The sequence below is a fragment of the Scyliorhinus canicula genome, chromosome 19 (genome assembly GCF_902713615.1).
Source record: "Scyliorhinus canicula chromosome 19, sScyCan1.1, whole genome shotgun sequence".
Classification (NCBI taxonomy): Eukaryota; Metazoa; Chordata; class Chondrichthyes; order Carcharhiniformes; family Scyliorhinidae; genus Scyliorhinus; species Scyliorhinus canicula.
In genome coordinates this window covers 70,818,621-70,890,709 of record NC_052164.1, presented here as the reverse complement: position 1 = coordinate 70,890,709, position 72,089 = coordinate 70,818,621, and the positions used below count along the sequence as shown (strand labels likewise).

General features: G+C 44.3%; 1 protein-coding gene across 3 annotated transcripts; it reads right to left on the bottom strand.

Moving 5' to 3' along the window:
* Positions 1-33,336: 33,336 nt before the first annotated feature.
* LOC119953842 (myb/SANT-like DNA-binding domain-containing protein 2) lies at positions 33,337-65,350 on the bottom strand. 3 transcript variants are annotated; one of them, XM_038778400.1, is made up of 5 exons: positions 64,951-65,350; positions 62,719-62,781; positions 58,697-59,045; positions 43,371-43,431; positions 33,337-41,331 (listed from the first exon to the last, which is right to left on the bottom strand). In XM_038778400.1, exons 1-5 carry the CDS (start codon positions 65,320-65,322, stop codon positions 40,464-40,466), a joined length of 1,713 nt encoding a protein of 570 aa, XP_038634328.1. In that variant the 5' UTR covers positions 65,323-65,350; the 3' UTR covers positions 33,337-40,463. The 3 variants fall into 3 exon arrangements, with proteins under 3 accessions (XP_038634328.1, XP_038634329.1, XP_038634330.1); XM_038778401.1 differs by having other exon boundaries at positions 43,371-43,428; XM_038778402.1 differs by lacking the exon at positions 62,719-62,781 and having other exon boundaries at positions 64,951-65,348.
* Between the last annotated feature and the right edge of the window lie 6,739 nt (positions 65,351-72,089).

Here is a 72,089-nt window from a genome sequence, read left to right as displayed (position 1 = left end):
GGAGGTAAATACCTTTTCCATTGTCATTGGGCTTACTGGGGGGATCTTGGGAATGGGGGGAATGACTTGGTGGCAAGGGTGTGGATATGGGGTGTCTCCTTCGGGATCGTGGTGCTGTGGCTGTACCTTTATAGCTGCTGTAAAAGACTAGCAACTCATCCCCCAGGTGTTACTTACAGGCTCCAGACTGTTTAAACTGTTGACTGCTGCAAATATCCTTGAAATGCTCTGAGGTCTCCTGATCATGTAGACATCCATCTACCTTGCCCATCCAGAAACCCTCATGTATCAGCAGTATAATCGGGGGATGGACGTGGCCATGCTCAATCGCCAGACCACGAGGTGTTGGGAGTCCTCATTGCACTCCTTAGATGCACAGCAGAGGAAGGATTAACGGAGATAACCCCACACAAAGGACACATGCACCTGTGGCACCTGGAACCCTCAGTGGCACACAGCCCTCTCAGAGTAACAACCTCACTGGTGAGACTATCAGACAACCCACTCTGAAGGATCAGGTGAATTCTTCAGGCCCTGCTGGTCAACTGCACCCCATTGGTATCACCACGGAATGAGTGGGCCTCAGACCTGCCCAAGAAACCTGAACAACTTCCTGTTACGACCTAGGTATTAAAACAGACTACACATCACACTGCAGCCAAGCTCTGAGAAAAGGCACATATCCCTCAGTGACCCCTATCTGTAGAACGTGCCCACACACAAATCTCTTGGTATAAAGCCGCATGCCTGCACAGTATGAACGTCTCCATCACACAGCCAGCTGCCACCATTCTGGTGGGAAGACACAAGGCTCACTCAATGAGGACACCCACAGTAGATCCAACTGGGAAAACCAGGATGGGGCCACTGAGCCCATTGCTAACACCTGTTGTGGCAGACACTGGTACCCCATTTGGCAGGGATGCATAGTGAGGCTTTGCAGATCAAGCACTGGTTGAAAGTAACTGATGGGGACAGGGCTGCAGTGTCAAGTACATGATATAGAGGGGGCCGGGAGTGGGGTTTACTGGGTGGTTGGGGGGCATGATGAGGGTAGCTGAGCGGTCAAACTCAGGAAGACCATGTAATTTGGAGGGTTTGGATGGTCAACGGAAGCATCACCTAGCTGACACTTTTGGTCTCTCCCCCCTCACAGAAATGGAATGTGAAACTCAGCCTGCCATACTAGCTGTCTACCTGGCTTCTGTTGCCAACTGCACGGTGGCGAGAGCACCAGGGCCAGCCAAGGGAAGACCTTGCAGGACAGGAGCCTTCCCCAGAACAGCAGGGGCAGCCAGTGAGGCTCACATACCGGCCATCCACCAGGCCGAGGAGGGTGTATGAAGCTGGTGCCATGTTAGGCCACATTTCCCATTGCCACTCATCCTTCGAGGGGCCACCGGACCCCGTGTGGCATCGTCGACTCCGTCTCACCAAGGAGGTTGTGCGCCACCTGTGCCAGATGGTGCCGGACCTGGCACCATGAGGGGAAGGAGGAGGACACCTGGTCCCGGTGACCATCTCGTTAATGGCTGCCCTCAACTTCTATGCCTCTGGCTCATTCCAAAGCTCGAGCAAGGGTATGTGTGGAACTTTGCAAGCGTCTGCACACAGGTGCATCCGTCGCTCCAGTGGCCTGTCGCTTCTTGGTGAGGGTGGATGCCTGCGGGATATCCATGGGTCCAGTGAACCCCCAACCCCCTGCCCCCCCCCAAACATTCACAGCCCAAGACCCTGCCCAGCCAAACCTTCCCACTCATGGGGCAACAGTGAGAGGCAGTTTGGACTGGTGGAGGAAAAGTGTTTAATGGTATATCTTTACAAATTGTGTCCCCTTCCCCCTGAATCACTATGTTTAACTGGCTGCACACATGCCGATTTAAGTGCTGTTTAACCTTCTGATCTTCTGTGGCTTCCTGCTCTTTCAAGTTGTTTCCCAGATTGCTCATGAGGAGCGGAGGGGGCCTGCTTGCGGGTCTCGCCCTCTGCCCTGTGATGCCCTTGGAAGCTGTCCTCTGGAGGGCCTAGGGCACAGTAGGCCTGGCCAACTTTCAGGTGTCACATGTGACAATATATCAGGCTGTTCTGCCTGCTGTCCAGCAGGTATGCCAGTGTCAGGTGGGGGATTCAGAAGGATTGCAGTGGTCCAGCGCCTCCCCTGTAGGAGGCCCCGGGATGGACCCCATTACTTCCTCCTCCCTCACGGTGCTCGCTGGCCCCATGCTATACCATGGGATGGAAGGGCAGCCGGAGGAAGCTCCTGTGGCCTCAACATCATCTGGTACTGCCAGTCCTGGAGACCTGCCCTTGTCTGAACCATGGTGTTGATGCCCTCAGCCATGCTACTGTGTAACTGGGACCCACCCCTCAGTGAGTCAGCCATGTCCCTCACTGCTTCATTCATATCCCTCTGTGACTGGGCAAGATCAGTCAGCACCCGACCAATGCTCTTGATGCTCTCAGCCATGACCCTTTGTGAGTGGGCCTAGCTCTGGAGCACAGCAGCGATGTCCATCTGCACCCAGGACATGTCTGCCTGTGGCTGGGTCCTCCTGACCTGTACCTCAGCCATGGACAGTACAGTCTTCTCCAAGCCTGAGACGTCTGACTCATGACTCTGACATCTTGCCCCAGACCTTTCACTGCGGCCACCACTCTTCCAATGTTGTCCTCGGTGCCAAGCATTGTCTGCACCTGAAGGCGGCTGGAATCCACCAGCTAGACTTGGAGGCACTGGAAAGTTGCTGACACCCTCTTACTTTGCGGCCATGTGCAGCTGGTGGAAAGATGGCCTCTGGAAATTTGCCTGACATCAGGGCAGCACGGTAGCACAAATGGATAGCACTGTGGTTTCACAGCGCCAGGGTCCCAGGAAGGGGGTAGCAAGGACGGTGTCGAGGGTGGTGGGATCCAGGGTCAAGCCAGGCTGGGGACTTGTAATTTTTGGGGTTGCAGTGGAGCCGGGAGTGCAGGAGGCGAAAGACGCCGGTGTCCTGGCCTTTGCGTCCCTAGTAGCCCGGCGGAGGATTCTTCTTCAGTGGAAGGATGCGAGGCCCCCAAGCGTGGAGGCCTGGATCAATGATATGGCGGGGTTCATTAAATTGGAGAAGGTGAAGTTTGCCCTGAGGGGATCAGTACAGGGGTTCTTTAGGCGGTGGCAGCCTTTCCTGGACTTCCTGGCAGAACGGTAGGGAAATAGGCCGGCAGCAGCAGCAACCCGGGGGGGGAGGGGAGGGGGGGGGGGGGGGGGGGTTTGGTTCGGTGGGAGGGAGAATTGTGTACATGGGTTTGTTGGATGTGGCGGGTGTTATCTCTTTCCTTTTTGTTGTTTGCTTTTTTTTTGTTTTTGTAGTTGCTTTTGTAGTTGGGCAGTTGTTGTTCTTGGGTTTTTACCATGGTTATAGAACATAGAACAGTACAGCACAGAACAGGCCCTTCGGCCCTCGATGTTGTGCCGAGCCATGATCACCCTACTCAAACCCACGTATCCACCCTATACCCGTAACCCAACAACCCCCCCCCCCCCCCCCCTTAACCTTACTTTTTAAGGACACTACGGGCACTAGTTGTTTTGTTAATATTGTTTTGTTGTTTATATTTTGTGAAAATCTTAATAAAAATTATGTAAAAAAAAAATGTTAGGAGGGATTATGGGGATAGGGTGGAAGTGAGGGCTTAAGTGGGTTGGTGCAGACCCGATGGGCTGAATGGCCTCCTTCTGCACTGTATTTCTTTGCTCTATTTGAACGTTGGGGACAATAGCCCAGGCACCCTTCATTCGGTAGTTGAAGGCAGAGGCAGAGACAGAAACTATTCCCCTGGGCCCATGTCGGGCCTCGGAGAGGGCAAAATGAAGCAAAGAAAACATTTTCTAACAAATAACCCTGTTCTACAAGCAGCACAGAGGCTACCAACATCACCAGTGTGGTAGTTCCTCAAGACCTCCGTGTTAGAGGCCTCCACCCATCACCCTCCGCCCCCTGATCTGTAAGACTCCTGGGCAAGAGACATATGAGAGGCGAGGGCTTTGTCTTCCTTCATGTCTCAGATGGGAGGGATAGGCCCTTGCCATTTTTTATTACCAAATGAAAGGGATTTTGCCTTTTTCTTTCATGTTCACCATGGGTATTCCCGCATTGACTTTTTTATTCTGGATAGGGAACTTCTCCTGTCACTAGCAGAGGCTGAGTACTCAACAATTGTGATCTCTGACCACACTCCATACTTTGTCAACCTGTTGCTGGAGTCCAGCCCCATGCAACGCCATTCCTGGAGGTTGGACACTACTTTGTTGGCCAATAAAAAAATTTGTGAGTGCTTGTCCACCGATGTTGATGACTATATTGAAGAAAATAGGTCTGACTTCATCTCCTCTTCCACCCTGTGGGAGGATTTTAAAGCCGTCCTCGGGTGGGGGTGGGTGGGGGGATTGTTTCTTATAGCGCACATGGGCTAAAGATGAAGAGATTGAACAATTGAGGCTGGTGGATTCCATTCTAGAGGTCGATCATCCGGATCACCAGTACTCACTCGATCCCACTCTGGATTTACATGCAGGCAGGCAAAGAATGCAGACCCAGTTTGAGCTACTGACCACCAATAAGGTTGTACATCTGCTACAGCACTCCAGGGGTACTTTCTACGAATATGGAGAGAGGGCCAATTGTCTTTTAACACACCAACGTAAATGCCAATGGCCTCCCGTGAGATCCCCCAGGTACTCAACCTGGGCGGCAACCTCGTTTTCACTCCTCTCCAGGTCAATGTGGCTTTTTCATCCTTCTCCTGTGACCTATATAAACCTGAACTGTTGTGCATTTTATCTCTACTACTGGGTCTTTACTCTGGCTCTGTTCCAATTGGGGCAATCAGTGAATTTGCCTTCTTTCTATATTGCCTATGTCCAAATGCTTAGAGTCACCAGGTATCGAATTATACTACCACAAGTTTCAACTGGCTATCGATCAAAGAGCCAAACACCAGTTAGTTAGTTCAAGGTCAAGGGTACTTTATTTACAGACAATCAATCATGCAACATAAACACTACTAGTTAACTACACCTATTACTAAGACAACCTGTACTTAACTTTGAGCACCCGGTTTAGGTCAGGAAACAGTGGCCGCTGTTCAATTCTGGATCTCTTGGGTTCAAAGGGGTAACTGCTGCTCAGCTGGGCTCATTAGCCTGGTAGTGGGTGTTGCTGCGATTGGCCATGACCATGACCGGGGTACCAAGGCCAAAAGAAAGTGAGCATATGGCGAACTCTTCCTTTATATTTGGGGGCTTTCGCGTTCTTTTGGGCAGTCCTTCGATTTGCTTAGCCAATAAGTGGGCGGGGATCTGGATGACTGGGCGTGTCTCAAGCGGTCATTGACCCCATTGTTTGTGTTTCCCTTGGGCAGGGAGTGGCGCAAAATGTCTGGGACTGTCCCGGTTGCTGGAGTACCAGTCCTTTGTGTTGGGGGAGATGGGCCATCACCTGCTAATCGACCTGATTAACATGCTAATAGGGCAGGGTTTTGATACCGTCTGGTCTTTGCTGACAAAGATGCATTTCAGGCTCAGAACCTGACTGACTCTTGGCTTGTCCATTTTACCCATCAGTCTTTGCGAGTTGCTCTGTGCTTAGTTGGAAGTAGCCATCCCAGATGGCTACAGAACCTCTCGCAGACAAGTCGATCATGGCTGATTTCCTGGACTACCTGCCCATCCTGGAGCCATCTGGGATGGTCACTTTCGGTATACAAAATGGACGCTCACAGAGACTCTAGGGAAATATGGACAATACTAAGCAACAAGCAGGCACAGAGCCTGAATGTATATTTGGAAGGCAGTTTGCAGACGGAATCAAAACTTTGTGTCTATTTACATATTGATGGCCCATCTCCGGGAAACAAAGGACGAGTACTCAAGTAACCAATACTGTTCCAGACAGCCCAGCACCACTACCCTAACCAAAAGAAACAAACAAAGCAAGGCCAACGCCCATCTAGGGCATGCCCAGCCATCAAGGCACCCACCCCTGTATTGGTTTAGATCGATGACAATGATCAAGAAGCTGCCCAATTAATTGGGGCCAAGTTTAAGGCCCGCCTAAAAGCGCACAAAGCCTCTCCAAGTATAAGAAAGAAACCCCGCGAAAGCTTCAGCCTCTTGGATTTGGCTCGCAAGCGGAGAGACCCATCCACCAGCATCACCAGAAGCAAGCAAGTTCAAGGTCAACGCTCGCTACCAGACGGACACCTTAGCTGTACTCCTGTTACCTCTTCAAACCCAACAGCCTCAGATCCGAACCACAGCCATTGTTCCTCTGACCTAAGTGGGCACCCGAAGTTAAGTATTAGTGTTAGTGATAGAGATAGTTTAGCTTGTAGTATTACTGTGCATGAGTAGATCTTACTGTGTGTAAATAAAGTAGTATTGACTTTGAACTAACCAACTGGTGTATTGGCTCTTTGATCGGTATTCAGGTTGAACCTTGTAGCGGTATCGAGAGATACCCGGTGACTCTAAAAGTATACACATAATTAGGATTACGAAAGGCGACCATATTGACTGCTATATTTATGGCAAGTAAACAGGGCCACATTACTGGCGACTCTGGTGGGACTCGACCTAGAAGTGGCTTTGTCACTCCGAGAGAATCCAAATTTGAATTAGAAACCAATTGGAAAAAGTAAAAACCACAAGCGTAAGACCAATACCGATCAAACCTCCAAGATTCAGAAGTGTGTTATTCGCATGCGTACTAACAAGGGATATAAGGTAAACCTGATAGATTTTGTTGCGTAAAACTGTCGGGGGTTTTGTAGACTGGAAAATAGCGTGAGCCGTACCCATGTTTACATCACCACTTTATTCCCCCCGTTCCAGATTCGGTAGAAACCCATAGATAGCAGTATAAATGGCAATGAAGGCAATGGAATGCCTGATGAACCCCAGGAATTTGACGTCGCAGCGACCAGTAGAGCAGGGCAGTGTCCCGTATGGGAAGAGGAGATTCGGAAATATCTCAAAGCGAAAGGATGGCCCCTTTGGAGCGAATTTTGTGCAAATGACGAAACAGGTCCCGGAAGTATAGGACATACTTAGTGGAAGAACCTGACTGAGATTCATAAGAAAAGCTTAGGAAAAGCTCGTAAGCTGATGGCAATTGTGTCCTGCTTGGCACAATTGCGAGGCACAGAGGAGGTCATGAGGACGCTCCGCAGAGAGATTGAAGAGAGAGAGAGGAATAGTGAGGAAGATGTTAGTGAGTACGAGAAAGTTAACAGGGAACTTGGAGAGCAGTTAGCGGCGAAGGACAAGGAGGTGGCTGATGTTAAACAGGCACACCAATCTTGTCTCGCCCACTTAAGCAGCTTTCAGTAACAATACGATTAGGCCTACCAAAACACGCAACACGCGGTGTTGGTACGAGAAGAGACGGAACACCAAGTCGAGCAATTAAAGAAACAATGTAATGATTTAAAAGCAGCCCTCCGAGCACTCCACAGTTCCACGATGGAACAAAGGCAGAGCTCGGTAGACCACGCCAAATACCGAAAGCAAATTGGCGACCTGCAATCCCTGCTTTCTGTACAAAATGGATTCCACAATACATTTGGACCCCAGTTAGATCAAGAAAATGGCCCGATTGGCAGGAGTTAAATGAGACTGCCCATCGATATGTACATGGCACATGTACTCAGGACAAACCTCAGAAAAAAACGTACCCCCACCCCCACCCCAAATGGACTCGAATCCTAGTCTCTCACGCAACCAAAGCAGGTCAGAGAGCTTGCGCCAATTATGACCCTCAGATGAGACCCACAATGAGAAATGGGTACTAAAGAGATTGTCCCAAGCTTGGGAACAGTCCATTCAGAGAAAATAAGATTACGGCAAAGCAGAGGAAGAGCAGGCAGATGCTAACATGCATCGAGTCAGGACGCATCAGAAGCCCGCATGGGTAAACAAGGGAAGAAATAGCCCACAGCAGTCTAAATCCCACGAATGTTACAATTGCGGACAATTAGGACATTACGACCGACAGTGCAATGTGCCCCAGAAACAGCAGCGAAACCAGCAGGCAAATACTCTGAATAAGAATAGAGCCAAACCCATTCATAGTGTTAGCGCTGATTCCGAGAACGCAGACATGAATGGCACCAATTGACGGTGTTCGGACTCCCCAACGTGGGTCTGCGACACCCTTTGAGACAAGTCCGGGAGACCAGTAGTAGTAGGCACAGTCCGGGGACACCCCGTAGAATTTCGTTTAGGACACAGGAGGGTCCCGTACCATGCTAAATTCCTCCACAATGTTCTAACAAGATACATGGCCCACCACAGATACCATTACCCTCAGTGGTTTCACAGGACACCTGCAGCAGGGACACATTACAGCCCCTGTAGCGATTCAGATAGGCAACATTAAAACCAAACACCCCGTCGTTCTCGTAGATGTACCCCAGACAGCCAAACACATTTTGGGGATAGACTTTATGAGCTCCCACAATCTTTCGTTCGATCCCGTAAATAAATGTGTGTGGAGAATGGCAAAGGCAGCACGAGCCCCCGCCACGCTCACAGTTGGAGACTACGCACACAGAATTAGCGCAGTAGGAGACTTCCGGTTCGACCCTCGAGCCATTAGACAGAACGGAGACGTTAGAGACGTTTTGCAGTGACACAAAGCTCCTTTTGCCCAGCACAAGGACGACTGCGGCAAAATAGCAGGTTTAGTCAACATTACAGGACCCGACCCCAAACCCCAAAAACAGTACGGTTTTCCCCAACAAGCAGAGGGAGAAACTCAAAGATTATCCAGAGTTTGCTTGACCAAGGCGTACTCCATTCAGTAGCCTCAAAGAACAATGCCCTAATTTGGCCCGTCAGGAAAACTGATGGCTCATGGCGACTGACCATCGATTATAGGGTACTAAACAAAGTAACCCCAGTAGCAGCCCCCACCGTAGCCACGAGTCTCGAGACAATGCTAAAACAGAGACTCCAGTCAAAAACATTTTCAGTTTGGACATCAGCAATAGCTTTTGGTCCATTCCATTGGATAAAACATGCCAATATAAATTTGTTTTCACCTTCCAGGGACATCAATACTCATGGATGTGCCTACCACAAGGCTTCCACTACTCCCACTCCATTTTCTGCCAACAGCTGGCGAATGGATTAGCTCAATTTTCCCGACCCCATTGCTTTGTCCAGTATGTAGACGATTTGATTTACAGACAGACACGAAGAAAGAGCACATTTTGCTTCTCGACGAATTATTAGTACTCCTTCACGAACTTTGGATGTAAAGTGAACCCCAAAAAGGCCCAGATTCTCCAAGAAAAAGTGATTTACTTAGGCACAGTGATCACCCATGGCAAACGCGAGATCGAGCAGAAACGCATCGACTCCATTGTCAAATTACCCCTGCCCCATAATGTCACAGGCCTCCGGTCATTTCTAGGACTGGTTGGCTAGTGCAGGAATCATATAGACGGTTTTTGCCACAAAGGCAGCCCTCTCTCCGACCTCCTGAAAAAGCAAGCCCCATGGGAATGGCTTCCACAGCACACAGATGCCGTGGATGCATTAAAATGAGCCCTCAGCACAGCTCCCGTATTACAGGTCCCGGATCCACTCTCCCCATACGCAATTTAGGTTGCAACCACCAACCGAACCCTTTCGGCCGTGCTCCTCCAAGAAAGACACAATCGTTTAGGCACCGTAGCATACGTCTCACGAGCTCTCGACCCAGTTGAGCAAGGATTTTCTGCCTGCGAAAGGCAACTGCTCGCAGTTTTTTGGGCTGTTCAATACTTCGCCTACATAACAGGACTCAACCCCGTCACCATTTTAACAGAGCACACTCCAACCCAACTTCTATTAGATGGTCGATTAAAGGACGGCACAGTCAGTCAAATCTGCGCTGCACGTTGGACCCTTCTCTTACAAGGATGGGACAGTACAGTAAAAAGGACAAAAACAAACACGTTCCTCGCAGATAATTTGCATTACGCAGGCACCTCACATGAGTGTGAAATCATCACCACCACAGGACCCTTTGTACCCTAATCAGCTCCCCCTGAAGCCAGGAACTACACCCCAGAGACCATAGCCCACAGACACGGACGCACTCCTAAAGATTTATGTAGATGGCTCCTCCACAGTTTTGAACGGTAAACAAATCACTGCTTGTGGCATTTATGTGGAGGACGCGCAGGGATGCGCGTTAGAGGAGATAGCATTGAAATTGCCTGAACATCTAGGTTCACAGGCAGCAAAATTAGCAGCCGTAGCATATATTGTAGAGCACCCCAACTCGTTCCCGACCCTAGCCGACGTATACTCCGACAGCCTATATGTCTGGAATAGTTTAACGGAATTCCTAGGCCTGTGGGAATCTAGAGGTTTTGTTTCCGCGGATGGAAAACCCTTACCCTCAGTCCCATTACTCCAGCATATTCTCAGGACAGCTAAAGACCGTAAATACGGTATCATTGAAGTTCATAGCCACCATCGTTCTTCCCCTCCTGGTAACGTTAAGGCAGATGCCCTAGCAAAGGCAGGTTCCAGACACAGTCACTTTTGGAATCCCCCCATGAGTGCCCCAGTACACGCGGTCCAGGTCTCAGAGATCAATATTCAAGATTTAGCTCAAGCCCAAAAAGAAGACAAAAAGCTCAGGGCAATTTTAAAAGGCAACTTCCCAGCCCCCTACAATAAATACAGAAACACTTTGACGACACATGATGGCATAATTTTCAAGGACGGTATTTATGTGGTCCCCACATAGGCCAGAAACCAAATTATCTGCCAATTCCATGACAACCATGGACATCAAGGGATAGAAGCAACCCTCGCCCACCTCAGACCTCTCTGCTGGTGGCCCGATTTGAAATCCAATGTAATGCACTACATTGAAAATTGTCTGCGCCCAGAACAATCCAGACAGATATGCAAGGAAAGCTCAGCTCAGTCCCACCCGCCCTGTTAATGGCCCCTGGACGAATTTGCAGATTGATTACATAGGACCCCTACCCCACTGCAAGAATGGTTTTAAGTATGTGTTGGTAGTCATCGACACCTTCACGAAATGGGTGGAAGCTTTTCCATCCGGAACTAATACGGCAAAAATGACAGCCAAGGTCCTAACGCAGCACATCTTCACAAGATGGAGACTTCCCCGCAGTATAGAGTCCCACCAAGGCTCACATTTTACAGGACATGTCATGAAAAATGTCCTCACAATTTTCGGCATCTGACAAAAATTTCACATTGCCTATCACTCCCAATCAAGCAGAATCGTACAGAGAATGAATAGAACACTCAAGGCAACCCTCAGGAAAATGGTGCAACAGCACAATACCACATGGGACACAGTTCTCCCCTTTGCACTAATGTTCATAAAGAACACGGTATCCACGTCGACAGGATACACACCCCACACCCTCATGACCGGACGACCCATGAAGGGGACAGAATACTTGTTGGGACTTGATTTGTCCAGCCCCGCAGTCACCGCCCTCATGCATGAGAAAGCAGTACAGCAGATCCTCGAAAATGTTACAGCAGTCCAGCTCGCCGCAGCTGTTAGGCTTGGGACATGAAAGAAGCAAAGTAAAGTTTGTTTTAACAAAACAGTACACTCCACAGAATTTTCAGTAGGGCAGCAGGTCATGCTATCCCTAAATAACCCCAGTTCATTTCTTTGCCCCAAATTTGCAGGATCCTACTCCATTTCAGATAAAGTCAGCCCCTCCATCTATAAAATCACCTATCCCAATGGCAATTCAGGATGGTTTCACATAAACCAGCTTAAGGCTTATGGCACACAGAACAACCACTCACACCACATCTCACTCGCAGCAGCAGACGAACACGCCCCACCCACGGACGACCTATTCCTACCCTCCCCCAACCAATCCAGCCCATCCTCGGACACCACTTCTACTTCACCCCCAGAGGCACGACTCCGCCTCTCCCTTCAATGAACCAGCACCCACAGCGACAGCGACAGCGATAGAGACAGCCCCATGACCCCACAACACGATTACACTCCTGCATCAGGCCCCACTCCCAGCGACTCCGAACAAAATTTGTTTGACCCCTTTGAGACCACGTATATAAAAGCTCCTGATCTGGACACACCGCCCAACGACTATGGATTGCTCCCTCCCACTTCCAACCTCAACACAAAAACATTGGCACCATGACAATTCTTACAGACTCGTCCGTAATGATGAGATGGACCCCACTTCGCCCCAGGCAGCTTTGGCACAACTACTCCAGTCACGAGTATGGCAACCGGGAGAAGATAATGACTCAGAGTCTGACTCCCACCAGACGAGCCCCTTTGCGACTCTGTTGGCTATAGAGCAATGAGGTGTCCAGATGGTGGTAAAAAGGAACCAATGGAGATTTACGGTGCCCTTCTGATGGAGCCTGCCCGATTTTGTTATGTTAGTTTATTACTTTAAAAGTTTGTTACTTTAAATGTTGAATGTTTGTTCGTGCACTTAAACCTTATTCATGGCCCCATGCCACATTTTGAAATGGTCATAACCACTCTTTTAACGCCCACTGGAAGTGAAAGGAACTAGTTTGTCGACAGACACCCATTCATAGCTACTCTTCTGATTCAAAGGTAATCATAAGAGGCAGTATCCACGATGAATACAAATTCTTTCTGTTCTTGTCCGGTCGCTCAGGCAGTGCACTTACGGCACTGGTCACCGTCCTACCCGGGGATTCCACCAATCCATTCCACCCATACACACCCCATTCGGAGCTTTTGGTTCAAAACTCGTTTGTTTGTTTCTGGCGACCCTTATGTTGCTCTCCCGTATGCTATTTACATCCTTAAACACTTGGATGGAACACTTCACTGCGGGACGGAAGTATACACATAATTAGGATTAAGAAAGGCGGCCATATTGACTGCTATAATAATAGCAAGCAAACAGAGCAACAATCCCATTGGTTGAAATGGTTGAGAGTGGTGAGTGGGACTCCCCAAAATGTCCTGATAGGCTGGATGGCTTTCCAATTGGGGTTTATAAGAAATTTTTGGAACAACTCGCACCTGTGTTGTTAGATATGTTTAATGACTCCCTATCCCACGATTCATTGCCTCCAACCCTTACTCAAGCCTCTATTTCCTTGCTCCTTAAGAAGGACCAAGTACCCGACCTTGTGCACTTCATATTGACCCATCTTGCCCTTAAATGCAGATGTGAAGCTGCTTGCTAAGGCTCCGGAGCTTCGGCTGGAACATTTCCTTCCAAGCATAATTTCACAGGACCAAACAGGCTTTGTAAAGAGCCGTCAGTTATCAGTGAATATATGTCACCTTTTGAAGATTATACTTTCTGCCTCTGCAGCCCCCAAGCCAGAGGTGATAGCATCTCTAGATGCAGAGAAAGCATTCGACCAAATTAGCCTCATGTATCCGTTTGCAATACAATACCCCTACTGTCAGCGTTCACATGTATACATCATATTCAGATCACTTCTCCTTGAAGAGGGGCACTAATCAGGGCTGCCAACTCTCTCCACTATTATTCAGCCTGGTAATAGAGCCTCTGTCGAAAGCCTTGAGACCTTCTAATCAATGGAGGGGTATTAATCTGGATGGGATGGAACATCGGGCATCGCTTTATGCAGACAACTTTAGCTTAGTAGGCTGGCCAGCTGGTTTGTAATGCAGAACAAGGCCAGCGGCGTGGGTTCAATTCCCATACCAGCTTACCCAAACAGGCACCGGAATGTGGCGACTAGGGGCTTTTCACAGTAACTTCATACTTGTGGAAATGAAAGATTATTATTCTTATTTATACATTGCAGACCCAATTCCCTCCATCAACAGCATAATGAAGACACTTTTTTAAAAATGTATTCATTGACGGGATGTGGGCATCGCTGGTTAGGCCAGTATTTATTGCCCATCCCTAGTTGCCCCTCAAAAGGAGGTGGTGAGTTGCCTTCTTTAACAGCTGCAGTCCCTGAGGTGCAGGTACACACAGTGCTGTTAGGAAGGGAGTTCTAGGATTTTGACCCAGTGACAGTGAAGGAAATTGAAGGCACTTGAGCACTATGGTGACCTGTTCATTGAGGGGGAATTTGCCAGATTTAGAAAAGGGGCGGACAAATGTCAGCTACCCAACTCCAATCTTTTTCACTACTTTCAAGTTCGCAATTTCACCCGTGCGGCATTCCCTTCCTTGCCTCTGGCTCCACCTCCCTGGAGAGGATTCTATCCTTGGCTTCGCCAGTCGTGGGGGCCGATCTCAATCCCTTATGGCTACATTCTCTCATCTGATCCCTCGTGACTGGATGGGGTAAGGATGAAATGGGAGAGTGAACTGGGCCTACACTCACTGGAGAGGTCTGGAGAGAGGCACAACACAGGGTCAACTCCACATCCTCCTGTGCCTGGTTGATCCTAATTCAGTTCGAAGTGCTACGTAGGACAAATCTGACCAAGGCAAAGATGAGCAGGTTTTTCCCAAATGTGGAGAATAGGTGTGACCATTGTTCGCTTGTCCCAGCAGATCATCGACGTATATGTTTTGGTCCTGCCCCAGACTCACCAGCTTCTGGCTTCCTTCTTTCACACTATGTCTAATATTCTCCGATTAGAATTACAGCTATGCCTGCTGCTGGCCATATTTGGGGTTTCGGATTCTCCGGCATTTCACACTACACTCTGGGGTAAAGGTGGACTTTATCGTCTTTGCCTCGTGGATAGCCCGGAGGCGGATACTGCTCCACCTAGTTCCTCTGGCTGGTTTGGGGACTAATGTCCTTTTTGCATTTGGAAAAAATTAAATTTACCATCAGGAGTTCTGTTGAAAGATTCTGCCTGAGATGGCAACTTCTTTTTCAAAGATCTAGACACCGTCATCTGTTAAGATATAGAGTTGAAGTTACTTGCTTTTTCCTATTTTTGGAATATTTTTTGTTCTGTTCTATATCTGTTTTGCATTGTTCATTGGTTCTTTTGTTGTGTTACTTGTTGTTTGTTTCTTAAAAGAAAAATGAAAATCTAATAAAATATATATTTTTTAAAAGAACCTCACGTTCCCACCTACCCCCGATAACATTTCCGCACCTGGTTTTAGCAGTGAAGATAGAAGCCTCCAGGGATAGCTTTTGGAATCAGTGTTATTCCTGTTATAGCTTCTTTTAATTGTTTTGACACTGGCAGGATGTGCCTGCGATAGATCAGATTTTCCAGATGCTTGAAGTTGCACATATACACACGCACACACACAACTGTGAAACCACAGGAAACAGTAGCTGGTGTTAAGCAGCTACGCTGTTTTAGTAGAGGAACTTTGTGTTCCCGATTCTGGCTCCCTGCGCATCCCATTTTAATTGTTTCACTATTGGAAGCCTTGCCTTCAAGCGCATAGACATTAAGATCTGGTACTCCCTTCCTAAACCTCTCCATCTCTGTATCTTAAGGAAGTTCCTTAACCCTTACCTCTTTTACCAAGAATTTATTCACTTGTTCTAAGATCTCCTGAATTGGATCAGTGCCAAATTTTGTCCAATTATGCTCTATAAATGCAAGCTGTTGCTGGATGAGCTCAGATCAATACTGAACCCCTGATGAAAAGCACTAAGTCTTCGTAGCAGTGAGCAGCTGAGCCATGCAGACCAGGGTAGTACTGGGTTTAATCCTCACTCTGTAACAAGTCAGTTAATCTCAAGCAGGGTGCTGGCAGAGATGCCGCAGTTAGTTTCCGTGCAGTTCTGCCAGAGCGGATTATTGGCCAGGTTTCCTCCCCCTGGATACTTTCTGGATGACCAATTACTGGGACATTGTCTCTTGTCGTTGCAGGGTGAGATTAGAATCGGGCTTTGGCAATAATGCCCTCAAAGTCAAATAGCAAATTTACATTCACTACCAATGTCTCAATGAGAGGAGAGGGTAAAAGGAATGATTGGCAGGGCATATGCAGAGGGGTGGGGCAAAGCCAATCACCAAGGGTCTGCTTTGTGATCAACAAAAGCTTCAGCCAACTTATCAAATCTACTTCCTCAAAGATTGTTGATAAAAGAGCCATGCTGTTGAAGTTTTTTATTTTGAACTCATCGGACACACATGAACTGTTAACTAGGGCTGGATTCTCCCCCGGCAGGATGCTCCATTTTGCCGGCAGCCCGGCGGTTTCCCGATGGCATGGGGCTGCCCCACAACGGGAAACCCCATTGACCGGCCGGCGTAACGGAGCATCCCGCCGGCGTGCTGAAACAGAAATGTGGCACGGCAGGGCAGAGAATCCAGCCTCTGTTTCTTGGTGTATTCCCCATGGCAACAGCTCCATCAATCAGAGTTCATTTGCCAACCAATCAGCAATCTCTTCTCATGAAGTATAAATTGTTGCTCCCTTTACTATTGGTAATCTTGTGATTCTGACCTGATGAGTGCAAGAGGAAAAGCTTCGACAGCATGTCTATTTGTTTTTCAGCAATCTACTTCCGTTAGATCTGCAGGAAGGAATGATGTAAAAGGTCATGCTGACTCCCTGATTAGCCAGCGATAACCATGTAGTTTTCATGTTCACATTGTCAGCAGAGACCTGATTACAAGCCCAAAATCACAGCATTTCCAGTATAGATAGGGCAAAGGGGAGAAATATTACAGCACCAACTTGCATGTATATGAACAATTTTAATATAATGCCCCAAGGTGCTTCACAGGAGTGCTATCAGACAGAATTTGGTACCAAGTGACACAAGCAGATAGTAGGGCAGATTATCACAGAGGTAGGCTTCATAAAGCACCTTAAAGGATAAAAGTGAGGTTAACAGCAACAAGGTTTAGGGAGGTAATTTCAAAGCTGAGGACACAGCCACCAATGGTGGGGTGAATTAAATTCTGGCTGGTCGGAAGGTCAGGAATGCAGAGATCTTAGACAGTTGCAAAATTGAGGGAGATTACAGAGCTAAGGAGGGGTGAGGCATGGAGGAGATTACAGAGGGTGAAGCTATGCATGGATTTGAAAACAAGGATGAGGGGTTTAAAATTGAGACATTGTTTAATTGGGAGTCAACATATATCAATGGGTGAGTGGGACTTGTCATGAGCTTGGATACGAGTAGCAGAGATTGGAATGACATCAATTTTATTTACTTTTTTTTAAATTTAGAGTACCCAATTATTTTTAACCAATTAAGGGGCAATTTAGCATGGCCAATCCATCTAGCCTGCACATCTTTGGGTTGTGGGGATGAAACCCACGCAGAAACGGGGAGAATGTGCAAACTCCACACAGACAGTGACCCAGGGCCGGGATTCGAACCCTAGTCCTCAGCACCGTAGGCAGCAGTGCTAACCACCATGCACCAATATCAATTTTATGAGGAATAGGGAATGGGAGGCTGTCTAGAAGTGCAGTGGAATAGTCAAGAATGTTAGACGTTTAGCTGCTTGTATAAAGAGTCAAAGGTTCTGCTCCTTTTCACAAACACCTTTCTTTTACTTGAACAGACTCTGCACAAAACTCTATCTTCACATCACCTGACACAAAGGCCATCTGAAGCCACTTTACATATCAGTGCCAATTATTGGATACTTAACATAAATGAGATAACTATTTGGAATGTCTCTTAACCCATTACTTAACAGTCTCCCCTTCCTTGGAGAAAAAAAGTAATTAGGTGAAAACAAAATTACAAGAAACTCAAAAACACACATGCAATTTCCCCTCTTCTCTTTTAAAAAAAATTTTTTTGGGAAAAAAAAAGTCACAGAAACAGTCTTCATTAACAATATCCAAAAGTTTCTGTGAACGAGCCCCTCTTTTTGTAAAACAGTTTGACAATTGATTGCTACTGTTGACCCATTTAATTTTTGCTATCTCCTCTCTGTCCAACATCTGCTTCAAACTTGCGATGCCTATCCTTAACCTTTTTTCATTGACACTTTTTGTAGAGTGCACATTTCCCACAGGGATTTATTGTCAATGTGAGACTCAATAGATATATTACCGAAATCCCCTAATCGCAAAATTTCTGCCAGTATCTGAGATATATAACAGTATCTGAGATATATCCACCGCTTCTGCAAGGCTTAACGTTTCAGCAGCCAAAGTGCCTTTGACCACTCTCCTTATTTTCTTTGTTTCCCAAGAGGGCAACATTTACCATTGTTCCCCAAAAGGAAAATTATAAAACCTTCTGCATTTGAAACCTCATCACATAAATTTGCAAAGGACGCATCACTATAAACTATGAGTTTCAAGTGCCTAAGGTCACCTAAAATCATCATATACACATTTGTTCAACTTCCAGAGTACCCCTTCTGTGTTAGTTGCCTCTTTAGGAGGACAGAAAAAATGTCTCTCTGGAGCTGATGCCCCTGCAAAAAAGGCAGCTTTTATATCTATAGATTTGCATTCCCATGTCTTTGTGGCTAATAGAGCCAAGAAGATCTTTAAAATGATCTTAGCTGCCGTAGGTGAATCTACCCTTAAATCCTGATCTTCTAAGTTTTCTTCAAATCACCTTGCCACAAGTCTAGCCTTTGGCTTATAAGTTCCATCCAGAAGAACCTTTTCCATGCAAATCCATCTGTGGGATAGAGCTCTTTGTCCCCTATCCGGTACTTCCGTGTATAGCCCAAATTCACTCCAACTATGCAGTTCTTGCTGTTTGGCAACTTTGATAACTTTTTCATCTAATTTATTGGAAGCCACCAAAATCTCATGTGCATGTGGGTTTCTACTCCTATTAGTATTCGTAGTCTTGCTCATGTTCCGAGATCTTGATAAACTACGTCCCCTCTCCCACCTTCTATCTAGTTCTGTACTGCTACTGCTTGATCTTTCCCTTCTGCTGTGGGATGTCCTTTCAATAGTTCTCGACTTTTTTCTGCAGGCCTGTTCACCATCCGATGTACTATCTGAACTGGCACTGCATTTCTGTGCCCTCCATTTTTGAACTTTGTGTTCCCAATCCATTGTCTTGACTCCCTCCCCTGAATGCTGTGCATTCAACCAATGTTCGTACTTTCCAGTGGCCTTCCTTGCTCTACTAATAACAGTTGCATCCTTCCATTGACTAGACCCTTCAGGCAAGTCTGTCACTTTTGTACCAACTTTTGGCAGTTGTCCTTTCGGAAAAATGGCCTGTTCTAATTTATCAGAAGTGTTGTGTTCCTCAACAGAAACCCTGTCTATATCAGTTAACTGGTCCTCATAGTTCTGTAACACGTGCATACCAGATTACTCTGGTTCCTCGTCATGTCTGTCTGCTCTGTCTAAATTTGAAAATTTGTAATCTGTACCCATTATCCTTGATGAATGTACCCAAACAGTTTGATTGCCATGCTGCAAAATAATTGTTTTCCCATTTATGCCTATGATCTTCCCTGGGCCTTTCCATTCATCATAATTGTCTCTCTTAGAGTATACTATGTCTCCTTGCTGAAAAACAGTATCTGGTGGTCGCACATTATGTCTTAAAGCTCTGCAAATTCTTTCAGAGACTTCTGTTTCCAATAAAGCTTTTCGACTGCTATGTAATGCATTTAAATGCTCAGCAAAAGCAGAGCTAATTGTAGTCCCTTCCCAAGCTGGAAGCTGGTCATCTAAAATGGATGGAATTTTAGTATTTCTACCAAACACTAATTGATAGGGACTATAGCCCCCAACCATCTGCAATGAATTCTTTGCAAGTACTGTCCATGCTAAAGCTGAATTTAGCTTGCAGTTTGGTCTATCTGCCAAAATTTTACCGGAGCATGTCATCTATTACCGCATGGTTTCTTTCACACACACCATTACTAAATGGGCTTTCCTCATCTTCCTAAACTCATCATTAGCAAATTCTCCTCCATTGTCCGAAAGGAACTTTGCTGGTGGGCCCATTCCTGTCCCTATCCATTTTTCCACTATTTGATCCAGAGTTACTCTCTTTTCTTTATTTCGTACAATCGTTGATTGACTAAATCTGGTTGCTAAATCTACAAATTGCAAACTAAATATATTTATTGGCTTTATCCCAGATCTTAAGGTCCATGGCCACAATGTCATTAAAATCCCTGGCCAAAGGTAGGGTTACTATCGATCGTGCTGGTGTCCTTCTGTACTTCCTACAAACTTCACAGCAATCACTAACCTGTTCTATCAGTTTAGTATAGTCTTCATCCCTTACCCCTGCATCCTTTAATTAATTTTTCAGCCTCCGAGGAGACGGATGCACAAATTGCCTGTGCAGTTTTAATACAACAACCTTTTTATCAGCTAAAGTCCCATTTTCAATTTCCATTAACACATCCTTACAACTGTACTTAACAACTGTACTTGAAATATTATTTGTCAGTCATGGAATACAATAGTGTCCCAACTGTGTAAATTGTAAGTCTGCCATCTTTCCAAAAACTGTTGTCTTATCCTGTTCCACATCCAGTTTCATGTGTTCTTTCTTCATCATCAGTCTGCTCAGAAGCAAAGGTATCTCACTTGATACAACATCCGTGCTAATGAAATGATTCACTCCGGCAATATTGCAAGGGATCACCACTCTTTTCAGCGACTTCAGAGTATTATCATCCCCAAACCTGAAACTTGTGGAACTTTCAAATTCCTTAACCTTGTTACAATTTTCAGCATTCAAGGAGTCCAGATAACATTTTAACCAGTCAATTCCACACACAGTAGATGTGCAGCCACTGTCCAATACAGCACAATTGATGGATTCTGCAACCAACACCCTCATTACCGGCGTAAAACTGCTTGTTAATAGGATAATGCCTTCTTTCTGGTCACTATCTTTGTCCTCTTCTGACTCTTCCGTGTCATGTGTCGCTTCACTTTATTATAATGTATTGGACAGTTGAAAGCATAATGGTATTGAGAGTCACATCAAAAACAGGGCATTTCTGGTGTTCATCTTCCTATTTTGGGTTCGAACTGGGTTTCTATCTTCATAATTTCCAGGTCCCAATCTCCTTCCTGGAACCTGTTTGTAGCCGTACGATTTTGCCATCCTGTTAGTAGTGTATCTTCCATATTCTTCTTTATTGCAGGCTGACCTATTTGTGTCATCAGAGCCATCAGAATGGAATGTTTCCCCAGAAACCTTTTTAAAGCTTTTGTCATTTGATCGAATAAGGCATCCTTATCTGCAAACTGAACTTCTGTCAAAACCAGGAGCCTATCCATGTTGCTCACTCTAGCACAGTCAAGTAATTTAAAGGCCAACACAGACTGTGGAAATTCCAGGTTGTTTTCCTGCATATATAGTATGCAAAATTCAATTATATAGTCTTCCATGGAGAATTCCTCTATTTTCCAGAACCCTATCAAAATCTGACCATGCTTCATAAGCACTTAACAAGTCATCCTTTTTATAAATCTTATCTAGACCTTCTTCTGAGTCTAACTCTTCCAATTCCAGTTCAGAAAACACTTTGCTTTGGATTTTACTGTCGTAAGGTAGAGAAAGAGCCAATGCCATATCTTGATTTCTCTTTCACAAGACAGTTACCTTAGTCCACATAACTACTGCACTTCTCCATTGATCGTATGATCCCCTTTCAGAAAATAAGGGGGGGATAGCCATATCTGGCCATCTTTATCCTAGATTCAGCCATATATCTGTTTTTTCTTCTCACTCACTCCTTGGTTTGGTCTGGAAAAGTTGCATCTTTCAACCTTTCACATTTGCATAGCAACCATCCTCAGCCACCATTTGTTAGACGTTTAGACGTTAGATGTTTAAAGAGTCAAGGGTTCTGCTCCTTTTCACAAGCACCTTTATTTCACTTTAACAGACTCTGCACAAAACTCTATCTTCACATCACCTGAAGCCTCTTTACATAATCAGTGTCAATTATTGGATACTTAACATAAATGAGACAAGTAATTGGAATGTCTCTTAACCCATTACTTAACAAAAAATGGAGGTAACGATGGCTCAGATGAGTGTTTCAGCGGATGAACTGAGGAGGGGGAACAGTGAGGCGATGTTACAGAGGTGGAAATTACAAAAATCCAGTGGTTTTAAAGTTAACATAAGCTTGTTCCCATTGAGAAGAAGATAATGAGTAAACTGATACAAACTTTAGCACAGCAAAGACATTTAGGAGAAAAGAAAAGAAACAAAGCTGTCACATAGTTAAAAGTTTCAACGACACAATCAAGCCTATCCTTGACCTTCTGTCAAAATTATTATCCTTTTCATGTGTCTTAAATTATATCTAACCAATTTAATCCTCTTTTGGAGCTTAGTTTAAAGATGATATCAGTGGTCCTGCCTTTGGTGCTGTCATTTTGCCCGAGTGGCTGATAATACTGGATTACTACTGGACTACTAATCCAGAGGCCCGGGCTAATGCTCTGGGGACATAGATTCAAATCCTACCATCACAGCGAGAGGATTTTGAATTCAATTAATAAATCTGGAATATAAAGCTATTTTAAGTAATGATGACCATGACAACTATCATCCAGTATAGTTAAAACTGATCTGGCTTCACTCATTTCCTTTCGGGAAGGGAATTTGCCACCCATTATCTGGTCTAGCCCCAGATCCACAACAATGTGGTTGACTCTTAATTAACTCTGAATTATTTTAAGTTCAATATATTTTAAATATATGGAGTCAGCTTACAGGAGGCGAGTGTCTTAGAAGCATAGGGACAGTAGTTAATCACCTTACCTATCAAAATCCTCAAACCGTCAGCGTTGACATTTTCAATTGGCTTGTCCTCAATAGCATTTTGGGAGTGAGTTCAATTTTCCACAACCCTCTGAGTGAGGAAGTACTTCCTGAGATCGCCCCTGAATGATCTCGCTCTAATGTTAAGATCATGCCTGCTTGTTCTGGATTCCCTCAACAGAGTAAATAATTTATCTTTATCAAACCAATCAAATCCCTTAATCATCGAGATCCCTTCTCAATCTATAATACTTTGGGGAATACTGGCCTTGCCTATGCATCTGTCCTCATAATCCATCCTTTTAACCATAGTAATGCCCTGGTGAGTCTGAGCTGCACCTCTTTCAAGGCCAATATAGCCTTCCTGATGCGCAGTGGCCAGAACTGAATGCAGTATTCTCCATACGATTGCATAAAGAAAGGAATTTTCACAACCATGCTGTAGGAGTTCTTCTACATATTTATTTCTGACCTAATTCAAACAGAAACTGCAATGCAGGGTAATCAATCTTCACACACGCTTCGAAGAAAATACAGCAGAAAGATGAGGAATGTGGAATGGTGACTCTCAAACTCCAGACGATGCCTAACTTGGTCAGTGTGCAGCCAAGATAATGTTAAAACAGTGAGGTCAACAGTTTGGTTTGGCAGGCTACAGCACTGAGCGTGCTCGCCAGAAAGCAAATTCAGTCATCACAAATTCCTTAAACAGGGTTCTTTCCAGTTTTCTCCCATTTAGACTGTTGTTAGCCATATAGGCCATACAACAATGGTAGTGGCAAAGACCAGCCTGTGCTTGCCTGACATCCATGCAGTGCATATTTCAGCATGAATCACCAGCGCTAATGAGGTCATTCAAAAGCAAAGCAAGAAGTAGACTTTATTTGTGGAGAGAATTGAAAAGTAGGGAAGTTATTTGACCACACTTAAGAGAACTGTATGAAGTTCTGGTGGCCATATCCGAGATAGGATCTCAAGGGACTGGAGATGATGCAGAGAAGATTTGCAAGGAAGAAACCTGAAATACATTTGCATACCTATCTGCAAAGGATTGCTTGGCTGGATGTTTTTTCTCTTGATGACAGACTGAGGAGTCGCTAAATAGAGGCCTTTAAAACTATGAAAAGTTTTGATTTCTATGTTTCTAGTATATTTCTGTTTGCATCTATTTTCTATGATTATTCTATTTTCTATATTTCGATAGCAGGACTAGGCTATTGAGTCGGTTGATCAGCCATGAACATAATGAATGACGGAGCAGGCTTGAAGGGCCGAATAGCCTCCTCCTGCTCCTGTTTTCTGTTAGTATAAAGTGAACACAATGCTTTCTCTACAGGGAAGTGCATAACTGGAGGCTATCAATACAAGATACTCACTAAGAAATCCAATGGGGAATTCAGAAGAAACTTATTTCACCAAAGCGTGATGAGAATGTGGAAGTCGCTACCACAGGGAGCGGTTGAAGCAAATAAGTGTCGGTGTTAAGAAGGGGAAGTTAGACAAGCATTTGAGCGAGGATGTAATAGGGAGTTACAATGATAGACCAGTGGAGGAAAGATTGAGGGAGATTCCCTTAAGAATAAATGCTGGCATTGACTGGTTTGGCAAAAGGGCCTGTTACTGTGCTGCAAATGCTATGTAATTAATCTTACCAATCTACATTAACCTCAGACATTTATATCAACTGTAAATTTGTAAGCAGCAAGCGGTTACTGCTAATTACTCTGATGTAATTGAACTTCCTCTGAAACCTGTCATTGTGGCAAATAACCATCTAATTACTTCTATATACTCTGTTTAATTGCTGCTAACTCTGATTCAACGGTTAATGTCTTTAGGATGGGGGACCACTGCTCTGCCAACATTTATTGCCCAACCCAAATTGCACTTGAGAAGGTGGTGGTGAACTGCTTTCTTGAACATTGCAGTCCATGTATTGTAGGAACACCCATGGTGTTGTGAGGAAGGGAGTTCCAGGATTTGGATCCAGTGACAGTGAAGGAATAGTTCCAAGTAAGGATGGTGCATGGCTTGGATGGAAACTTGCAGGTGGTGGCATTTTCATGCAAATGCTGTCCCTTGTCATTCTAGGTGGCAGATAATTTGGAAGGTGTTGTCAAAGGAGCCTTGGTAAGTTGCTGCTGTGTATCTTGTAGATGATACACACTGCTGCCACTGTTTTTCAGTGGTGGAACGAATGTCGAAGGTGATGGATGGAGTGCCAACCAAGCAGGGCTGCTTTGTCCTGGATGCTTTCCAGCTTCTGTTTCTTTTTTTAAATAAATTTAGAGTACCCAATTCTTTTTTCCAATTGAGGGGCAATTTAGCGTGGCCAATCTACCTATCCTGCATGTCTTTGGGTTGTGGGAGTGAGACCCACGCAGACAAGTGGAGAATGTGCAAACTGCACAAGTGACCCTGGCATCCACCGTGAGGCAGCAGTGCTAACCACTGTACCATTGTGCTGACTGCTTTCCAGCTTCGAGAGTGTTGTTGGAACTGCACTCATCGTGGCAAGGGGAGAGTATTCCATTATTCTTGACATGAGGTGGTGGACAGGCTTTGTGGAGTCAGGTGGTGAGTTGCTCGCCACAATTCCCAGATTCTGACATATTCTTGCAGCCAGTTTTATATTGCTGATCCAGTTCCAGTTTCTGAACTGAGTTGTTATTCATGACTTTGAAGTATTTCTTTGGGGGATAAAAAGATTCATTCATTCGCTTGGCAGCTCATGTGGATTGTGGTAATGATACAGAAATTCATTGATGTAATGTAGTTCTAAGTTTAGGCATTGTGTGTCAGTCAAAGACTACATGGATGTACCTTAGCAAGTTTCTTAATGGAGAGTTTAGGAGGCAAGACAAAGGACCTTCCAATCTCTTGTCATATAGCAGAATATTACTGCTCTTTGCTTTTGTGGAAACCTGTTTAATTTTTTTTTTATAAATGTTTTTTTATTGAGTTTTCATATTTTATATATGACAAATTACAAGTTATTAGAGAGAGAGAAAAAAAAAAAGGAAAAAAAGGAAAACACAAAAATTTAACATGAATATTTACAGGTAAGCATCTTCATAACAATAATTGTGGCCGCCCCCTTTAGCCAGCATACATATTTTACATTCCCCAATATGGCCGAGGCACATGTTTATAGGCATTTATTTATAGTTTGGTTTTGGGCCTTGGCTTGCCATCAAACCCCCATACCGAGCCCGTATCCCCCCCCCGGCTACCTTCCCCCGATTCCCGTCCATTTTCCCCTGGTTCTTGGCCACCCGACTATTCTTCCTCATGTACGTTGGCCACAAACAGGTCCCGGAACAGTTGCATGAATGGCTCCCACGTTCTGTGGAAGCCGTCGTCCGACCCTCGGATGGCGAATTTGATTTTCTCCATTTGGAGAGATTCCGAGAGGTCGGACAGCCAGTCTGCAGCTCTGGGTGGTGCTGCTGACTGCCAGCCAAACAGGATTCTACGGCGGGCAATCAGGGAGGCAAAGGCAAGGACGTCCGCCCTCCTCCCCAGGAATAGATCTGGCTGGTCTGAAACCCCGAAGACCGCCACTATCGGGCATGGCTCCACCCTCACCCCCACCACTTTGGACATAGCCTCGAAGAAGGCTGTCCAGTATTCCACAAGTCTGGGGCAAGACCAGAACATGTGGACGTGGTTGGCCGGGCCTCTCTGGCACCGCTCACATTTGTCCTCCACCTCCGGGAAGAACCTACTCATACGGTTTCTCGTTAAGTGGGCTCTATGTACCACTTTTAGTTGCGTCAGGCTGAGCCTTGCGCACGTGGAGGTGGAGTTGACCCTATGCAGTGCTTCGCTCCAGAGTCCCCACCCTATCTCCATCCCCAGGTCGTCCTCCCATTTCCTTCTTGTTGCGTCCAGTACGGTGTCGTCCCTATCTACCAGTCGGTCATACATGTCACTACAGTTCCCTTTCTCTAGGATACTTGCGTCCAGTAGGTCTTCCAATAGTGTCTGTTGTGGCGGTTGTGGGTACGTCCTTGTCTCCTTTCGTAGGAAGTTTTTGAGCTGCAGGTACCGTAGCTCGTTCCCCCCAGCTAGCTGAAATTTCTCTGTCAGTTCGTCCAGTGTTGCGATCCTGTCATCCGTGTATAGGTCCCTGACTGTCAGTGTCCCCCCGTCCTGCCTCCACCTTTTGAAGGTGGCGTCGGTCAGTGCTGGTTTGAACCTATGGTTGTTGCAGATGGGAGCCTTGTCCGACATTTTGTACAGGCCAAATTGCTGCCGCAGTTGGTTCCAGGATTGGAGGGTGGCTGTCACCACTGGGCTGGTGGAGTGTTTTTTGGGTGGGGATGGGAGTGCTGCCGTGGCGAGGGCCCGGAGGGAGGTTCCCATGCAGGAGGCCTCCTCCGCACGCACCCACTCGGCTTCTGGCTCCTGGATCCATCCCCTTACTCGCTCGGCTGTTGCCGCCCAGTGGTTAACCTGTTTAATTTTATACTCTTGCATCTCTTGTTGACTTAGGCTATTTAATTACACAAGTGAAGCTTTTGCGCTTGAGGGATATGCACATCTGAAATAAAGTTGGGTGAGGAGAGGCAGTTTGGATCATTTGGTGCCTGTAATAAATTAGGACATCAATGCCAGTGTTCTTATAGCTAACAATAACTTCATAAGTTCACTCCAACTCATCACTGCTATTGTCTCCCTCTTTTAAAGAGGGAGGATAAGATTATTTTACATTGGGAGGGAGGAACTTTCCTGTATTCCATCGGAATTGAAATTCCTAGCTCCCATTCTTTCAGCCATACACATAAAACTGTTAGTTCCTATGCCATTGTGTGTGTAACTTGTTTACTCAGCCTTTTGAAGTTCTGCATTTTAATCTGTACACTAACACCACGAATTCCTCATGGAATCACATTTTATGCTGTTGGTTCCTCCGTGGACTCTAACAACTGGATTCTCCTCCTCCGCAAGATATTCTTAACCATGGCACCAGGCAGGCAACATAGCCTTTAGGACCTCCCAGTCTCAACTGCCGGGATCAGTGTCTACCGGATTCAGTTTTGCTGCTCCACCTGAATGGGCTCCAGTATCGAGGTCAATTTGTCCATCTTCCCTGCTTGACCTGGAGAATACACTACAGCTGTATAAAGCTCTGGTTAGGTCCATATAGAGTACTGTAGTCAGTTCTTGGTACAATACCTCAGGAAGGATAAATTTGCCTCTGAGACAAAATATTCACAAGAATTATACGGGGCTAAAAGGATTAAATTAGGAGGGCAAGTTTGATAGACCAGGCCTGTTTTCCTTGAATATAGAATACATCTAATAAGATCTAATGTTTAATATGGTTGAAGGTTTTGTTAGGGTAGGTGCAATTTCTTTGGGTGGGGGGTGCACAACAAAAAGAGGAAATTAATCTTAAAATTTAGGGTGGTGTTAGGCAACACTTCTTCCTACAAATGGTGGTGGAAATCAGGAATTTGCCCTCCTCCCCCCTGCTAACCCTCCACAAAAAAACATTGAGACTTGGTCAATTGGAAAATCTTAAAATCTGGATGGGGAGATTTTTGATAGGTTAGTATGTGTATTAAAAGTTCCTGAACCAACATAGATGTACAGAGCCGAGTTGCAGGTCAGCTACAAACTAATCGAATGGCAGCGCAGGCTCGATGGACTGAATGGCCATTTGCTGTTCTGATGTTCCCATAGAGCTGAGCAAATCAGAGCACAATTCCTCCAGCAGACGCACTGGCATAAACATTGAGGCAAGGAACCTGTTGGTACAGATTTGGTTAACCTGTTTTGTTACAGTGTGACATGTTGGAATCTAGGTAATTACAATGCTTCACAACAGAGTTATTTTATGATTGCTATGGTGATGAATGAATTGCATTCAGTAACTGGCAGTGTACTGTTACAATTTATTATTTTGAGACAGCTCAATTTTGTAAAACCTTACCTGCATTGTACTAGTTAAAGCAACAGTGGACTCCTGCTAATCAGTAAGGGATTGTACTGGGAATAACCATATATTGCCTTGCAAAATAAATAATATCCCAGAACTGTTTTACCATTTGTAAAATGTAACATTATTAAAATTGTTGTTGATCTATACATTCTCACCACCCCAATCTTGCAAAAAAGGATCAGGTATCCAAAGTCGGGGGTTAAACCAGTCATTTTCAAAGTCAGGTTCGCAACCCGCGGGGTGGGTCGCTGATGTGAGTCCCAAAGAATGGCCGGTTGGTAAAAATGGGTCCCGGGCAAAAATGTTTGTAAAACACGGAATTAAACACAACTGTTCAGTCTGCTTAACAGATTTCTAAAGTATGCCTCACACGTTGTCTAGAGGATGCATGTCAAACATTTTCACCTCCTCATGAAAACCACAAGATGTTTCACAGTGAGGATCACACACATGCTCTTCAAGCTGCCAAGAGCTTGAATAGTTGAAATCCAACTGGGATTGCTCAATTACAGTGTTTATCAATAGGATTAACGGTCCTGGAGGGAAAACAGGTTCTTGCGCCAACTCAGGTTTGTTTCAAAATTTGCCTTTGGTTTTCTTCAACAATCACGATGTCTGCTCATCAGCCAGATCAGACCATAGAATTTACAGTGCAGAAGGAGGCCATTCAGCACATCGAGTCTGCACTGGCCCTTGGAAAGGGCACCCTAATTAAGGCCACACCTCCACCCTATCTCCACAACCCAGTAACCCCACCTAACCTTTTTTGGACACCAAGGGCAATTTAGGTTGGCCAATGCACATCTTTGAACTGTGGGAGAAAATCGGAGCACCCGGAGGAAACCCGCGCAGACATGGGGACAACGTGCAGACTCCGTAGACAGGAACCCAAGCCGGGAAGCGAACCCGTGACCCTGGAGCTGTGAAGCAACCGTGCTATCGTGCCGCCTGATAATCCAATTCCTGCTTTTCAGTTAAATCTGTATTCATAGATTGGATACGTGGGGGGTTCGTGAGACAGGGCGGGTAAATCTGAAACATTGCCAGCCATAAATCTATAGTTTTGAGTAAGGGTTAAGATTCATTGATGTCCCATAGTGTCCTCAGCTCTATGCCTCCAAGTAACTGGTAATGCATACCAGCAGACATATCCTGGTATTTCACCTCAACTGATGAACCAAACTCAGTGAAGGGATCATCAATTTTATCTGGTCGTAGGTAGGGGCCAACGTACCTCCATGTGCATGATTCTGGATGGAAGAGGCAGGTGATGCTACATAATAGGACAATGAGCCTAAAGGCAAACACAGGAGAGAATTTTGCGAATTATTGTTTCCAGAGAATCAGTCAATGGTTTTCCTTCCTGCTGCCACACCTCACCTTTACCTAAAGCACAGCATTAGATTAGTCTTCACATTTATGCTGATGACACCACTTCTACCTAAATACCACCTTGCTCAACTTCTCTGCAGCTAAATTATCGGGCAGCTTAGTCAATGTCCAGTATTGGATGAGCAGAAATTTTCAAATTTTGCGAAGGCTGAAACCATTACTTTTGAACCCTCCTCCATGTCCCAGCCACTGACTCTGTCCCTGGCAACAGTCTGATCGAACGAATATGCTTGCAACCTCGATGTCATATTTGACCAAAAGATGAGATTTTGATTATATTAATGTTATCACCAAGGCTGTGTATTTCCATCCTTAGCTCATCTGCTGGTACCCTCAATCGTTGCTGAAACCCTCAACTATGCCTTTGTTATCTCTAGACTTGGTTTTTGCTGGGGGACGTTAGTATTTGAATTCTCTTCCCCAGAAAGCAGTGGATGCTGGGGCAGCAAATTTATTCAGAGCGGAGTTCAATTTCCGACAAAGGAGTCCAGGGTTATTGGGGAGAAGTGGAATTGAGACCATAATTAGACGAGTCATGAGTTTATTGCAACCAAAGCAGACTCGAAGAGTCAAATAGCTTACTCCGAAGTCTTAAGTGTCATATTTTGTTTTAAAATTATAACTAAGGTGGTTAGCATTGCTGCCTCAGCTCCAGGAACCCGGGTTCAAATCTGGCCACGGGTGACTGTCTGCGTGGAGTTTGCACTTTCTCCACATGGGTTTCCTTCCACAGTCCAAAGATGTGTAGGTTAGGTGGACTGGCTGTGCTAAATTGCCTTAGTTTCCAAAAGGTGAGGTGGGGTTACTGGGATAGGGTGGAGGAGTGGGCTTAAGTAGGGTGCTCTTTCCAAGGGCTGATGCAGACTCGATGGGTCAAACGGCCTCCTTCTGCACTATAAATTCTATGATTCTAAATGTTTCAAGGTGCTTCATATTACTAAAGGTGCAACAGAGGGTCAGTTAGCTCAGTTGGCTGGGTGACCAGTGTGGTTCAGTGACACCAACAGCACAGCTTTGGATCCCCATTCTGGCTGACGTAAACTTGGGGCCTGCTTCCCTGACCTGTAGCAAAATCACAGCATGAGCCATGGTTCTGCGACCCTCAAATAATCAAGGTTGCTACCTAAAGAACTTGTGCAAATACATGTTATTGGTAATCCAGCACTAGATTCTATCACAAATTAAGTTTTGTAATGGTCATTTAAGATTTTAAAAAACATACCTGAATACAATAATTTCCTTTCTTTTTTGACCTTCTGCCATTTTGAAACTTATTAATTGTAAGCAAAATGGAAAAAAAAGTCATATTTTTCTTTTGCTGTTTCTTTTACTTCTAGTGTCATGGGGCACCAAGATCAACTTCAGAGGTTCCGATCAGCTAAGAGCTCAAAAGTGCTATACTACAGAGCACATTTGTGCACTAAACATGCTTTTTGAGGGGGTTTAAATTCATAAGGGTCCCGCTGGGCCACTTGGAACATATGTTGACGTGACAAGATGATGCAAGTCAAGTCTTCATGAAATTGGGAAGGGACACAAAAAAATGGTCCCCAACACAAAAACGTTTGTTTTAAATAGAATCTCAACAATTCTGAACATTTACTTCTTTTTATGCTGTTAATACTTTCCTCTTTGCATAATCACTTGTCCATTGATGTATCTTTGTTCAGTGCTCGATATCTCCAGGGTCCAAGGCATACAATGTACCAGGTGTTAGGCCTGATCAAATGTGTACTTGTCTTCCTTCATGGTGGTATTCTCTGCTTCCAAAGTGTTCCACCCAATAGTTTAGGAGACAGCAGTACCATTCTGCCTCTTTGGTTGATTCTGTGGTACGTCAACTTATTGATCGTGATACCTCAAAACTTAGCCTCTGCAAAAGGTTGAAAGTTAGACAGAAGTATCACTGGTCAGCTTTTTAGCCCCAAACCTGGCTCCAATTACATTTGACTGCTTGGATGCCAGCAGTAACTTGGAATGGCAATTAAAGTAGCAAATTGTATTAAGTGCCACAGAACAGGTTGAAGTTATGCTATATTCCCAAATACCAGTCATACCTGGGGTGAGGCAATCAGTCCTGCATCCCACCTTTTCCCAGTTGTAAGGATATTGAGCAGGGAACAGTCACTTTCCCCTGTCAATAGATAGGTTAACTAAGTTAACTCGGCAGTTGACTATAATGTAGGAAAATGTGAAGTCAATGCACTTTGGTAGGTAGGAAGAATGAAAGAGCTGAAAATTATTTAAATGGAGACCACAGAAAGCTGCATCACAAAGGAATTTGGGGGTCCTTGAAGAGAAACCACAAAAGGCTAGCATGCAAGTTCAGCAGCTAACAGGGAAGGCATATGGAATGGTGGCCTTTATTTCAAAGGGAATGGAGTATACAAATAGGGAAGTCTTACTGAAACCATACAAAGCACTAGTTAAACCACAGTAAGAATACCGTGAACAATTTTGGTCTCCCTATCTAAGATATACTGGTATCGGTGTCATTCCAGAAGATTCATGAGGTTGATCCGGAAAATGGAGGAATTTTCCTGAGGTTGAGCCTGTACTCGTTGGTTTAGAAGAATAAGAGGTGACCTTATTGAGGCATGAGTCTCAAGGAACTTGACAGGGTAGATGCTGAGATTGTTTCCTCTTGTGGGAGAGTCATGACTAGAGGGCATAATCTCAGAGTAAGGTAGAGGAGGAATTCCTTCTCTCAGAGGTTAATGGATCTGTGGAATTCTTTAGGCAGAGAGCTGTGGAGGCTGGGTCATTAAGTATGTTTAAGGCCAAGATAGAGAGTATTTTAATCAGTAAGGGAATCAAGGATTATGGGGATAAGGCGGGAAAGTAGAGTTGAGGATTATCACATCAGATTAGTCATTATCTCATCGGACAGTAGAACAGACTTGATGGGCTGAATGGCCTATGTCTTATGGTCTAAAAGCACATTACACCAAATCAAAATAAAATCAAATGGCACACAATTACAACAAAAATTCTATGTTTAAAATGGGGTAAAGGAGCAAATCCTTCTGAAAAGCTGTTGTGTTTCAGCCTCATCAATGACAGAGCCTTCAGACATTACTCCCTTTCTCTAAAATACTCCTGGGTTCCTTTGGCTGGCTGGCGCCCAGCTTTAAGTTTGCAAACCACACCACTCTGGTCATTTCTATGAGCCCTTCTCCCAGGTTCTGCTCAGCAGTGAAGCACTTCATAACATTCTGTTGTGTTGAAGATGTTATAGTAGTGTACGTTGTAATTTATTGAACCCATATAGCTTTAAAAGGTAAAATCTAAAAGGTATAATTTCCAGGTATCCACACACAAACAAGAATAAAGTCATAATGGTCTTTAATATCTAATAATTTATAGCTTAATGCTGCATCAAGAGAAGAATACAAGACATATCTCACCAAAATATCCCAAAGCCACTAGGAGTTCCCATTGAAAATAATGGAAAATCCTTAACATTCTTATGTAGGGGCAGTGAGTTTGTGAATCAGAAGATGATCGTATGTCTTTCTCACTTGGAGCCAACATTCTAATCCATATTTATTTTTAGTCACAAGCATTTGCTGGTCAGCAGAGATGCTTTTTTCTTCCTTCTTAAAGGATAAATCATTTCATAATGTATTACAATATAATCAATAACAGCAGGGATAAATACCACATAATATTTCAGTTAAGAAAAATGGGGGAAAAAACATATTCATGTTTTTCTTTGTTATCGTAATTTCCTTTCATTGTCACAATATTCAAAGTTAGGTTTTAATTCCACCACTAAATTCGGATATTTGGACATCAGTGCAACAACCAGCTGTCTGCTGATGAAACAACTTTGCACCTTGTCCTGATCTGGCCATGATAATGTTTGTATTATCTGGAGTGCGTGCATCATTGGTCAGCTACACAAGAGGAATAGCTGCCCTCTTTAAAATCAAAGCTTTAGAAAGCTTAATTACCAGAGGGCAAAGAAACATCCAAAATAAAACTTTTTGGAAAAAATCAAAACACAAAAATGTAAAAAATACAACTTTTTTGTTTAAAGTTACGTCTAACTATCTCTTCATCTTTATATGATCAACAGTGTCTAAACTAAGAACGATACAGTTCAGCCTGCCTGGTTGGTCATCGTTCAGGACAGTGGCTTGCTCTGGGGATTTTCTCCAGTGATTTGGTTTTGCTTTTCTGACTTTCATTTGGTCTTTATTTATATGGGAACTTCAGTAGTCCGATGTAACTTAGAGACTCCCACCTTAGAATGCTTGCACTATGTAAAAACATTGCACCTGGGTATGTTTCAACATAGTATGCACTCTGGCAATCCACGAGAGCAAAGGGGGCTGTACACGATAATTGTAGATCAAGGGTCCTAAGCATTAGTGCTTTAACTGGCTGATATATTATGTACAGAGCAGTCCTACGCTGTTTGTGGTGGGATTGGAATGTTTCTAGACTGTCCAAATTGTAGATTAGTGAAACTTTTCATCAGCAGTCTGTGATTAAGTGTGTGCACACTTACTAAACTGGATTTCTAAACAGAGGGATCACAGATTCAATTAATAATGTTAATTGGACAGCCTCTGAAATCAGCAGAATTAAGTTTAATATTTTCTCAAGGAATGAGAGATTGGAGATGTCTTCTGGAGTGGTTCTAAATATAAAGTTGGAAGCTTTCCCACAATGACATTGTGGGCAAGGGCACCATTAGGTACATAGCTAAACTAAACACACAAGGTTTGAGATTGGATTCCTGAGCTGCTTTTTAATAGCTAATACCCTAGGTAATAGCAGAGTCTGTAGTTGGTTTCAGTGCCCTGAATGGGACAGGGAGAGGAGGGGTGAGGGTGGGCAGAATAAAGTGAGCAAATGTTCTTGAACATTTTCCAATGATGCTATTAGTAAAACGAACACAATGATGGGAGAGATCAAAGTTGGATTCAGCTGCCATTGCTCTTTACTTGGCAGGTTCGCAAACCAAGAAAGGATGATATACCAAAGGGCTACTGCCACTCAAAGAACTCCACTCCAATACGAGGCGAGAAACTTGAAAAGGGAACTAACACTATTTTCAGCTGGATGGAATCAAATCTATGTATGAAGCTGCTTCTGAAAGGGAGATGGATCATTTTTAGTTTGGATTTGATTTGGATGCACTTTACTATTATAAGTTGTGTTTCACTTGGGATCAGCAGCAAATCAAGGATCAAATCCAATCTAATGGATTTACGTGAATGCCACATGGTAAGGTTATTTGCATAGTTTTCTGGAACGTTATCCAGGTTAACCCATTTCTCAGCTATCGCGCTTATAGCTACACATGCTGCACTGTTATGGTTGGCTTCAATTAGATAAGCTTATTTTCTTTCTTAGATTTCTTATGACAGTTTCGGAACTCTTTTTGCTGCTTTATAGAAACTCTAGTTTAGAGCAACAAAGTGGCATAAATAATTTCAAAGCTCAAACATAGTGTCTAATGAAAGTTTTAAAAAAATAAACGGAGTGCTCTGGGCTGCAGTTACCCAGGATTAGGCATCAAAATAAAACCCCAAGTTCCACCTCTCATCACCGAAGCACAGTCACACTATAGATAGCTAGCAACATATCCAGAACTTTCTCAGTCACAAAATGCGTGTGTCAGTAAGTGTTTCAGAAGCATGTCTTAAGTATTTTCAATTTCTTGTTTTTAATTTTAAAGCAGGCCAGAGTTTTGCCAAAGTACAATATTTAAAACAGTAATGTGCAGGGTTCAACCTTGAAGACTGAACGGCGTAGTGATGCTCATTTACCTGAAGCAGAGATGCTACCTCTTTAATGATTCTGCAAAAATGATTTCCCCGACTTATGGCCATTTTACCAACTGAATGACAAGTACTTCAGTTACAGAAGTTGAGAGAGACAATTCTACAAGATTGCAACAGGATCTTAAGAACGTTCATCAGTTTTCAAGATGATCTTGTTGAAATATACAAGACTGTGAAGGAGCTTGACAGGGTAGACAGTGAAAGTTTGTTTCCTCTGGAGAATCTAGAACACCAGGCACAATCACCAGGTAACAGATAAGCAGTTTAGGGCGGAGATGAGAAATTTCTTCAATCAAAGGGTTGTGAATCTTTGGAATTCTCTACCCCAGAGGGTTGTAGATGCTTCATCGTTGAGTCTCTTTAAGGCCAAGATAAATTTTTGGTCTCTCAGGAAGTCAAAGGATATGGGGAGTGCACAGGAATGTAGAACCGAGACAGAAGATCGGCTACGCTTATTGAATGGTGGAGCAGGCTCGAGGAACCACACAATCTATTCCCGCCTTTGTGTGCAAGACGAGCAGTTTGGAAATGTGACCAATACAAGAATATTCTTAACTCTTGGTGACATAAGAATATTAAGAAAGTTACTGAATGTCTAGAGCGCAAATTATTGCAACTTGCAACAACGATCTGCTCAACTCCCTGCAGTACCAGTCACACGTCAAAGAGAGTTTTTTGACCCTAACTGGCCCTGCTGCAGTATTTTCAACAGGACATTTCACAATGTGTGGGCACACACAATTAGCAGTGAAGACACCTTCCTCAGAGTAACAGAATACCAAATCTGGCCTGCAACATTAATTTCTGGTCTTGGAAATAGCGTTTCCAATTCGGGTTTGGAAATTTTAAGTGCCATACCTTTTGCTTCCATTGTAGTAAAGAGATTCCACAGAATAACACCTAGGTTAGGCCTTTAACCAACACTGTATGGTCTTGGGTCCCCACTCAATGGCTCAGATTGAGAACACATCCTGGGGAATGCTTCCAGAATATCCAACCATGTTGCTGACACAAATATATTGTAGTGCCCTTTCTACACCCAACAGGAGTAAAGTCAATATTAAAAATTAAACTTGTAATGCTCTATAATAACTCAGCAACGCATCCTATATTGGGCCTGATTCTCAGAGTGGAAAATCCATATTAAAAGCTGCAGAGTGGCTTAGTTTTAATACTAATTTCTATAGCTTCAAGACATAGTGTTTATTAAGTGCCTCGGTAAAACTTAAAACACAGTCCTGGGCAAATACAAGGGGTTAGATGATACTTTACTAAAGTATCAATGCATCAATTAATATCCCGGATTTGATGGAGAATGGTGAGCGGTGAAAAGCACCATCCCAAACACTGATGATTGCTTCCTTTAATTAACTAGTACAACCCCGCCTATCAACCTCTCCCCCTGTCAACTTTGATAGGGCTGATAGTTCTATTGATTTCCTAAAAACACTGGCATGAACTGAGATTTCTTTGGGCTCAGGTGATTAAGGGTCAATATGCTCCGAGTGACTAAATGTGCCAGGATGGAGAGGAGCTTGATGCTCCTCATTAATAATCGCTTGTCACAAGTAGGCTTCAATGAAGTTACTGTGAAAAGCCCCTAGTCGCCACATTCCGGCGCCTGTTCGGGGTGGCCAGTACGGGAAATTTAACTTAAGTGCATTGCAAATTAAAATGGCTGCACTTTGGCTATAATATGGCATTATTACTCAAAGTACCTCACAAAGTGAGTCAAGGATTGTGTAAAAGGAATGGACAAACAAATATCATGGAGCAAATACACTGCAATTGACTTCAGGTAGGAAGGGAATGAAAGATCCACTTTGGACTCCTTAAAGAGAAAGTACAGCATGGAAAACAGTATAGAAACAAATCGCTTGTTTTTTGCTTTAAATAATCCAAATTTTAGTTGCTCCCATGCTTAAACGTGCACCCAAAAACTTCAATATCACTGACACACCAGTCCAAACCAAAAATACTTTTGATTTTTGCTATGGCCCCACTTCTCTCCCTCCTCTTTTGAAGGGATCAACTCGAAGCAGAGTTTGCATTGTTGATAAACCTCGTTATCCCACCCAAGTAACCATTCTTCTTGTAATCCCAGGCAGTAAGCGACAGAAAGTTATTTGACCAAATTAGGAGTGATAGACAGGAATAAGATGGATGCATCATAATCTAACTGAGCCAGTAATTGCAGCACATTCAATGATATGTGCTATCAACTGTCAATGAGGACAAGACTGATACTAACATCATATTTGCTGCTGAAAAGTAACAGGAAACCCGATGGACTTTTTCCTTCAGTCGGTATAGAGTCTAGCCATAATGCATCTACCATCTCCCTATTTAATCTGCATAGGCTGGGAAACAAATCCTTTCTCGTTCTGCTCCAGTTTCCAGAAGAGTAATCAACTGGTAAAACCTGTACTCTGATTTCACCTTAAAAATGGCAGACTAGTAAAGATGAAAGCACATTATTTTTTAACCGTGGGAAGTCAAAGGCTCTGGCTGCTGCAGTTCCACCTATCTGCTGATAACAAACTGCAAGGTGAATATTGTTGACAGGACTTCTCTTTTATTGGATCTGCTTTTTAAAGTTAACATTTTTTCTTTCCAATTGAGGCTCATCTCTGTTATGATCCAGTAAACAGTATGCTTCTGAATTTAAGGTACTATAGTGCTATCTGTTGAATGACCAATTTGAAGCCTCCCACAGGATTTTACAAGAAAGATATTGATTTCCAAAGTTGGGGGACAATATATTTGACAAGCCAGAGTTAGATTCTGCGGTACTTTTGGGAGCAGTGCTTCTCTAGTAAAACTATGGTCCGAAGGGAATCTAGTGTGATGGCTGTGGGTCTATTTTCTTATTCAGTCATTTGGAAAACTTTCCTCATTGTATCTCAAACTTTGAAACCACCACAAAAGATAAAACCTAATGCAGGCACTAAATGTTGAAGGAGGAATAATGAAAATGATTAGAATATAGAATGGATTCCACTGGATACAGTTTGCATAGGGAAAACCTTGGCAGTTAACTTGTACTGTAATCTACACTGATTAAAAGGTGCTCCCCACGTAACTCAACAGATAATGAATCACAGAAGGTTTAATCCATGGTGCACAGCAACACACAAAGCCCTAGTCCCCAAAATCTCAGTCGCACATGTACAGTGGGTGCAATGCACCTAAACTGGGTTACACTGTTGTGCAAAGCCACAAATGCACAGTCAGAGCAGTGGGTTGTTAAGATTTAACTAGTCACAAAGGACCGCTTTGGCCGTAGGCGCAAAGCTGTTTGCTCCTAACACAGTACCTTAATTTTAATCGTCAATTGATAGCACTCATTTTGCAATGAAAAGAAAACTGTAACAAGTAGATGAGATCCGTTTAGGGTTGTTTTAGAAGAAGAAAATTACTTCAAGATACAAATCATTCTGGGAAGCTTTGCTTTGAATCCCATTCCCGGACGTTACTTACACTCGTGTATAAAGTTAATAGATTGTATCAGAGATCTGTTCATGTAGAAGTGCACTATTCATTTTAAAAGCTCCATGTAGAAATGGCCAGTGGAGGACATCTAGTTACTTTAGTCACTGCCATCATTATATTTAGGAAGCCCAATAGAATAGTTTGCACCAAGGTTCTCCTCATTAAGGATTCTGATGTCTTCCTGGCTCTACTCCTTCACACATATTTACTTCCAGCCATCTAATTTCACTGCATTTTCCACACAATTGTTTAGCACATGCTGGAATTAAACTCTGGGATAGTTTCAAGGCACTGTGCACATCATTAAAAGTGCCAGGACAATCACAGCTGTGCATGTTGGCGCTGGGACATGATCCAACACAAAATGAGGTTCATGGAACTGTGTTTCTGATAACGGGAAGGTTATAAATAGATTGCCATAGGAGGTTTGATTTGACTCGTTGGCCTCTCAAGGCTACTTCCGAGCAACCACCCGAACAACACGGAAGCATCCACTCAGACCATCGGGTCTTTGCTAACTTCGGTCGATAAGTCATGCATGCAGCAGATTGAGGCCCCATTTCAATTTCTGCTTTCCCACCCTCTTTTCTTTCCCCACTTCCAATCGAAATGCACATTTGCTACTCGGCTTATCAGTTCGTAACCTGATGAAGTCACCACAGGAGTGGCAGGTGGATTTTGAAGTGCTGGGCAGCACTAAGACCACATGCTTCTCAATATACTACCAGACCAGTGTGACAGGTAGGTGCTCTCACAGCTTGCATTCATGTCCTAGATGGTAAACTGGTAGGTGATAGGATTGTACAGTGCAACGTACATTAATAGGGCTGTAACCAAGACATTAGACCGTTAAAGCCGTTAAGGTACCAAGGCTCCACCATTCACTTTCTAGAGTCAAACCTTTCTTCCATAGAACCCGAGTAACTGCAAACTATTTCCTCCATGATTTCAGCTCCTGCCTTTTGCTTCCAAATCAATTCCACTTGCAGTCTTGAACCTTCAATTTTGTTCCACCCAATCCCCTTCTTCAGCCACTACAGCATCAAAATCCTTAGTACAGTGTGGGAAGCTCCAAAATCAAAACCCTGACATTATTACAGCTCTAAATGTGACCAGGCAGAACTCTTTGCACATCACAATTGAATACGTGCGCTACTGTTGAGATTTACTTTGTGAATCGTAAAGAATACCCCATGGCTTTTTCCAAACACTCAAGCACGCAGCCGGCAGAGAGAGACTCCTTTTCTACTTCTATAAATTTGATGTAAATAGATCTGGAGATGGCTCCCGCCCGACAGTTTTCAGAGAGGAAGCTATTGATGGTACATGTCTCTATGCTCAGCATCTTGACAGGTGGTTGAAAGTGTTGCAGTATACACTGGCGAATGGTTGTCTCCTCCGCTATGCCCAAGTAACAGTAGCGGATTTTTGACTTCATCTCACCGCAGTCGACAAGTTCATTCTCCAAGAGAGACGGTCCTGCGGTGGCGCCACCAGAATCCCGCCGCAGAGAGACCCTTGGGAGCACCCGTATCCCATAATCTCGCCGCGGGGAGAAAACCTCACCCTCTGTTTCCTCACAGCCAATCACGTAGAGACCATTGGTGTCCGGGATCCCGCCCGGAAGCAAATACTGTATAGCGTTGTCGCCAGCCGCTCGGGAAAGTGCGATGGGTATCCATTCGAAAGCAAAGTGCAGCTCGAGACAGCGCGCCTCGCTTTTAGTGATCTCAAAAAGCTTGTAATAGACTTTCTTCCAGTTCATCTTTTGACGCTTCATGGCTATGACTTTGCCCTCTGGCTTATCCGGATTTAAATATTCTTTCAGTCTCTTTCCAACCAGCGCCTGGGAGCTGATTTCTGCGTAATGGTACCGGATGTCCTCGACCCACCTCGTATTGTAACCAATGGCGAAAATTCCGAGTTTATTTGTGAAGTGTGCATTGTTGAGGTCGTCATAACTTTGGATCTCCTGCCATCTTGGCTGGACAGCATCTAACAATGCCGTGAGGGCCTGCAGAATCTCCGGCTTCCTTGAAAGGATGAAACAATAAACAAGTGAGGAAAGAAAAAGAACAGTGCACAGTTTATAATACTTACACAGAATCACAGGAGGCGACTCAGCCCATAGTGCCTGATCTTTAAAATAACTATCCAATTAGTTCCACTCCACAGTTCTTTATTTCACCTGTAGCCCCACAAATTTCCTTTTTGAGTATTATTGATACCCTAAAGGGGTCATCTTCATCACCCTTTTTTAGACTAGTCATTCCAGATCATAATAGTTGGCTACGATTTTAAAAATACTCAACATCTACCTCTTTTTTTGTTGAGAATGAACTTAAACCCGTGTCTTCTGGTTGACTGACCTGAATCGGGCACAAATTGAATCGATCCAACAGAAATTATTTCAGAGGTTTTATAGATGAGGTTTGGCCAATAGGTTGCACTTTGGATACCCCAAACTAGCAGGATTGGCAGTTTAGTAATGGATCTAAAAACGGCTTCACTTTTAACACCCAGTGCTTTCCCTGATCTTCTCGTCATCAAATTCAGACAAGTAAATATTTCCATAACTCAGGTTAATTTGAGTCAATGTCAACTTGCTGTTTTAAATACAGTTTCAGCCCTGTACAGCCGTAAAATTGGATGGTTCACACGAGACACAGAATGAGAGACAAGGTCGGTGGAGTTGTGGATAGTGCTGAAGGATGTTATAGGATACAGAGGGACATAGATAAGCTGCAGAGCTGGGCTGAGAGGTGGCAGATGGAGTTTAATGCGGAAAAGTGAGAGGTGGTTCACTTTGGAAGGAGTAACAGGAATGCAGAGTACTGGGCTAATGGCAAGATTCTTGGTAGTGTAGATGAACAGAGAGATCTCGGCATCCAGGTACATAAATCCCTGAAAGTTGCCACCCAGGTTAATAGGGCTGTTAAGAAGGCATATGGTGTGCTAGCCTTTATAAGCAGGGGGATTGAGTTTCGGAACCACAAGGTCATGCTGCAGCTGTACATAACTCTGGTGTGGCCACACCTGGAGTACTGCGTGCAGTTCTGGTCACCACATTATAGGAAGGATGTGGAAGCTTTGGAAAGGGTTCAGAGGAGATTTACTAGGATGTTGCCTGGTATGGAGGGAAGGTCTTACGAGGAAAGGCTCAGGGAATTGAGGTTGTTTTCGTTAGAGAGGAGAAGGCTGAGAGGTGACTTAATAGAGTCATATAAGATAGTCAGAGGGTTAGATAGGGTGGACAGTGAGAGTCTTTTTCCTCGGATGGTGATGGCCAACACGAGGGGACATAGCTTTAAATTGAGGGGTGGTAGATATAGGACAGATGTCAGAGGCAGTTTCTTTACTCAGAGAGTAGTAGGGGTGTGGAACGCCCTGCCTGCAACAGTAGTAGACTCGCCAACTTTAAGGGCATTTAAGTGGTCACTGGATAGACATATGGATGAAAATGGAATAGTGTAGGTCAGATAGGCTTCAGATGGTTTCACAGGTCGGCGCAACATCGAGGGCCGAAGGGCCCGTACTGCGCTGTAGTGTTCTATGTTCTAACTGAAAAACACAAGAGATTGACCACTGCACTTGCTTTGCTGCCATCCCAAATATCTCTCCTTCAGTCCGGAAGTTACATCACAGAACTAGGACTGTGCTTAATGCAACGCATGTTTAATTAACGAAGCATCTTCAAATGAATGCTCCTCATTTTAATCAAGGTCCTTTTAACACTGGAACCTAGTGTTGGGAAGACATAGCAATCTTTGCTATTCCACGGGCACCAGTGGTCCTTTGGGAACTAGACTGACCGCACAAATTCCACAGGCAATCATCGTAGAGTTCAAAACCTTGCTAATGTTACTCACTCTCTAGCTCAGCATCACCAAAGACAGCAGAAACACCCTTGCAACACAGACCAAGAATTGAACAGGTATTTTATATCAAATAGACCATTTACAGAACATTGAAATAAATTTTGCATTCTTGCATGGGTTGTGCGCTTTCAAATCCTCAGTAGTGTCCAGTGACCTCAAGAGTTTTAACATCAAAATTGTACTGAATGACTTACTGCATGTTTTCTGTAGAATTGTGCCTTGCTGCTGGCTTCTTCTTCACAAAATTCATTTCTTCTGGGGAAAAAAGAGAAACAGCAATTAAAAATATGTATTTGACAACTTTAGTTTGACAAGAGGAATGTAACTGTAGTACACATGTGCAGCAACCCGTGTTTTCTATGGTATCTACTGTATTTATTTGTGCTGTAATTCTGAAGGAAATACGACACATAAACCAACATACTTCAAAGTATAGCAACATGCTTGTGTGATTCTCTTGATTAATTCCCAAATTCTTTGCAATTCCAAAAACAAACTGCACCGTGTTTTGCAGCTCAAAATGCTATCCAGACAACCTCACTTTCAAACCTGTAACTGTGCTGCCAATTGGCTGTTTCTCATAGATCAAGCAGACATGGTACCCCTGTACAGAAATTTCACACTCATCCTTAATTCTCCCACCATTGCGAAGATTTCAATCACATTCAAGGATACGTTTACGAGATCATAAGTGTGAGTTAGGAGTCAGAACAAAAGACAACAAAGAATTGTGTGAAGCCTTGCCGTGCACAAGTCTCTCTCTGCTGAAATAAGTTTCTGATTCAACACCTGCAGACCCACAAAAATAGAACACAGGAACTATTATTTAAGTGAGCAGGATGCTAAAGTTGGAATGTAGAGATTTAAATAAGATATATTGTAAACCAAAAATTGAGGTATCACACAACTCCATCATTGTTCCAATAAATTCTTTCATTAGTGCAGCATACAAAATATGTAGTGACAATAAATTTACCAATTTAGGAATAGAAGACTTGAAAATAACTATCTAGTCACAAGGACATAACCCAGAAAACACGTCCCATGCAACATGCAGCAATGCCTCATTAACAAGGTGTTCCAATACTCTCGCCTTCTGATTTCAAATTATTTCAATTTTGTTATGCTAGCTTAAGACAACCCATTTTAATGGCTAACTCTAAAGGTAACACAATAATGAGCTGGAATGCAGCTAACTCTACATTGTAGTAATGCCACCTGATGTCCACCAGTGTTATTACAAACCAGTCAAGGCAAAACAGCAAAAATGTGTCAGCAGTTCAAGTAGAAAAGAGATGCACATTGATTTTCAGCACAAGATAAAGCCACTCAACTCCAACCCATGTAACCTTATTGGACAACTTGCAAAGGAAGAGCAGGAAGCACTTGTCAGTTTATATATACTCAGGAACAAATAGGCAGTTCTACATTATATTCAATAGCAATACAGAACTGATATTGCACGGCTTATTTAGTTGGACTCAGCTCGATCATGGCTCTCTTCTGCCTCCCCACTCTTGCCCAAGAAGTTGGACTTTGACATGAAGGACTCATCGGGCAGTCTGTTAAAAACATAATTGGAGGCCTAGAGGAGCTCTAGACAGCTTGAAAGTCAAACAGGTTACAGGCAGATAAAGGAGCAACCTTCTCTAGAGACAGAGGCTCTTTAACAAGGGCCCGGGCACCAAGAATGACAACTTGAAGGTCAGGAAGACTCCCTGAATCCCCAATGTTTTCTATTATATGCCCATATATATATATATATATGGAAAACTATAACATAATTAGAAGTGAGCCAGAAAGTGAGCAGCTTGATTTAGACTCACTAGACTGGTCAGTTGTCAGCAAAATCTTAGCCTGAGGAATTTAGACTTAACTAATCAAGCCAGTTACCAGACAGGTACAAGCAGAGGAGATTTGATTTATAACTTTTTGACCTCAGATGACTCCAGAACCCAAGATACCAATATTTTGCTCTGCTAACTACTTTGTTTAAGTCTACTCTGCCTTAAAAGCACACAACAATTTTGCAAATTGAAGATTTAATTAATTAAATGGGATGTGACCTCCACTGGCAAGACCAATATTTGTTGCCCATCCTATGTTTAACCAATTTATTGAGTTATTTGAAAGTAACATGCGCTGTGGACCAAGGTGCAGGTACTATACTTACATTTCCAGGAGACATTTGATATGGTGCCACATTAAAGGTTACTGCAGAAAATAAAAGCTCATGGTGCAAGGGGTAACATATTACCCTTGATTGAAGATTGGCTAGGTATCAGGAACTAAGAGAATAGGTACAAGCAGATCATTTTCTGGTTGGCAAGATGGTGTGCTACAGGGGTGAGTGCTGGACCTCAATGTTTTACAATTTATATAAATGACTTGGATGAAGGAACCAAAGGTTCTCGCCTTCTGAATATATAAATGGTGGACAGATTTGCTGATGATATAGCAATAGGTAGGAAAGTAGGTTGTGAAGATGTCATAAGGAGGCGACAAAGGTATAGAGAGGTTAACTGAGCAGGCAGAAATCTGGTAAATGGAGAATAATATGGGAAAATGGGAAATTGTCCATTTTGCAGGAAAATACAAAAGCATATTATCTAAATGGTGAGAGACTGCAGAGCTCTGAGATGCAGAGGGATCTAGTGCAGAAATTGCAAAACGTTAGTATGCAGGTACAGCAAATAATTAGGAAAACTAATAGAATGTTATTAGAACATAGAACATACAGTGCAGAAGGAAGCCATTCGGCCCATCGAGTCTGCACCAACCCATTTAAGCCCTCACTTCCACCCTATTTCAATAACGCCTCCTAACTTTTTTGGTCACTAAGGGCAATTTATCATGGCCAATCCACCTAACCTGCACGTCTTTGGACTGTGGGCGGAAATCGGAGCACGCGGAGGAAACCCACGCAGACACGGGGAGACCATGCAGACTCCTCGGTGACCCAGCGGGGAAACGAACCTTGGACCCTGGCGCTGTGAAGCCACAGTACTATCCACTTGTGCTACCGTGCTGCCCACGGTATTGTTTCTTGCGAGGAGAATTGAATACAAAAGTAGGAAAGTTATGCTTCAGTATTAGAGGGCACTGATGAGACCACATCTGGAGTGCTGTGTGCAGTATTGGGTCTCCTCATTTAAGGATGAATGTAAATATATTGGCATCAGTTCAGTGAAGGTTTACCCGACGAATACCTGGAATGGGCAGTTATCTTACAAGGAAAGGCTGGATGAATGACATGGGGGGATGGTTAGAGTTTCTCTTGTAGGAGATGGGGGAAAATGATGGCATTGTAGTAACATTACTGGACTAATAATGCAGAGCGCCAGGCTAATGGTCTGGGAAAATGGGTTCAAATCTCACCATAGCACCTGGCGGAATTTAAATTCAATTATTTAAGAAAAAATTCTGGAATTGAAAGCTTGCCTCAGTAATGGTGACCATGAACTATCATTGATTGTCGTAAAGCCCATCTGATTCACTAACATCCTCTAAGGATGCAATTCCAGACCCACAGCAACATGAATCTCAACTGCCCTCTGCAATGGCCTAGCAAGCCACTCGGTTTACGGGCAATTAGGGTTGGGCAACAAATGCTGACCTTGCCAGTGACCTTACTCACACTCCATCTGATATTATGTTGGAGGGAAGGTCAATAATATAGCAGCTGAAGATTGTTGGGTCTAGGATACAGAATCCATAGAATCCCAACAGTGCCAAAGGAGGCCATTTGGCCCATCGGGCCATCACTGACCCTGAAAGGACCACCCCACCAAGGCCCACTCTCCCACCCTATCCCTGTAACCCCACTTAACCTGCACATCTCAGTCACTAAAGGACAATTTGGCATGGCTAATCCACCTAACCTGTGCATCGTTGGATCATGGGAGAAAATCCGAATACCCAGAGGAAACACACAGAGACACGGAGAGAATGTGCAAACTCCACAGAACTATCATTGGTCGGATTCGAACCCAGGTCCCTGGCAATGAGATAACAGTGCTAACAACTGTGCCAGCCTGACACCCCTGATACCCATCGGAATCCGTGCAAATGTCCTGGAGCAGAGATCATAGAATCCCTACAGTGTAGCAGGAGGCCATTCGGCCCATCGAGTGTACACCGACCATCTGAAAGAGCCTTCTAACTAGGCCCACTCCCCTACCCTATCCCAGAACCCCACCTAACCTTTGGACACTACAGACAATTTAGCATGACCACTCCACCTACCCAGCACATCTTTGGACTGTGGGAGGAAACTGGAGCACCCGAAGGAAACCCACTCAGACATAGGGAGAACGAACAAACTCCACACAGACAGTCATCCGAAGCGAGAATTGAACATGGGTCTCAGACGCTGTGAGGCAGCAATGCTAACCACTGGCACCGTGATTGGCATCCAACAAGCACACCATTTTCATTTGTGCTAATATGACTCCAACCAGTGAAGAGTTTCCCTCCTCCTCCCGCCCCAATTTCCATTCATCAATTTTGCTCGGGCACCTTGCTGCCATACTTGGTGGAAAGCCACTTTGATGTCAAAGGCAGCCACTCTCACCTCTGAAATTCAGCTCTTTAATCCACTGACTGGTCAGAAGCTGGAAATTCCACACAAAGTAACTCACCTCCTGACTCCCCAAAAGCCTGTCCACCATCTACAAGACGCAACAGGCGCCGGCATGTGGCGACGAGGGGCTTTTCACAGTAACTTCATTTGAAGCCTACTTGTGACAATAAGCGATTTTCGTTTCAAGTTAGGAGTTTGTCCGAATACCCCTACCTACCTGGATGAATACAGCTCCACGGTTCAAGCAGCTTAACATGATCGAGAACAAATCAGCTAGCTTGACTGGCATCCGTTCCACCAATTTAAACATTAATTCCCTCCACCACCACACAATGGCAGCAGTGCGTACTGACTGCATGATGCATTGGATTAACTTGCGAAGTCTCCAGAGACAGCATCTTTCCAGCCAGCAACCTCCGCTACCAGAATAACAAGGCAGATGCATGAGAACACCACCAACTACTGGTTAGGGCGGCAATGTGGGTAACACTGTGCCTCACAGCACCAGGGACCCTGGTTCAATTCCATCTTGGCTGATTGTGTGGAGTTTGCAGTCTCCCCATGTCTGCGTGGGTTTCCTCTGGGTGCTCCGGTTCCCTCCCACAGTCCACAGTCCAAAAATGTGCGGATTAGGTGGATTGGCCCTCAATGTCAGGAAAATGCAATTTAGGCAGGATGCAGACTCAATGGGCTGAATGGCCTCCTTCTGCACTGAAAGGATTCTATAATTCCACTCCTAGCCACACATCAACCTGAACAGCAACTATATTGCTGTTCCTTAACTATTGCTGGGTCAAATTCCTGGAATCCCCGCCCATCCAACAGAATGTACTCTCACCTCTGGAAATCAGTTCTTTCATCCATTACTTGCTCAGAAATTGGGAATGCCGTGACCAGTAACTCACCCAAACTGTGGGCTGCAGTGGTCCAAGAAGGTCGCTCACCACCACCATGTCAAGTGCAATTAGGGATAGGCAACAAATGCTGGCCTTGCCAACAATGCCTAATCCCAAGAACGAAGATTTTAAAAAGTACTCCCCCAGTACTATACTTAAATGGCAGTTTAAAATATATGCTCAAGTCATGTCCTTTATAACTCAATGTAAGTTTTTTCTTCAATATGGTATGTGAATAATGTCTTAGTGGTGCAGTACCATGTGTGCTTCTGAGATTGGGACTAAAGCATTTGCTTGAGGTATAATGTAAGTTTTGCACTGTACTTAAGCTATACCCAATCAGGCTGTACTTCAGTGGCACCACTTCACTGAAATGGGAAGTGTACCACTTGTCCGAGCATTCACCTCAATGAGACAAAACAGCTGTGAATGGTCGACGGATGAGAAAATAATGGGTTATTGTGTAACAAGACTACTCCTTGATCTACTATGCAGCAGCTCACTCCTACAAATCCTGAATACAGCAAGTAACTCATTTTAGCAGGCCCCTGCAGCAATGGCATATTATAAAAAGCAAATAAGAGTTACATTGAGGGAAGATTTGTTAGAAGTGCACAGAATTATGGCAGGTTTAGATAAGGTAAACAAAGAGAAGCTGTTCCTAGTAGTTGGTGGTACAACAACAAAGGGACACAGGTATAAGGTTTTACACAAGAAATGCAAGGGGAATGTGAGGAGGAACCTTTTGACCAAGCGAGTGGTAATGATCTGGAGCTCACTGCCCTTGAGGGTGGCGGAAGTGGGGACGGTCAAAAGAGAATTGGATAGCACTTGAGATAAATAATCTTGCAGGGCTAGAGGATAGAACTGGGGAATGGGACTGACTGGATTGCTTTATGGACTGAGTAGCCTCCTTGTGTCTTAATAACTCTGTCTCTTTGCCTTGGTCTACATGGCTGCCTGCTTTTTACAATTCCAGTCAGTTAGGTGCATTAGAGACAGAGGCACAGGAGCTAGGGGCCTATATTCTCCTCTTACTGGAAGTAATGTGAACATTTTGCGAGTCATATCATTGGGCTAATCTTTTCTGAAAAAAAGACTTGCATTTACAGAGCACCATTCATAACTTCAGGACATCCCAAAGTACTTCACAACCAGTTAAATGTTTTTCAAGTGTAGTAACTGCTGCAATGTAGGAAATGCAGCCATCATTTTGTGCATAACAGGGTACTATAAACAGCAATGTGATAATAATCAAATAAACTGTTGTTTAGCTATGCTATTTGAGGGATAAATATTACCAGGACATTGTTCTTCTCCACTTTTTTGAAATAGTTCCACAGGATCGTTGACGAATACTTGATAGGACAAGCAGGGCCTCGGTTTAAAATATCAGCCGAAAGGTTAAAGTGGCACTCTGACTCCATCAATAAAATCAAAACAGATTGTCCCCAATGTTGACAAATCACTGTTTTCAGACTTTCATCCTCCCAAAGTCGCAGTGTCTCTTTAAGAGTCATTTAAATAAGCTGCATTGCGTGTGTGAGAGAGACAGAGAGACGAGAAAAACAGATGTGTATGTGTTCCAACATACTGCAGGAAAAAGGAAGTGTATTCACTTGAATGGTCACGTAATTCATAATATAAAGGGAAATATCCGTGGCATTACTCGTTATTCTCCGGCTTTACCCTTGTGCTTTCTTAAACATTGCTGGCGGTATCAGAGAGTCGGGACCAGAGACTGTGTGTAAATTTCCTCCTCAGGTCCACCACTAATGGGAAACATAAAGCAGTCCTCAAGGAGAGACTTAACACAAAATGGCTGCTCCCAGTCAGAAAACAAATAGCAGTTCAAATAGAAGACTGATAGTGCAGTTATGCGCTGCTTGATTCGGGCCAAAATGGCTGAGATCCAATAAAGGGTATAATAGTCTAACTTTACACCTGCAATCCAGAGCAAAACTAAACTGCTTCACAAGGATCTGGGCACACTCAAAATCAAGGACGGAGGCAGTAAATTTCAAACTGTACACATTCCTTCCAAATGCTGCTCTCTCCCTGCGGAAATCATACATTCCTGCGGGAGGGGATGGCTGTCTGGGCTTAATCCCTCCTCCTTGTCCATAAAAAAATGTTGATTTTTAAAAAAATTACAAAACACACATTTGATTTAATATTAAATCACTTCCAGCAGTTGATACACTTTTAATCTATTTTATTTTATACTTACACTTTTAATCTATTTTATTTTATACTTATGAGAGGTTGTTCACAATATCTTGGATTCGAGATGTTCAAAAATCGACAGGCACATAGAATACTTGGGCTACCTATATTAAATCTTTATGCATATATCCTTGAGTAGATAAGTAATGCTGGCCTTTGTGCTTGATTTCACCAAGTCAATCTCACAACATTTCTATACTTCATCATGAGGCTATAAAGTAAAAATCTCCTCCTACCCTTGCACTGGAGACAAATTGTACCTGCTGCATTGGAGACAAATTGCAACATTTACTGTTTAGTAAAACAAATTGAATTTTGTCCTTCTTTAAGCAGTACAAATGAATTTCACCTAAATTCCACAACAGGTATCAAGCAGAACAAACTGTTAAAATAATGGGAGATACTGGAGCAGAGGAACCAGAGGGGTCCATACACAGGGTGGCAGGACAAGTTAAAAATAGGTTTAAAAAGGCATAGATTCCTCTTCTTTATTAACAGAGGTGCAAAGTACAAGAGCAAGGAAGTTGTGCTGAAACTTTACAAATTACCGCAGCCCTGGTTGAAGTACTATGTATGATTTTGGGTACCATATTGTAGGAGGGATTTCAAGACCTTTGAACGGTTGCAAAAGAGATTTACTAGAATGGAATCATGTATGTAGAAATTTAATTACATGGAGACCTATGCTCACTGACTTATATTGGTCCCCAGCCTGGCGATACCTCAGCTGCAATAGTCTCATCCTTGTTTTCAAATCTCTTCAATGCCTGCCCCATCTGATTTCTGTACAATTCAGATTTGTGCACGCCTCCAATTCTGGCCTCTTGAGTTTTCCCGATTTTATTTGCTCCACCATTGGTGTCTTTGGCTCCAGCTGTCTAGGCCCTCAGGTCCAAAAATCCCTCAACCTCTCTGCCTCGTTTTTCCCTTTTGATACCCTCATTTAAAAGTTCCGCTTTACCCAAGCTTTTGGTCATCTATCCTAATACCTCCTTATCTGGCAGCATAAAATTTCAAACTGTTTTCAATGGCAGAAAGGAAGGTAACACGCAAAGGAATTGGGCGGTGAGATGAGGAGAAATTTGTTCATGCAGCAAGTCATAATCAGGATTGCACTCCCTGAAAGAATGGGTGGAAGCAGATTCAGGGACTTAAGTCAGTAAAACCGGCTATCTAGATGAATGCACTTCAGGGGCTTCTCCTTTTACGTTACTGCAGACATTTATAACATTCCAAAAAAGCTACCAGTGTGTAATTTCCACTTATATTACATGATTTATATCATGTAAAACAGGGATGCAATTGATCACTGGTGGGATTCACTTAGATACATGTCCATGTCAGGCAACAACTTTGTCGTGACTTCAATATAGTAAAAAGTCTCACGGTGCTTTTCAAAGGTGTAATCAACAAAAAAGGAATCAAGGAGACATTAAGGTGAGTAACCAAAACGTGGTCAAAAAAGATAGGTTAATTCAAAAGGAGGAAGGACAGGTAAAGCCAACGTCTTGCCTGTAACCATTAATATTTTGAAATTAAACCAGGTAGATGCTAATCCCAGGTATAGTAATAAAACTGATGGTTCCTCCAATACTTAATGGCAAATGCAATTTGCATTGTGGAACTGAGGCATATAGAAAAGAAAGATCCCAGTTCACATCCATACCTTGTTCAGTTAATCTCTGCTAGGATGGCAGTAAGGGCAGAATACACAACCAGGAATCTTGCTTTCTGTGCTGGAAAATCCATGTGTCTAAACGAAATGTGCTAGATTTCCTCACAGTTCAATAGCTGCTGGCTGACACCAAATTCATTTCGGTATGGTAACAGAGCAGCCTAGCTGTATGTGAACCCACAGTAAGTAGATTTGTGGCAATGCAAAGGCATTGAAGAAGCGTGGAAAAAACAAAACAGAAAAATTACATTAACACTTATGGGTGTGTAGTGCAGCATGATGTCCGAAGATAAAGTGTGAAAATGAAAGACCAGTCAGATGTTTAAAACCTTCTTGATGCCGCTCCTAGCTCAGATTGCAGACTCAGGTTTTCCTTTGCCTGCAACAAGTCAAGGAGTTTGCAAGTACAATTGACAACCACAGATTTTTAACTGTCAGCACAGACTTGTTAATAACAGCCCGACAATGGAGGAGCAAGTCTGGGCAGTCCCAGCGAAGAATCCTTCGGTTCGGCATTTTGGAGGTACAGATCCACGCTCACTTACCTCTTTGGAACGGTTGAAACTGCAGCGGTAAAACTCAAAAGTTATTTCCCTCCGTGAAAATACTGCAAAGGCTCGCTGATCAATGCAATTACAGATTCAATGGGATACGCAACATAAAATTCAACAACTTTTGTTGGGTTTGTGAGAGCTTTACTTGCGGAGGAGGATAATCATTAACTAGATTGCAGAGTAATTATTGAATTAGTCAAGATACAAATCTCCAGTACACAAACAGCACCCAAGGTTCCTAAGGAGACAATCAACCATTTGTACCATACACACTATTTACAGCAAGCCCACACAATCTATTTTTGGAGGAAATTGGGTCTGTACCCTTGCTACTAGAGAAAAGTAACATTTTCAACATGCAGCTCTAACTGGCTCTTCAGAATCATTTTCTTTAAGAGGAAAATTTCTCTTGATTCCCTTTTACAAGGTAGGCTGTTACTATGGCACCAACTGATAAGCAAACTGTTCAAGCCAGGACGTGACTGTACAAAATGTGTTTGACTAGTACAGCAGATTGACAGTAACCGTGTCAAAGGCCAAAGTACACAGGAGAAATGGGGCTGTGTCCCTGGATTTCTGGTGTTGTAACTGCTTTGCCTCTGTTTATACTCAGGTTTCTTTTTTAAAAACAGAGCCACCTCCACTGGGAAGCATTCAGCAAAGTCACCACCCTCATTTTTGAATTTACCGTTTTTAAATCCATGATGTACTAGTATGCATCAGCCCTCAATAGCTCTGCAGTTTCACACTTTTAAACTGATCAAAGGCAAACATTGGCACTGAATCTCCCTGATATCTTGGCCGGGATTCTCCCCTACCCGGCAGGACGGAGGGTCCCGGCGTGTCAGAGTGGCGTGAACCACTCCGGCGTCGGGCTGCCCCAAAGGTGCGGAAGTCGCCGCATCTTTAGGGGCCAAGCCCTCACATTGAGGGGCTAGGCCCGCGCCGGAGTGGTTACCACTCTGCCGGCTGGCGTGAACGTCCTTTGGCGCCACGCCAGCCGGGGCCGACAGGACTTCGCCAGCCGACGTAAAGTCCGCGCAAGCGCCAGAGCGTTAGCGGTTGCTGACGTCATACCGGCGCATGCGCAGGGGAGGGGGTCTCTTCCGCCTCCGCCATGGTGAAGACCATGGCGAAGGCAGAAGAAAAGAGTGCCCCCACGGCACAGGCCCGCCCGCCGATCGGTGTGCCCCGATCGCGGGCCAGGCCACCGTGGGGGCACCCCCCAGGGTCAGATCGCCCCGCGCCCCCCCTTCCCCCGCCCCCGCCCCAGGACCCCGGAGCCCACCTGCGCCGCCAATCCCGCCGGTCAGGTAGGTGGTTTCATCCACGCCGGCGGGAGAGGCCTGTCAGTGGCGGGATTTGGCCCATCGCAGGCCGGAGAATCGCCGCGGGGGGCCCACCGACTTGCGCGCCGCGATTCCCGCCGAATCTCGGGGGGGGGGGGGGGGGGGGTGGAGAATTCGGGACACGGCGGGGGCGGGATTGACACCGGCCCCGGGCGATTCTCCGACCCGGCCGGGGGTGGGGGGGGGGAATCCCGTCCCTTTTTTAAATTTCAGGTGTCCAATTGTTTCTTTCCCAATTAAGGGGCAATTTAGCGTGGCCAATCCGCCTACCCTGCACATCTTTGGGTTGTGGGGGTGAGACCCACACAGACACGGGGAGAATGTGCAAACTTCACAGAGTGACCCAGGGCCGGGGTCGAACCCGGGTCCTTGGCACCATGAAGCAGCAGTGCTAACCACTGCGCCACAGTGCCGCACAACTAATCATCGCCATAGGAAAGCCACACCTAGTCATAAAAATACAAATGGTCTTACCCCCACCCTGTGCCCGCACACCCATGCTGCCTCTAACATAGCTTCTCCCATTTATTTGTCCCAGTAAATGCTATAACAGACAATATATAAATAATTAGGATTGAGTGACAACATAGTGGGCTACTTTTCTCCTTTATTTCGACTCTCTCTCAACTGTCCAACTTAGAAAGGATCAATAGCGGTGCACCATTCACTGAAAATTGATACGCCAAATTTAACCAGTTGTTTACAATGTTTCTATGCTTTTTTATGCTCCACTTAAGGCCCCAATTCTTCTCTCTCATCTGGTGAGGAATGAGTGTTGTTGGATGGAACTTTGTCTGCTGACTCAACACTCCAGGGTCTACTATTGAAGGATTCTAGAAGGAAGGACTTGTGTACATAACCTTCAACCTAAAAAAACAAGCATAGAATATCTCCCAAATGAGATACATTTGCACGCTAGGAGAGAGGAGCAGGTCTCAACAAATACATGCTACAGTATCAATGGCAGAAAATATGACCCACTGGGACCCTTATCTGTGCCATGGGGGCTACATGTGATATAGAGCTTCCCAGCATTACCACAAACTGTATACAGACTGTGGTGATCTATCCTCCCTTTTTAATGTTTTAACATTGGCCAAAGAATTATTCAACTCAGCCAGTGGAATGGTGGATTTGGATGGGATATCAATATAAACACACAAGCAGAGCAAGTGATTCTCACCCCAAAATCTGAGAAAATGAAAACCCAGGGTTATTAATAACTAACAAAGGCTCTATATTAACCAGCTAGATAAGTTAATTTCCATACAATGAGAACGGTGAAAAGTTTCTCTGTAACAATATGGTAGAGTGAAGTCAGAGAATATTTAGCACTGATAAGGCAATGATCTAAAGGACAAATATTGAAGCAAATGCTTTTTAATGCTGTGATCACGATTCCTAGCGTGTGACCCTCTGAATATGCCGCCACTACAAACAATGCCATAGCCGGTGCCGTCACGTTCAGCCCCAAGTCAAAATGCTCTCCCGAAACATTACCCAAGTTCAGAAGCGCAAATTTAGAACGGAACTTACTGCCAGATGCTTCCCAAAACTCAAGTGATGTATTATGGAAATTTCTCATGCCTTAGTGTACTTCACTTAAATCCTACTAGCATTGATAAGGATAATGTGCCAGCAAGTCGGCTGTCTGACTGCAGCTATTGGTGCCATCAAGAGGTGCAATTTAGAACCACACTTGTAGATGATAGTCTGGATCTTCTGATCAGCATTACTTTAACACCCAATGGGATTAAAACCAATGGGATATAGACTTTTGGAAAATTCATACAGATCTAAAAAGTGAGGACAACAGGGCAACTCAGATTGGCTAGAGGGGAGACATTTACATCCACTGTGCTGGCCAGATCATCTTACTATAATAGAGCATAAAGCATTAAAAGATACAACAGGTTTCCACTGGGGAAATGAGTGGAAAAGCTTTAAATGCTGGATTTTCTGAAACAAATGCTGGATTATCTGAAATGAATGTAAAACAAAATGTTGGAAATGCATGACAGGTATAGACAACACATCAGAAAGAGAAGGACATTTTGGTGAGCTGTATCTTCATGACAGATATGACTCTACCAGTATTTAATTTCCAGCATTATGCCCTCACACTATATTGGTACAAAATTCAGAAGGAACTGATGTCAGAAGATTTCTTGTTTTATTTCAGATTTCCACGATTCCGTTTTTATATTTCTCACTACTGTGGAAACACATACTTGCATTTTAATTGGAGATGTAGAATTAAGAGCACACACAAACTATATTACACAACACTAATTGTGTTACTCTTTTACCAACACTCTTTAATGTTGTGTAACTACTAGTAATCCATTTGTCAGACAAATAGAAGCTTGTAAAGTCATTGCACTAGTCATGTGCCATTATAGTCTCATTTTAAAGTCAATGAAAGGCACAACATCTGTGCACGGACAAAACCGTGCCAGTGATGTGACCTGGTCAATCTCCAACAAACAAACCAGCCTGCAGCACTGTAAGGTACAACGTTGAAATGTTTTCTTTGTGTAAGGTGTGCTTTTAAGTTCCCTGTGTAAGGATCAATGTCTGGAAACAGTTTTAAAATCAAGCTTCTGTCTTAACGGCTGGTTTTGGAAACTCACCTCACTGTAGGTTACGCAAAGTAACATTTTGCTGTTGATTTTGGCGGTTCTTGAACAGTTCTGACAGACAAAATAAAAAGTGTCAATTTCTGCAACCGCATCCTGCAGCAGCGATGGGAGCAGCAGCTGGCGTAATAGCACAACACTGGCACCAACATGTTTGCATTGGTGACCTGTCTCAGCGGCTGCAGACTGGGAGAGAGAATTCACTGGGAATGAGAGGTTTGATTTTTAGCAGGGCTCAAGTCACATTTGAGAAAGCTGCCTTTGTATTATTTTAACTTGCACTCATTCCTACCCACACTCCAAAGTGGAAGTGAAACTTTGACTTTCTTGAGTGTTTTCAGCCACGAAATAGCATAAGGAGTGCTGCCAATTTCTCTTGTGTATCACACTCCTTCCCCTTCCCCCCCCCTCCATAGTCAATTGAATTTTATGCTAAAAAACTAGAAAGAGGAAAAGTTTGTCAAGAAAATGGTTATGTTTCGGATCCTTTTTTTAAAAAAGTTTTTCTTTTTTAAACGAAGCATGTTTGGGTTGGCGTCACATTTTTATTATACCCTCTACAGCCAATGCCATTCAAGCACAGCTCTCCCCTCCGATTTTCCTTACTCTTATTAAGGGGTTCACAGGCTGAATGTGAGATCTGCGCTGAGTTCAAGGACCTGTAGGAGTACTTCTGCTATCCTCAACGATCCAAGACAATTAACTGGTGGGATGGGGAGAGAAAAATCAGAGGTTTTTGCTGTTGATTATCTTCTAGAGTGCGCACGTGTGTGGATATCAGGTGAAGACTGTATCAAGTTTAGCACTGTTGCCTCCGATCATCAATCAGGGTGTAGCTTTCACTGCCTACGGTTATACATGAAGAGTGACGAAGTACTAGAGGACAATGAATGCCAAGATATTCCTTCATGAACCTTCAGGAGCAGGGAGAACACAACTGAAGGGAAAACAATCTGAGGGGCAAGTTCCGCAGGGAAGTGAAAGTGCCCGTGCCTTCCTTATATTCAACAACTCCCTTAGCAAACCTGTGGAATGGAGCACTGTGATTAAAAAAGACAATATTTTTTCAGATTTAAAGGAATGTTGATGCCATTGATGACCGAACACACTCCTTTAGAATGGGAGGATCCAGCTTGGTCAAACTGTTCTCTAAAAAGTTTAGAGAGGAACTGAACCAGGAACCATCTCAATCAATCCCCGGTCTGTGCTGTTATTTGATTTCAGTCAGGACAGCAGGAATTACAATTGGCCGAGTGGCCTTTGATTAGGGAGAGTGAAGCTGACTCTTACTCAGCCCGACAGGTAGCCAGAGGGCATTGTTGAAAGTCCTTTTGATGGCCACGGGTAATTATTGTTGACAATAGATTATTGTCCCTGCTCTTTAAGTGAAGTACAGTTGTATATTGGCTCCACTCTCTGAAGACCTGGGACGTTCATGGATCAGTATCATTCAAAGGTAATAAATTAACCTATGGAAACATTGGCAAAGTTTGACCAGATCTAAAACAAAGATACAGACCCTTATCAAATGCCACAGATCCCATGGACAGTATAAACCACTGATTTTACTTAAAAGCATTAAATAAACAGGTTTCTTACCTATGTCCTCATCTGCATCCTGGTAGGTGGAGAGATCCTGTTTCTGATAGGTCTGCAATTCTTGCTTCTGGTTCATAAGTAGCTCCTGTTTGATGAGCAAATCTGGCTTCTGGTTTCCCCAGTCTTCCAACTGAGTTGGCTGCACCTCCCGGCTTTCATCCAGGTTAATAGTGTCTGATTTTGTGTCCTGGTACAGCCCGCTGCTGTCAATAAGAACTGGTTGATAGGCGTGCGGCTCCCACACGACAGGCACCCGCCCGAAGACCTGCTCCAGTTGCTGGAACGTGTAGTTACAGGTTCTCTTACCGCGACCTCGCTCCTTTACCCGACTATAACACCTCTTTAGAGTCTGTGTGGGAAAAGAAACAAGTCAGACCTCAAAAGCAGTTGACAAAGATCCATATCGAAGTCAAAACTCATCACAACAACTCATTCTGTCAGGACCCTGTAACTGTGGTAACTCCTGAACACTCAGTCTTGCTGTCCACCCACCAGGCAGAGATTCAGAAACCCAAATTCTGCAACTCCTAATCACCAATTCTTACTTGACCTTGCCTTCTCTTTGTGCTCACCTACATTACAAGCCTAGATTTTCTCTTCAATTTATTTGGCAAAAAAGCTGGATATACGCAATTATTTTTAATTACCCTATTCGTGCAAGATTAACAGGAAAGACAGAAAAGGTGCCACTCTCTCTCCCAATATCAACTTTATCAAACCATGGTTACAGATGTCTACCACAACAGTGATGGAATAGTGCAAAGCAACTAGTTTGGTCACCACCTCTCATACTGTGTGGGATAGAGTTATGCTTCTTTCCATGAAAGAGCTCACAGCAAATTACAATAAAATACTGATTCCTTACTCCCTCTCATATACAGTCCAGGACTAAATATTCCCACCAGGATCCTGATGCATGATGATTTGACACCTTTACACTTTTGAGACCAAAAGCCTATTTTGAGACATCACATGATTATGTAACCTCTCACATAAGGTAATGGAAATAATTTGAAGCTCCTTGAATACTTGGAGTAATTTCCCATTCAAACAATATGCATCCAAAAATATCAACTTTATTTTATCTAGAAAACATGGACAACATTGGTACGGCTGCTTTTTGTTTGCCCATTCCCAAGTGGACCAAGTAGCTTGTTAATAGGCCTTCTTGAACCACTGTGGTACCTGCACACTCAGCATCATGCTAGGCAGCGATTTCAAGGATGTTCACCCTGTAATTATGAAATAAGTGACTTTTGTCCAAGTCTGGGGTGTGCTGAGGGGGAATATTCCGCTGACAAAAGGTGTACACACATTAACCCAACTTCTCTCCTGACAAAGGTTGAGTAATCCACAGTATGTTCTAGTGTATGACACACACTGGAAACCAGACAAATAGAGATAGAGTATGGTACAAATTAAAATTTGTGTTAACTGCCAACAAACAATGTCACCCACAGTATTTTATTCACAACAGAGGTGTGCAACTTAGATTTAACAATAATTTAGGTTCTTGGAATACTGGTCTAAAATAGCATTGTGCTATCTAATATGCTTAGAACATTATAATTGTAGTGTTAATATTGTAACCAAATGGTTACAGCCTCCCCGAACAGGCGCCGGAATGTGGCGACTAGGGGCTTTTCACAGTAACTTCATTTGAAGCCTACTCGTGACAATAAGCGATTTTCATTTCATTATGTTGATTGAGACAATATATAATTAGGAAAGGAAATTAAAATCAAGAGATATTCTAACCCCTGCATGTCTCCAGTTATGTGATGAGGCAGCATAGTGAGTGTCGTTTTTTAAAAATCTCAGCAGTTTTGATGCATTCTGAAAGATGCAACACATTAAATTTGAAATTGTAGGTGATGAAACAAATACCGATGATTCTGCCGAAATTGGGTGTGTATTTAATTTTTAAACATGATTATTTCACAGGCCACTGCGCCTCTGCTCCATTTCGGAGTTGCTAGTTTTGCATATATTTTCATAGACACTCCGTTCCTGCCAATCATAAAAGCCCAACTTCCGAGGCAACACATAATACTGATGAGAAATATGATGTACGTCATGTCATATATCCCAACAGCTAGGCGGGATTGGCTGAGTTAGGGGATTGACTCATTACTCAACCCACAGGAAGATTAGGAGTTGATTTAAAAGTAATAAGGGCAAAAATGAACTGAAAACAATACAAGTTCAATTCAACAGCCCATCTTGCTAGCATGCATAGGTTCCAGAGCCTTGTCTTTTGAACCCTGCTCATATTCTACAACGCAATTCCAATTTCGTATTCTGCCGAAGATCACCTCAGCACAATGTAAGGCTCAAACCTGGACCTTTGAGCCAGCTAAGCACGCAAATCATTGGGTAGACTTTTACCATTTCCTAATTTTACTAACATCACTTTGTGTTGGTTAAGAATTGAGAAGATATGTCCCTCATATATCTCTTCTATGCTGTTTGCAAGTTCAGGTTCCATCATTTTTCTTTAAAAAAAATGAGGATTTCCTTTCATAATCCAGTGACCTAAAACCTAAACCATATAAAAGGAAGGGGTTGACACTAAAGGCAACTAACTAAATGGTGACTCAGCTTCCTTTCAGGTGTCTCATACCACAGCAAACCAGTTTCTGCATGAATAAGAGGGAGCAAAATGAAATGCACTCCTGTTTATTTTGTCACCAGGATTGAACATAGAACATAGAACAGTACAGCACAGAACAGGCCCTTCGGCCCTCGAGGTTGTGATTACCAAATGAGGATTTGAGAGAGACACTATATGTGTGCATGATGCTGGTACAAGTGGCATTGACTAGGCTCGGGAGGTGCAGGGTATTACAGATGTACTGTTCGGGTAGAAGGTGATTGACCTGAAATGTTAACTGTACTTCTTGTATGTTCAAAGCAGATGTTAATAGATTTCTAGATATTAATGACACCATGTGGGATACAGGGATAGGGTGGGAAGATGGCATTGAGGTAGAAGATCGGCCATGATCTAGTTCTAATTGAATGGCAGAGCAGGCTCAAGGGGCTGAATGGCCTACTTTTCTTCCAAAAGGATCTCATAGCCCTATACAAATAGCAGAAGATTGAGGCCAGCACCAGCAAACATTACTTTCTCATTCATTTGTGGAGCCTTGCTTTGTGAGAATTGTTTACTGCATCTGCCTACAGAACAATTACTACACTCCAAAAAAATTGTGGATTTGTTGTAAATTGCTTTCAGCCATGAAAAAACATGTTATAAACACAAATTCACACTTCTTGTAGTGAATGTTTAGAGGTGCAAACGGTTGGTGCAATAAGGGATGCAACTGGGTGGCATAGTGGCCAGCACTGCTGCCTCACAGCGCCAGGGACCTGGGTTCAATTCCAACCTTGGGACACAGTCTGTGTGGCGTTTGTACGTTCTCCCAGTGTCTACGTGAGTTTCCTCCAGGTGCTCCGGTTTCCTCCCAAAGTCCAAAGACGTGGATTGGCCATGTTAAATTGCCCCTTAGTGTCCAAAAGGAGAGGTGGGTTACTGGGATAGGGTGGAGACGTGGGCCTAAGTTGGGTGCTCTTTTGGAGCCAAATGGCCTCCTTCTGCATTGTAGTTATTCTACTTATTGATCACTGTATGCTATTGCCCAGATATTTTAGGTTAAGAGTTGGTAATGTTCAGGGTGCCACGCAAGTGAGATCAACACAGTGCAAGATACAAGCTACTCCTTACTAGCCCTTAACTACTGATTATATAATTTTTAATTGAAGAAGAAAATTGCTTTTTGCAGCTAGATTGGTGGTCATGGATTTACAATCCAAAAATGCAGGTCTGTTCTACTGATCAGAATCTGGTTGAGATTACCACTTTCCCTAATGTATTGATTCAGGTATAGAATTTCAATTATATTTGCGAATGTAGCATTGTTAAATTTGTCACAAAACCAAACTTCAAGAGAATTATGGGTGTGAAAGCAGATCCTCCAAAACATTAACTGTTCATTTCCTTTATATAGATGCTGACTGACCTGCTGTGGGTTTCCACTGCCTGTTTTTATTTCTCCTGAAATGTAGTCAAGTTCTTGCTTTCTCTGATGACAAATACGACAAAAGGCATTTTTAATGTCCTCCTTGAGATGTTTTAATATGCTAAGCTGATATCAGAACATGAAAACCCAAGAAATGTCCTCACCATAATGATGTCATGAACTGGACTTTATTATTCCACACAAAAGGAGTGGTTACACTCCTAAAGAATATCTTACTACAACAGCTATTGATCCAATACGGACCATTCTTAATGTACGTTTGTTTAATGATAGTGCCGGTATTTGCCGAACCTTTGCACCCCATCTTTATTTAATAAAACTAAATATATTAGTCACCTATGAAATCTGATCAGAGATTAATATCAGCCAAACTAAAATTAATTACTTGAAAATAACTAACTTGTATTAATCTTTCAAAGTGTTTCAGTATCAATGAAGTATTGATGTATAGTCCCTTTTGCAATCCAGGATGTTTGCACATAACAAGGACACACAAACACCACTGAAGTAAAACAGTATGTAATCTGTTTTAGTGACGGTGGCTGATGTATAAATGTTGGCCTTAACGCAAGCACAAATTCAGAGTAGTTCCATGGGACATCCTACATCCGCCTGAGGGGGCAGACAGGCCCTCAGTTGAACAACTCATTCAAAAGATGGCACCGCCAGTAGCGTAACACTCCATTAGTATAGCACTGATGTCGGACTAGATATTGTGTGAAGTTTCTGCAGTAGGCCTTTAATTAAACAGTTGGTGTAGTAATCATATATGAAAAACAGAGTGCAACTTGTAAGAAGTCATTCTCAAGCCGTACAATATGCTCGTCAGACCACACCTTGAATATTGCAGTCAATTCAAGACACTGAGACATGAGATTAATTCATGTCCTGGATGCAATCCAAAACCAAGGCATATGGATGATCTAGTGTCAAATGAATTAAAAGTCTGCAGAAATCCAGTCATAGCAACCTTAGAAGGGGGCAACGGAGACAGAACAAGGGTGCAAAAGTAGATCTGAAAAATTACTAAAGTAAAATGTGGGAATCAGACAAAAGGTCAAAATTCAAATTTAGCTGAGATGTCAGTAAATGCTTCATGCAAAAAGAGATGATTAGTAGAGTTGATTTGTGGGTAGACAGAAAATGACAGTCATTTTTGAGGATCAATTTCATGGCAAAGAAATTGCAATTTATTTTTTGGACGGGTAAGCCGTCATTGACTTTCCATGTGTGTACTGATCTTGTAAGTGAGGTAAAAGTTTAACTCCCATTTGGCCAAGAAACAGTAATAGTCTGTGCAGAGTCTGCACATCCTCCCCGTGTGTGCGTGGGTTTCCTCCGGGTGCTCCGGCTTCCTCCCACAGTCCAAAGATGTGCAGGTTAGGTGGATTGGCCATGATAAATTGCCCTTAGTGTCCAAAATTGCCCTTAGTGTTGGGTGGGGTTACTGGGTTATGGGGATAGGGTGGAGGTGTTGACCTTGGGTAGGGTGCTCTTTCCAAGAGCCGGTGCAGACTCGATGGGCCGAATGGCCTCCTTCTGCACTGTAAATTCTATGATCTATAGTTAATCCTCTGGTCCAGCAACTCTACCAGTTACCATTTCCAAGTCTAAGGGAGCACCAATTAGTTGCTGAAAACGTTCTTATTTTTCTCTCCTAAACACTCTACAAAATACCCAAGCTGAATCAATTAATAAACAAGGTATTAATTGAAAAGCATTTTAAATTAGTTCCTGAAAACTAGTTACTGACTGGAGAACATTAAATTAGTAGCAGAAAATGGATTACTGACCGCAGTAGGCTGTGACAAACTACTTACTGGCTGTAGAAAATTAATTACTGACTGCAAGTCTTAGTTGTGGAAATCCACTGACTGACTGGAGAACATCAAATTAATTGCTGAAAATTAGTTACTGCTTGCAGGGCATTAGTAGGTTGTGGAAATCTGGTTACTGACTGGGGAACATTAAATTAGTTGCAGAAAATTAGTTATTGACTGCAGAAAGTTAGTTATTGTCTACAGAAAGTGTTTAATGACAGAAAATTAGGATGCTAGTTACTAACGCAGAATATTACTTAGTACCTTGCATTTGTAACGTAAGTTGCAACGTGGTCGCAAGTAGAGGGTGGTTACTACCCACAGAGCGCCAATTACAGAGTACTAAATAAGCTGGTCACTAGTTACTTTGCTAGTTAAGAGTCCCGAGTACCTTAATTCTCTCCTTGCACTGGTTTGCGCTTCTCTCATAGCCCATTTCCCGCAGGGCCTGTGAGATCCTATCGAATATGTGCGAGTTGCGCAGGTTGCCCTCCAGCACGTCCTGCAGCCGCTCGTCCCCCCACACGGCGATCAGCGCGTTGGTCTCGGCCGGGGTCCAGGAGATCCCGCGGCAGGCGGCCGGCCGACTGGGGCTGGGCGCCGGGTTCTCAGCCGGGCCGCTCGTCCAGCTGGGGTTGGCCGGCTCGGCGGATGGGTCTCCCGCCAGCTCGGCCCAAGCGGGGGGCGCAATCTCCAGCGGGGCCTCGGCCGCCGCGCTCGTCCAGCTCCGGCTCGGGGAGTCCGCTGCGCTGGGCGCCGCCATCGTCCACCGTCCACATCCGGGCACCCGCCCGGGGGACTGTGGGATACAGCGGGGCAGTTCCCTCCCCCACAAACACAGGGAGGAGGCATCTCCTTTCCCCATCCTGATCACAGACCCGCCCGGACCCTCTAATAATAAAAGAGGCTAGGAGCTCACTTACGGGAACGGGGGCGCAGAAATCATTAGGATCACACCGCGTGGATGGGAGAGGGTTAACAGGCAAGGGCAAAGACGCACGTTCCAAAGGATAGCTCCAGGCCCCGCTCAAAGATGGCCTGCCACCCGCGGGATTATGGGCGGCGCCCCGCTACAAAATGGCGCCCCTCACATGGAGCCCGCTTCGATTCGTGCCGACAAACAGCTCATTAAAAACACAAAACTGACCCAGCGAATGCAACCTCAGACGGCGACCTGGGTCGTTACTTGACGTTACGTGCGGTTTCTCAACCGCCAGAGCGGGCGGGTCGGAACACCAGCGGAGGCCGCGCCGCGCCAATATATTTTTATTTAGTTGGGTTATCGGCTGTTCGTCCGCACGAAACGCAGGACAAAAAGTAAATAAACAATGCTTCAAAAGATAGATATGGGGGGGAGGGGATTATCGGTTGTCGAAAGCGTGTAATCGGCGGGTTGTCGCCTGACGGAGGGTGAGGGAGGAAGAGCCGGTGCCCCCCACAAAGATGGATCCTGCAGCAAAGGTGATCCCACATTAATGGTTTAAAGAGAGCGGGACGGTTTCTTTGGTTCCGGAGCCCCTTCCCAAATTGACCCTCGACGAGATTAAGATATCTTAAAACATCACCTTTACCCCCCGATTACGTTCAGAACTGAATGTAATGTGAAAAGACGAAAGTACGTACTTTAGATTAAATGATAGCAGGTCATGGGGGAAGCGTGGCTGGCGCCCCCTTCAAAGATGGCGCCGGGCAGTGCCGCCTACTGCATTATGGGATGGAATGGCACAAGATGGAGGTTATGCCCCACACGGATAGGGCGCCCACTTGTATATTTTCTGATAAGTACTTTTCCACTACCGATACCTGCACGTGAGCCTGCATTGTTTTGTTGAAATCAGTTCAGGAACGCTTATGAAACATGCGTTTTGCCAGTTTGTAAGTGGTTCTGTCAATTTCTTTCTGTGAGGAAGGATCGTGCCACGCACAAAGATGGTGCTGGCAATGAGTACGTGGGGACTCATGGGACAAAGAGGGACGTTTTCATCTCTTGGTTCAGCAGCACTTATCCAAAATCATTAAGTGGAGCCTGCCCCAACAAATGTTAAATTTCAGGCCCCAGATATATTTTAAAACTGGCTTTTAAAAATTATATTAAGCTGTCAACCTCAAATTCAGTTGAAGTAGCTTCCATCTGTTTAAATACGCTTGTTGGAAGTGTACTTGGTCCGGCACCACCTATAAATGTAATTTAATATAAGTCTTTCTCACTACTTTAGAATAGGATATTCTAAGATTATTACCTCTCGTTTTAGAATGCCCACAAGAGCAGGGGTGGATTAACCATTAAGCAAAATGAGCAGGTGCTTAGGGTATCAAGGGAAGGGGGCACCACAGAAATTTTCTATAGCCGAATTTACCATGGTCCATGGGCCATATGGTGCAGTACTGCAAATGGTGCAGCTGAACCAGGATCCGCAAAAAGGGGCCCCCACATTAAATGAAAAAATTACATACAGATATATACAATAATAGCGAGCACTCCAAGAGTGCAGACCTCCGCCAAGGGTTATGAAATCGAAGGAAAAAAAAAATCCCCCCCCCCCACATAAATGAAAGCAGTTTCATTCATATGTGCGCCATAAGTTCAGTGCAACAAAAAATGTAAAAACAAGATTCAGTCATGCTGAACTTTATAAAATAATTGTAGAAGACAATATTGAGTGTGCCTTTCCAAATGTAGACATTGGCTTTCGTATATTTTTATATTTTTAACATTAATGGTCACAAATTGCTCAGCTGAGCGTTCATTTTCTCAGTTGAAGTATATTAAAAATCCCATCAGAACAACTATGCAACAAGGCAGGCTGGATGCCTTATCTCTATTAAGTATAGAAGCAGATGTGTTACATAAGATTCGTTTTGAGGATCTGATCAAAGACTTTGCAATTAAAAAAAGTAGGAGAAAACGTTTCAAATATAAATAAAGTGGAAGTATACAAAAATAAACATTATTTTCTATCTTACTGTAAGTTTTGTTTAATTTCGATAAATAAAATTTTATTTTATGGTTTATTATTGTTTATATTTTGAATTGCATATATATGGGGGCACCAAAATCTTTTAAGTGCTTAGGGCCTCTAAGGGTCTTAATCCGGCCCTGCACAAGAGGAAGCAACTGTTCAACGTCTACTTTATCCGTACCTTTTAGCATCTTGTATACCTCAATTAAATCTACCCTGCTTCTTCTAACCTTCTTCTAAAAGGGAGTATAGGCCGAAACTGTTCAATCTCTCCTTGTACGACAAACCCCTCATCTCTGGAATCAATCTAGTCAACCTCCTCTGAATTTCCTCTAATGCCCCTACATCTTTCCTCAATTAAGGGGAGCAAAACTGTGTATAATACTCCAGGTATGTCATACCAATGTCTTGTATTTTGTAGAGTAGTTACTAATATAGGAAATAAAAATATTTTGAGCATAGCTCCCACAAACCACAATTACATTAATAATCATTTGCAAGTGGGTATTGGGGGAGGGGTCGGCATGGGAGCGGTTGGAGGTGGCGTCATGTAAAGGCACCAGTTTGGGAGCGCTGGTAACGGCACCTCTGCCGTTCTCGCCGGCCCACTACTCCACAAGTCCGGTGGTGATGGCGACACTGAAGATCTGGGGGCAGTGGAGGAGACACAAGAGGGTGGAGGGCGCGTCGGTCTGGACCCCGATATGTAATAATCAAAGGTTCTACCGGGTAGGATGGATGGCAGGTTCCAGAGCTGTTTATAGATGGGAGCTTTCCCAGCCTGCAGGCGCTGGAGGACAAATTTAAATTGCCGCCAGGGAATAGCTTTAGGTATCTACAAGTGCGAACCTTCCTGAGGAAGCAGGTGATGGCCTTCTTGCTGCTGCCGCCACGGGGGATACAAGATAGTGTCCGGTACCTGGGCGGGGGAGGGGAAGGTGTCGGATATCTACCAGGAGCTGTTGGAGGCGGAGGAAACCCCGGTGGAGGAGCTTAAAAGCAAGTGGGAGGAGGAGGTAGGAGGGAAGTTAGAGCCGGGTCTGTGGGTGGAAGTCCTAAGTAGGGTCAATTCCTCCTCGTCATGTGCCAGGCTCAGTCTAATACAGTTTAAGGTGGTGCACTGGGCACACATGACGGCGGCGAGGATGAGCAAGTTTTTTGGGGTGGAAGGCAGGTGTGCGGGGAGCCCAGCAAACAATGTCCATATGTTTTGGGCATGCCCAAAGCTTGAAGGGTTCTGGCAGGGGTTTGCCCGGGCAGTAACCAAGATGCTAGGAACACGGATGGCGCCGAGTCTCGAGGTGGCGATCTTTGGGATGTCAGAAGACCAGGGAGTGACAGAGGCCGACGTCCTGGCCTTTGCCTCCCTGGTAGCCCGGAGACCGATCCTGTCAATGTGGAGTGACTCAAAGCCCCCGAGCGTAGAGACCTGGGTTAGTGACATGGCTGGGTTTCTTCGCCTCGAGAAAATAAAGTTTGCCTTAAGAGGATCAATGTTAGGGTTCTCCCTGAGGTGGCAGTCGTTCGTCGACTTTCTTGGGGAAATTTAATTTAAAATGTCAGCAGTAGCAGCTTTCCGAGGGATGGGGGGGCGTAAGTGTTGTGTTTGTTTTTTGTCATTCTCGATGGTCTGTGAAGACAGAGCCGTTTGGGGAATTATCAATTTTTGCACTATGTTAATGTTTAACGCTTATTGTTCTTTTTCTGTTTTTGTTATATAATTTTGCAAATACTTCAATAACAATATTTTTTTTTAAATATTCATTTGCAACGTGGCTTCATCCAGGAAAGCTAGTGCAGATTTGTTGAGGGTAAATCACGCTCAACTAACTTGCTTGAGTTTTTTGATGAGGTAACAGACAGAGTTGATGAAGGCAATGTTGTTGATGTGGTGCACATAGACTTTCAAGAGGCATTTGATAACGTGCCAAATAACAGACCTGTGAGCAAAGTTGGAGCTCCAAGTCTCTCCATCCCAGCAAAATCCGTCTCCGGGCCGCCAGGGAGGAGAAGGACAGAACATCGGCCTCCCCCCCCCCCCCCCCCCCCCCCCCCCCCCCAGGCCCCTGGATCTTCCGATACCTCAAATATTGCCAATTCTGGACTCGGAGTCACCCTCCCAGGACCTCTGACATAACGTCCACAAATCCCTGCCCGAATCCCCTCAACTTCAGACCCGCCCAGAACATATGTACATGACTCGTCGGGCTTCCCCCACAGCGTCCGCACCTATCCTCCACTTCCTCAAAAAACCTGCTCATCTGGGCTACCGTCATGTGGGCCCTATGAACCACCTTGAACTGGATCAGGCTAAGTCTGGCACAAGACGAGGATGAATTAACTCTCTTCAGAGTCTTTTCCCATAGTTCGATTTCCATCTCCCCTCCCAACTCTTCCTCCCACTTCCCCTTCACCTCCCCGATAGGGGTTCCTTCCCAGTCCGTCAACTCCTTGTATATCTCCGAGACCCTCCCCTCCCCAACCCCCTATTTTGACATCACTTTATCCTGTAGTCCCCTCAGGAGGAGGTGAGGAAAGCTTGGAACCTGCCTCCTGACAAAATCCCATACATGTAGGTACCGAAACCCGTTCCCACCAGGCAACTCAAACTCCTCTAATGCCTCCAGGCTCAGAGACCCTCTTGAATGAAGAGATCCCCAAATCTCTCAATCCCTGCCCGCTGCCACCTCCTATTTCCCCCCTCCCGGTGATTGTCATAGATCGGTGACGCCCCCTCCAATTTCATGTGCTGTCTCCATTGCCCCCACACCCTCAGGGCTGTTACTACCACTGGGCTTGTGGAGTACCTAGCCGGCGAGAACGGCATGGGCGCCATTAATAAAGCCTCCAAATTCGTTCCCTTACAGGATGCCACCTCTACTCGCTCCCAAACCGAACCCTCCCCTACTACCTACTTCCTGACCATCGATATGTTGGCCGTCCAGTAATAATTAATAAAATTCAGGAGGGCCAAGCCCCCCTCTCCGCAGCCCCGTTCCAGGAGTGCCTTCTTCACCCTATGGGTTTTACACCTCACAGGAGATCGCTGCATTCAATTTCCTAAAAAAGATCTTCGGGACAAAAATCGGGAGACATTGAAAAAAAAACGGCAGTCTCGGGAGGACTGTCATCTTCACCGTTTGCACCCTCCCCGTAGTGTCAGCGGGAGCATGTCCCACCTGCAGAAATCCCTTTTCATCTGATCGACCGCTTTACCCAGATTTAACTTGTGGAGCTGTCCCCAATCCTTAGCAACCTGGATCCCCAGATACCTAAAGCTCCTTCCCACCACCTTAAAAGGTAACTCCCTCAGTATCCTTTCCTGCCCCCATGCCTCAATCGCAAACACTTTGCTCTTTCCCATGTTTAACTTGGAGTCTGAAACCGCCTAAATTCTTCCAGTGTCTCCATAATTCCAGCCATCCCCCCATGGGTCTGTGATATAGAGCAGTAAATCGTCCGCGTAGAGCGAGGCCCTATGCTCCCCCCCCCCCCCCCCCTCCCCCCCCCGCCCCCTCACTATCCCCCGCCAAGCATTCGATGACCTAAGGGCTATTGCCAAGGGCTCTATGGCCAGGGCAAACAGTAGTGGGGAGAGCGGGCACCCCTGTCTTGTCCCCCTACAAAGACTAAAATATTCTGACTGGACCCGGTTGGTTCTTACATTTGCCATCAGACCCCGGTATAGCAACCGGACCCAATCCATAAATCCCTGCCCAAACCCGAACCTGCCTAAAATATCCCATAGGTACTTCCACTCCACCTGGTGAAAGGCCTTTTCTGCACCCATAGCTACTACCACCTCAACCTCGTGCTCCTCCGCAGGCATCATTATAACATTCAAGTGCCGTCTAGTGTTGGACGTCAGGTGCCTGCCCTTCACAAATCCCGTCTGGTCCTCCCCGATTACCTCCGGGACACAATCTTTGGCCAAGATCTTTGCCAATCGTTTAACGTCTACATTCAAAAGGGAAATCGGCCTGTACGATCCACAGCTCTCCGGCTCTTTGTCCCGCTTCAAGGTGAGAGAGATTGATGCCTGAGATATCATTGGGGGGAAGCACTCCCAGCTCCTTAGACTCGTTAAAGGCCTTAACCAGGAGCGGCCCCAGTAACCCAGAAAACTTTTTATAAAACTCCACTGGGTTTCCATCGGGTCCCGGGGCCTTGCCCAATTGCATCGCCCCCAACCCATCTATCACCTCCCCGAGCCCAATTAGGCCCCCAGGCATTCCACCAACTCCTCATCTACCTTCGGGAACTCCAGCCTCTCCAAAATTTGCTTCATACCTTCCTCCCCAACTGGGGGGTTCCCATTCATAGAGTCGACTATAGAATTCGCGAAGCACATTATTTATCGCTCCCGGGTCCACCACTACCTTCCCCCTCATATCCTTTACTTTCCCAATTTCCCTCGCCACCTCCTGCTTCCTCAGTTGATGCACTAACATCCTACTGGCTTTCTCCCCATATTTGTATATTGCCCCTTTTACCCTCCCCAACTGCCCCTTCTGCCTTACCTGTGGACAGGAGCCCAAATTCCATTTGGAGTCTCTGACGCTCCTTCAGG

Coding starts and splice junctions, on each gene's coding strand:
- LOC119953842 (XM_038778400.1), bottom strand. CDS start 65,322: ATGGCGGCGCCCAGCGCAGCGGACTCCCCGAGCCGGAGCTGGACGAGC. Junction 62,782..64,950: donor AGTGCAAGGAGAGAATTAAG/GTACTCGGGACT, acceptor ATTTGTCATCAG/AGAAAGCAAGAACTTGACTA. Junction 43,432..58,696: donor GGATGCAGATGAGGACATAG/GTAAGAAACCTG, acceptor TTTTTTCCCCAG/AAGAAATGAATTTTGTGAAG.